The 60,948-nt window shown below is 36.9% G+C and overlaps 2 protein-coding genes and 1 pseudogene across 3 annotated transcripts; 1 reads left to right on the top strand and 2 right to left on the bottom strand.

The window, feature by feature from the left end:
- Positions 1-733: 733 nt before the first annotated feature.
- Aimp1 (aminoacyl tRNA synthetase complex interacting multifunctional protein 1) lies at positions 734-14,773 on the top strand. 2 transcript variants are annotated; one of them, XM_090356718.1, is made up of 7 exons: positions 734-790; positions 1,515-1,648; positions 3,063-3,176; positions 4,837-5,001; positions 6,065-6,276; positions 8,709-8,877; positions 14,535-14,773. In XM_090356718.1, the coding sequence occupies exons 2-7, from the start codon at positions 1,540-1,542 to the stop codon at positions 14,699-14,701; spliced, it is 936 nt and encodes a 311-aa protein (XP_090212844.1). In that variant the 5' UTR covers positions 734-790; positions 1,515-1,539; the 3' UTR covers positions 14,702-14,773. The 2 variants fall into 2 exon arrangements, with proteins under 2 accessions (XP_090212844.1, XP_090212843.1); XM_090356717.1 differs by lacking the exon at positions 734-790 and adding an exon at positions 836-920.
- A 3,118-nt stretch (positions 14,774-17,891) lies between these two features.
- Gimd1 (GIMAP family P-loop NTPase domain containing 1) lies at positions 17,892-25,607 on the bottom strand. The gene is made up of 2 exons (XM_090356568.1): positions 25,218-25,607; positions 17,892-18,178 (listed from the first exon to the last, which is right to left on the bottom strand). The coding sequence occupies exons 1-2, from the start codon at positions 25,605-25,607 to the stop codon at positions 17,918-17,920; spliced, it is 651 nt and encodes a 216-aa protein (XP_090212694.1). The 3' UTR covers positions 17,892-17,917.
- A 24,697-nt stretch (positions 25,608-50,304) lies between these two features.
- LOC150047317 (ribosome production factor 1 pseudogene) lies at positions 50,305-54,366 on the bottom strand (annotated as a pseudogene).
- Between the last annotated feature and the right edge of the window lie 6,582 nt (positions 54,367-60,948).

Below are 60,948 nucleotides of genomic sequence, written 5' to 3'. Positions count from 1 at the left end.
TTGGAAGGAAGGACAGGAGACTCGGGTGGAGGTGTGAGGAGGGCAGGGAGGGCCGTACGGAGGCCAGGGCTGAGAACAGCCCCAGCTGCAAAACCTGCGGAGCCCCTCGCTTGCAGCCGACCCCGTCTCCACCCCACCCACCCGGCCACGGAAAGCTGGGGCCTCTGAGTCTGGAGACGCCCGCGGACCCAGCGACCCCGAGGGTGGGCGAGTTTCCACCTCGGCTCCCGGCGTGCTGTGCTCCCAGTAGGGAGGCAGGCGACAGCTCAGAGCACCACACCTTGCAAGTCAATGAGGCCGTGCCTGGAACGCCCGGGAGCTCAGCCTTGGGCTTCGGTGACTACCAGACTGAGTCAGTCGAGGTCCTGGCGTCAGAACCTCCGCGGGAGCGCAAGGACTACACAGACTCCACAGCTGACGCCCGACTTCACACAACCCCACCCTCCGGCAAGCGGGACGCTCGCTTTTCACGTCACAGCCTCGCGACGCGAACTAAGAAAAGACCCCCGGATCGTCCGTCTTTCTGCCTCTTGCCCAACCGGGCGACAAAAAGATACCGATGTGACCGAGGTGGCAATGGGGGTGCTGGAGGAAAAGAAAGACCGAAAGAGGGGTGGATTTAAAGGGCAAGGGGCAGGCATAGGAAACGAACCACCTGATAAGGGGTTGTTGAAGGCATGGAGCGCTCAGGCACGTAGCGCGGACACCACGCTGGGGTCCTTTCTCACTGCCACCGTTGGTGAGACCACTTCCCTGCGTGCTCCTGGTTGAGGCCGGACCTGGCGTCTCTGTGAGTGGGTTCGCCGTGAGTGACAACCGGGAAGAATTTGGGGTGCGCAGGTGGTAATCGAAGACGCCTCGCTTCCTTATTGCTCCTCCGGAGTTTAGAGAACCTGGGCCGGGCGCTGTCGGAGGCTCGGGTACCCCCCCACCCCCCCCCCCCCACTCCACCCCACCCCCGGCCCCGGCCCGGGCCCTGGCTTAAGGAGGCACAGCTTGACGCTTTTCGGAGGAACTTTTTGAGACCTGAATACGGGGTCGGGAGGTGGGGAAATGAAACAGTTGAAAAAGAAAAAAAAAAAAAAGCTCAGTGAATTAGTTTACTTTGATGTGAATACTAGAAAATTTGAATGTGGAGGAAGTGTGAAGCAAGTAATAATTACTATGGCGCCCGCTGTCACACTGCTCCTGCAGACCCCGGGTTAGGCGTCAGGCATGGAGTTAAGAAAAATGAAACAAATCAAGCAACAAAACAGGTTTTAAAAGAAGTTCCTGGTCCTTGATCCTCTGCCCCAGGTTTTATTCAGTATTGAAGTGATTCAAATCGATATTAAAGTCAGGCAAACGGGAGTTAATACATAATGTTGCTAACGGTGGTTATTATCTAAGATCCTGATCAGTTTATAGCAGAAAAATATTTACCCCCGCCTTGCCTTTTTATTTTGCACTGTACAGTAAACTTCCTTCTTCCACTGTGTAAATTGATCATGTTGTTGTTGTTGTTTTTAATTTAGGATTTTCTCCCGTTTTGTGGCAAAAATGGCAACTAATGATGCTGTTTTGAAGAGACTGGAGCAGAAGGGTGCAGAAGCAGATAAAATCATCGAATATCTTAAGCAGCAGGTTTCTCTTCTTAAGGAGAAAGCAAGTAAGGAAAGCAATTTCTAAGGAGATTTTTTTTTTTTTTTTTGGTCATAGAAACAGTGGCCAGGCCCCGAGTATCCCTGAGCTTTTTCAGCTCAAGGTTACACCCTACCCCAAAAGTCACACAGCCTCACTTCTTGTTTTCTAGTAGTTAATTGGAGATAAGAGTCTCACTTTAGTGCTTGGGCTGGCTTTGAACCTTGTACCTCAGATTTTAGCCTCCTGAGTAGCTAGAATTACAGGCATGAGCCACCACTTCTGCTTGGACATCCAGATTTTGGGTTTGAGTGATTAATTGGAGATGAGTTTCAAGGGGACTTTTCTGCTGGTCATAATCCTTAGGTCTCAGCCTCCTTAGTAGCTAAAATTACAGGTGTGAATCATGGGCGCCCAGCTCTCCAACCTTTTATTAAGATGTATACTTTCATATTACCATCTGGTAGAATTACTTTTTTATGTAGAAATTGCTACTGCTATGTACAAACGTATCAAATTTCTATTTTCAGGACTAAATTTGCTTTGGAGTTGGTTTAGTGCCATATACATTTTTTTAAGTTTCTTAATAACTAATATTGAGTGTCATGATAAAGTTCTGAAATGTTTTACAGCTCCAAATTGAAATAAATGCTTTCTTTCCTACACAATATTAAAAAATGGATGGGGCTGAGAGCAGGGTGGGGGGAAGGAAGAGGGTAAAGGAGACGGAGAGGAGAATCTAGGCTAAACATCTACAGACAGGATTCTTACCCATATAAACACATAATTAGCCACTGGAAAATTCTGGGGGATATGAGACAAATCACTGTTTTGCAGGACTAATCCTGTTATCAGGCCTCTGACATCCACAGATTATCCATTTTCTCATTGGGGTTACATTGCTTCCCAAGGGATTTTAAAACAGATGAGTTGTGGTTGTTTGTGGTTGTCACAGATAATGTTTACTGAGCACTACCACTTGGGCCATGCCTTCAGCCATTTTTGCTTTATCGAAATGCTTTAGAGTTACATTTTGAATAAGCTTTCACTTTTTTTTTTCCCCCTCCAGGCTGGCATCGCCTGTAGTCTTCCTTTCACACAGCCTGGATAACATACATGTCTCACTGCACCCAGCTTATTGGTTTGGTTGGGGACTTGTTCCCTTTACTTTCGTTTGGGTTGTCCCATTAAGCCACCAGTCCTGGCTTATTTCCATTCTATATACAGATTAGAGCATTCACAGAATGTTAGTACTTGAAGGTAGAAGGGGTTTGTGGAACCAGTCCCTTAAGGCTATCCAGGGTTAACTATATCACGTTGTTTGAAGTATTAAGCTGGAAAAATCACTGGGTGCTATTGTATATCAACCACGTTCTTTCCAAATAGTATGCAAAAAACTTTAAAAATAAATACACATTTTAAGTGGATTTCTTTGATCCCAGTTTTGCAGGCAACTTTGAGAGAAGAGAAAAAACTTCGAGTAGAAAATGAGAAACTAAAGAAAGAAATTGAAGAACTGAAACAAGAGCTAACTCAAGCAGAAATTCAAAATGGAGGTGACTAAATATAGAAATGATATTGTTTTCATTTATAATATTATATAACCTATTTAAACACATAGTTATTTTCCCCTCACAGCATTTCCACTGTGCATGGCTCCTCCTTTATAGAAAGGAAAATGGAGACTTAGAAAATGTCAATTATCTTGCCCAAAGCCATGCAAAAAGTGGTAAATCCAGGGCTCAAAAATCCCATACTTTTAGTTTCTTACTGCAGTGTAATGATCATTGCATTCTTTATTGAATATTTAGTGAAAAGTAGCCACAGTGATATTTAACGTAACAGAGAACCTTGTGTGTCAAACTATATTGTTTCCTTTTTTAAAATGTGTATGTATAAACCGTTTTGGGTTTTTTTTTTTTGCCGGTCCTGGGCTTGAGCTCAGGGCCTGAGCACTGTCCTTGGACTTTCTCAAGGCTAGAGCTCTACCACTTGAGCCTCAGCACCACTTCCAGCTTTTTTCTATGCATGTGGTACCATGGACTCGAACCCGGGTCTTCGTGCATGCTAGGCAAGCACTCTACCACTAGGCCAAACTCCGGGCCTTAAACCCTGTTTTATACATGAAGAAAATGAAGCTTAGCGGTGGAAAGTTATTTGCCTGAAATTGTAAATTTTCTTATTCAGTCATCAGATAGTCATTTCAGTTATTCTAAACAAAATTTTAAAATTTTGTTGAATATTATGTTCCTTGATAATTTTATGAAGCAGTATTTCTGTTTATAATTTCAAGTACTCAAAGACATTTATGTTTGGTTCCTTTTTGACTAAGTAGTTTGCCTTTTACCTTTGTTTAGTTGAATTATTTTGAATGTTATACAATCATTACCCTTAGATACTAGTACTTAGTTCTCTAAATAAAATTATGGGTAAAAGATCAATGATTTAAGGCTAGAGAAAATACTTTATTCAGTGGAATAATACTTTTATCAATAGAAAATTTCAGACTGGTACGTGCTTTCAAAGTCTAGTTGGTTTGGATTACAGGTACAGAATTAAGTAAAATTAAACAGTTGAAATATTAGTGTGACACTGCAATTCTTTTCTCTCAAGGTAACTGCTCTAAAGCTACATCAAATTCCTCACATGATTATAGTTTTTTGATTTTCACTGTATATTAGTTGCTTTTAATACTTCAAAACATTGCAAAAGACTTTGCCCTTTTACATAGTATATTTTAACGGAGTTGGAGATGAATAACCCTATCTATCATTGTCTGTGATGGGCTAATTTCTTAACTTTTGAATGGCTCGGATTTATCAGCTGAAAAATGGTAACATGAAGAGAAAGTACCCTAGGCTATTTAGGAGAATTAAAATGAGTCAATTTATATAAAGCATTTTGGAATTGTTTTGGCTATAATAAGTCAATGATCAATGTTAGTTGTTGATGATAACCATAATTTTCTTTAGCAAATAGTTACTGGAAATAGTCATGCCTTTATTTTTTTGTTATCTAGATAGTTGTTACAATATACTTAATTTCTTAGCAGTTGTTCTGTAATCTCAGATAATAGATTATTGATAGTTACAGGTAGTGAATTTTTCTTTTAAAAAAACTCAAAAAGAATCAACATTTAGAATTCACAAATCTGTTTGTTTTACCTTGCTTATTGGTTCAGTTTAAGTGACATTATCTGTTTCACTTTCTTATTAGTAAAGCAAATACCACTCCCATCTAGTACTCCACTGCAAGCTAAACCTATAGCTTCTGAAAAGGTGCTGCAGTCTACACCAGTAACCATCTCTTCTGGTCCCAAAGAACAAGTCAAAGGAGAGGGAGGAGAAGAGAAGAAGATGAAGGAGAAAGCTGATAAGAAAGGTAATTTTAACTATTAGGCTTATTTGACTCTTGACTCTCATCTGATTACGTGTTAATTATTTTATCCAAAGGAAAGTTGACAGTTATGTCAGCTAGAATAAAATAATGAACAATATAGAAACTGAGTGTTTTAGGATATTTGAATGTTAACTAGATTGATAGTAGAAGTGTGGCATGTTAGAGGGTTCATCATAAGTGAAAACAAAGTTGGAATCCATGCATAATTTTATTTGACAAATTGCTAGTGTAGATTTGGGATATAGATTCAAAGATATCACTGGTAAAAGTTAGTCCAAGCAGAATATTTGTAAGTAAAATAATTTTTCATTTTGATTCTGCATTCTTTTTGACAGAAAAGTTAATTACACACTTATGGAGTCTATATTTTTGCAGGCTGCATTTTGACTGTTTAAAGTGATCATATGTTAATAGATAGTAACAATATAAATAAAGGCAGGTTTATTAAATCATTAGAATAAAATGTTCCTTTCTGCTCAAATGCTTGCTGTGAATAAACTCAAGCATCCAGTCTAAGGGGAAATTTTACAGATGGAAAAATTTACTATATTCTTATAACTGGTAAGAAACATGCATCTGTAAATAACATTTCACAGTAGTTTTTTCTACATTTGGCAAATGATTGTGAGGCTTTCTTTCCCTAACTAGATTTTTTTTTTTTTTGATTTATAGAGTCCATTCACAAATTTTTTAGATTTTTCTCTGGCCCAGCTTCAGAGAAAGGTCAATCTATCTATAAAAGGCCTGTGGTAAATATATTACTCTTTGCATCTGAAGATTTGAGTCACAACCACGTGACACTGCTATAGTGTGAATTATCTCTGAACAAAGTAAATATGAATGATATTCCACAAAAACTCAGCATCAGGCAGATTAGAGAAATAGCTAAAATAGTGTTCACATGCTCAAGATTTTATGACTTGAATTATTTTTCTTTTGTCGGAGATAAATGTTCTTTGTACTATTCCTTTTATATCTGTCAGTGTTTATACTTGGTATTTTTCATTTTTGTTTCTGGTGCTGCCCATTCTTAAATCCTTTTTAGGGGAGAAGAAGGAGAAAAAACAACAAGCAATAGCAGGAAGTGCTGACTTGAAACCAATTGATGTGTCCCGTCTGGACCTTCGAATTGGTTGCATTCTTACAGCCAGAAAACACCCTGATGCTGATTCTTTATATGTAGAAGAAGTAGATGTTGGAGAAACAGCCCCAAGAACAGTTGTCAGTGGGCTGGTGAATCATGTTCCTCTTGAACAGGTAATCTGTGTAGTTAAAATTTGTTACAACAAAGTCTTTCCTGCTTGGTTGTCTTTCTCCTGTCTCCTATCTATGTGATCAGTTCTATGTGTCTATGTGTAACGTTTATTAAAAATGGCTTCTGTATTCTGTAGTCACCAAAAACTTGAAAAGATCTGTTCATTTTTACTATGCTGCTTTTTTGGCTTTTTGAACTTGTACAAATGCATACATTCATTCGTATCCTAGATACAAGTATTTATGGAGCATTTGCTTTGTACCAGTCACTACTCCAGACAACACAAAAAAATATACAGCAGCAAATTAGAGTTGGTAGGTAGTTAGACAGCTGGATAGATTTAAAGTCTGCCTTTATGAAATTCAGATCTTTCTGAGGGAGTCAGAAACTCATCAATATATAGCTGTATCCTTTGATAAGTAGTAATAAGTGCCAAAAGAATCAGTTTAGGAATCTAGAATGTACTGAAGCCAGGATGGTGTTATTGTTTATAAAGTAGCCTAGGAAGGCTTCATACAGAAAGTGATAATTGAGTATCCATATAAGAAAATGACCAAGGCAAGTCAAGTGTCCTTTGGGCAGAATAGTTCCAGCGGCCCTGTGACAGTACATTCCTGGGATGTCTAAGGAGTATCAATAGCCCTGTGACTAGAGCAGAGTAAATGAGGAAAGTCATGGAAGATAAAAATCAGAGCTATGGGTGCCAAAACTGTTGGAGAGATCATTGTAAAGACTTGTTATGAACAAGGCAAAAGGTCTTGGTAGGGTTTTCGGCAAAGAAATAATAAGGGTTTACCTCATATTTTATTCTTACTGTTCCTTGTGTATGCAAGGGTAGAATTAAGATTAGTAAAGAAATGTATAAAGTGGAATCGATTTGGCACATGTGTGGGTGTTTTTTTTTTTCCCTAGTATTGGGGTTTGAACACAGTGCATCATGCTCGCTAGGCAGATGCCCTGCTACTTGAGCCATTCCTCCAGTCCTTTTGCTCACTTTTTCCCTGGACCTCGATCTTCCTATTCATGTTTCACATGTAGCTAAAAACGACAGGTGTGTACCACCATGTCCAATTTTTTAAAGGTTAAAATGGTGATCTAAATGTTTTGTCCAGGTTGGCTTCAGATTGCCATTCTCCACATTTCAGCCTTTCAGTAGCTAGGATCACAGGCATGAACCACGATATCTTGCCACTCTTTCTTTTCTTTCCTTTTTAACATTCAGATCTCCTTCATAACTTTTTTTTTTCCTGTTACCTCCAAAACTGGGATTTAGATTGGGGCATTGTACTTGCTCCAGCATGCTTTACCATTTAAGCCATACCTCCGGCTTCCTCCAGCCTACTTTTTAATTGGTTATTTGGAGTTTCATGAATTTTTCCTTCTTACAGTGGCTTCATACTGTTGTCCACAAGACTTCATCCTTCTGTAGCTAGCATTAGCCACTTGTACCTGGCTTTGGAGGGCCATGGAAGGAAGGTGGTATCGGGGTCCCATGCTTGCTAGGAGCTCTATACCGCTTGAAACAATCCTCCCATTTTTTTTTTTAAATCACAGAATTTGGGAATATATTTGTTCGTGAAGGCACATTTTGTATAGAATATTTTGGATTTTTTATGTCCTCCCTGAAACACTTATATATTTTTCATTTTAAAACTATTGAGAACATTTAAAGAACTACATAACTCATTTTTGCTAGTTTGGGAAATAAGTATTTCAACCTTAGCAAAATATAGAAATTTCTTTTCACTTCATTTACAAATTAAAGGAGTAGCACTAAATGTTAATTGTAATATATACACATGATGCTTGGATAAGTAAATGAAAGTTATTCCTTAAGAAAGAAAGTACTGGAATTTTTACCAAGCATTCCCTAGTCTATCCCCAGTATAACAAAAAAGAATGAAGGAAGGGAGGGAGGAGATGAGAGGACAGGGTGTAGAAGGAAAGGAGAAAGAGTAAGAGAGTAAGAAATTTTGCAGACAATATTAGAAATGATGAAATGTGTACAGAATAAAGTGAACATGTATAAATGAATGCATTTATTTTAGTGATGATGCTAGGTGAATGCTCTTTATGCATGGAATGATTTAATCCTTGGACAACTTTTAGTAAAGTTCAGAGTTACTTCTCATAGTTCAAGAAACAGGCAATACTAGTTTGTGCATTCCCATGGCTGCTAAATGACAGCAAGATCAGCTATTTAGTTATTCATCTGACAGCTATTTAATGGAAAGGTCTGTGCTTTTCAACCATAAAGCTGTGTTAGTTTTCTTTTCATGCTTATGTGATGATTCATAGTAAGAGTGAAGTTATACATGCAGAAAAAATGATGCATCCACTAATTCCATGTCTTATATTTCACATAGTAGGTGTCCTTTGCTCTTTTAGATGTGACTATTCTGCACCTCTAGTCACCAGTTTAATTTCTATACAGATGCAAAATCGGATGGTGATTTTACTTTGTAACCTGAAACCTGCAAAGATGAGGGGGGTACTATCTCAAGCGATGGTGATGTGTGCCAGTTCACCGGAGAAAGTTGAAATTTTGGCTCCTCCAGATGGATCTGTTCCTGGAGACAGAATTACTTTTGATGCTTTCCCTGGTAAGTATGGAGTGGTTTTTTAAGTAAGTTGAGAATCACTGGTGATTTCAAATAGTTTCATGAAATGACCATTATTAAATGATATTGAGATTGGCTCAGGGTGACACATTGAACATAATCATGTAACCAAATCTCAGTCCCTGAACACATACACTAAATAAGACTAGAGAGTCTTTGTGCTTGGTAATGTACTAATATTACTGTAGTATCATAGAGCAATGTGACTTCAATATAGAACAAATTATTGTGTTACAAAAGCATTTAAGATATAGACTATCTCAGGCTATAACTCAAAATGACAAATACAAAGTTCAGATATGGGTGAAATGCAAACCTATCTTACAGTATACTTGCATAGGCTTTTACTCTGCTCAAGGGTATAGAGAAAATGTCTCACTTCAAATTAAATTATTTCAGTTGGACATCAGAAGCTCATACTTTAAATCCTAGCTACATAGGAAGATGAGAGGTGAAAGCCTGTGGTTTGAAGCCAGCCCTAGCAGAAAAGTCTGAACCTTCCATCTCCAGTTAGTCAGCAAAATGTTGGACTGAAGGTTTTTAGCTCAAGAGTTAGCCATGAACAGTCAAGCCAAGCAAGCTGAAGGCCCTGAGTTCAAGGCACGTAATAGACTCTCCCCTTCCAAATTCATTTACTTGACAATGTAAAAGAAAATTGCATTGTATTATTTGATTTTTCCAGGAAAAAGCCTGAGAGATGAAACTTGGTAACATTCAAAAAAGTTTCTTGAACTGTATTTTGTGTATTTATGTTTTTTGGGATTTGAACTTGGGTCCTCTCACTTGCTAGGCATATACTTTTCCACTTCAGCCTTATCCAAATCCTTTTTTGTTGTTGCTGTTTTTTTTTTAATTACTTTTTGGAGTAGGGTCTCATGTTTCTGGCAAGATTAGCTTGCTTCTTGATCATCCTGTGTATACTTTTAAGGTAAATTAAATGGGTCCTTCCCACCATGCGCAGATAATGATTAGGAATATGTCTTACTAATTTTTTACTTAAGCTGGCCTTGAACCATGATCCTTCCATTCTCTACCTCCCAAGTAGGTAGGATTATGGGCATGAACCACCAGTACTCAGCTCAAATAGGCCTTTGAAGCAGAAAAGAAAGCACTGTTTGTAGACATAGAATAGGTATTTGTTTCATAAAGTAGTAAAAAAAAAAAGTGCCAGGCACTCGTGGATCATACCTGTAATCTTAGCTACTCTGGAGGCTGAGATCTGAAGATTGTGGTTTGAAACCAGCCTGGGTAGCAAAGCCATGAGACTTTTACCTCCAGTAAACTACCTAAAAAGCTGGAAGTAAAGCCATGAGCACCAGTCTTGAGTACAAAAGGTCAGGGACAACCAAAAAAAAAAAAAAGAGTAAAAACATTGTGAGATTAAAACAACAATGTAGTTAAAAGGCAAAGATAAAGTGAAAGTAAATTAGTTTGAATAATCAAAATCATTTTGGAGCTATTTGCATAAATAACCTTTTAATGGACTAGCAAGGCTAAGATTGGTTGTATGGGCTTAATATGAAAACATGGTATTTTATATGAGTTCCTGTGGCTTTGAGTATGTATGTATGTACTGAGCACCAACTATAGTATGTCATGGTCTGCTCTGTGAATCCTTGTCTTAGTTTTCTTACTAGATTCCCCACTTTTTTGTGAAAAGTTCCAGTCTGGATGATTTATTAGAGAAACTATGTAACTTTAGATTCTGAACTTGTAATTAGCAGTCTTCTCTCACAGTATCAGAATACTCCCCGAACTTCTCACTCGGGCGAGAACGACATGTATTTAGTCTACAGTTGTTTAGAAGTCTCATTAACTGGGAATAAATGACAAATTATTTTTCTTTAAGATTTAAATGCACTGAGTATAGCAGCAAAAATAAATGATTTTGGTGTGCCCTCACAGATTAACATTCCTTTTATTTAAAATTTTAAGCATTATTAGTTTTTTAAAGCTTTACTCTTCCTCTGCCCCCCGCCCCCCAGTCCTGGGCTTGAGCTCAGGGCCTGAGCACTATCCTTGGACTTTCTCAAGGCTAGAACTCTACCACTTGAGCCTCAGCACCACTTCTGGCTTTTTTGTACATATGTGATACAATGGAATCGAACTTTACTCCTTGATATATATTGTGAAATCAGTGATTTAAAACCGAAAACTTGTTTAACCCCTCTCCCTCCATTTTTTTTTTTTTTAATACAAATTTGGGACCTGTAGTCCAGTGAACTCTCTAGTTCTAGCTTAGTTGGTAGAAGGATTAAACCACAGATAAATACCTAAAAATTATTGTAGCATTTTGTTTGTTGACTATTGCTTATGATAACTAATATGAACTATGTCATTATTGAAGACTGTAGTTCTTATTTATTTATCAGAATGAACTGATAATTTCACCATTTGAGTCAGATTCTATTACCTAAATGTTACTGTGGAATAAATTAAAATAATTTTTTAAAGTTTATATACATATATATTATTTATCTACTCACTTACTATTTGAAATACTAATAATCCAGCATGAATTACTTGTCTTGGTTGTATTATGGCTTCTTTCATTCAGTTTGGCCATTTGCCTATATGTGCTTACTTTTAAGTTCTATAGTCTGATATATTTTTTCTCCCAAATTCTCCCTTTGTTTCAAGTACTTTATCAACAAGAGGTAATGTTTGTAAAGTGAAAGAAGACAAAATCCATATTTGATCTGTTAGTAGTCATCTCCCATATGCATATCAAATTTTTTGGTCAAATATTTAAGCACTAGAAAATAATTTAAACCATCTTCTGATTGTTTTACAGTTGGATTTTTGTCTTCTGCTATTACTATTGCTCTAGCAGTATAAGAATAAAAGTCACAGTGTATTGCTATGCAACAAACCATTTTCTCTCATGATTTATCAGTGGAGTTTTTTTTGCATCTGTTTTGCATTGTAAGACTTAAGGTATCTGCTGATAAATGTTGATATGTGCTTGATGTGATTAGTGTTTAGGGAGTGAGATCTTACATTTATTAAAAATAGTATAGAAATTACAACTCATCTTTGAATTGTAGTTTGGACTTGAACATACTTACTGATTTTTTCCAATTACAAAGCCAGAAATTCCCTAGAAGTTTGAAGATGCCAAGTAGTTTGCTTATAACAATAACTACAGTTTTTCTCACCCACGAAACACCTTTGAGAATCTTAAAGTGAAAACTATAAATTTTAGTATTTAAATGCGGTAATTGATCCCCAGATCCCCAAGCAAATAACCTGAAATCAGTGTTGCAGCTAAGAGACAAAGGCCCAGCACTTTGTGAAAATGCATTCTTCAAGGTCTAAGAATAAATGAGAATTTACATTCTCACTTCTATGGTCATGCATATTTCCATTGACACTGAATCTTACAAATAATGTAAATTAGTAGTTAATAACAAAGCACGAGTTTAGCCTTGCATTTTTTTTTAATATTGTATTTACTTGGGTTCTTGTCCCTGAAATGCATGCATGTATGTTTCTTTTTCTGCTTACTCTTTTAGAACTGCATAGGTAAAGATCTCCACGTGCTCCCATGTCTAGTTCTTGATCCTTAACTCACTCATCAAAACTTCTGGCAGCACTCTGGATGGTCTCTTGCGTCACTGACTGTATATATCATGTCTTTTTTTGCTGATGTGTTATCTCTTCCATCTCTGACCTCTAATTGGTGTACATTGATCCTTAGCCTCTTCTTTTTCTCTTCATGCCATGCATTTCGTGTTGTGTTATTTTTCCCCCAATTCTATCAAGCTGCTTAATGGACTTACACGTATCTCACAAGAGGGAGACTACATGTTGTGTTTCAGCCTTCCCTGCAGGGGTCTCCTTTTCTACAGTATTTTCCCACTGATTTCGTAGCAACTCTGTTGTCCCAGTTGATTATCTGGTTTTCATTGAACCCACATCTTTTTCAAAAAATGCTATTGATTCTGAGCAGATGTAAATAATTGTCATTGTCTCCACTGTTTGCATCTTGGTTCCAGTGTGAACACTTCTTATTTGGGTGACTGCAGATACTTCTGACCTATCTTTCAACTTTTACTATTACCTTGCTCCTATCTAAAATGATGTTGATGATATTTTATTATTTTGCTTAAAGCTAGTCACAAACTTTTCTTATCCATACTACAGACCCGAATTCTAAGCATGGTCTCCTAGTATCTCATTAATCTTATATGAATCAACTTTTCCTGCTTTATTCAACTGGAGCCACTGGCTCTTTCTCCAGAGAGCTACATCACTTGCTCCTTCATTCTACCCAAGTCTTTTAGATATTAACTGTTTGCCTTATGTTTTTAAAAATATGTATTCCCAGCTAATAATACTATGTATTATTTATTGTCTGCCCACATGAAAATCAAACATCATGAATTCAGGTTTATTCACTACTATATTTTTAGCATATTGAAGTATATTTGGCATAAAAGATTTTATTAAATTGGCCAATTAAATAAAAAAATAGTAAAAACATTTTTAAAAATATACTTAAAAGCTGGACTCATTCCTGTAATCTTAGCTAATCAGGAGGTGGAGAAATGAGGATTATGGTTCAAAGCTAACTCAGGCTACGAAAGTCCTCGAGACTTAACTCCAGTTAACCACCAAAAAGCCAGAAGTAGAGCTGTACCTCAAGTGATAGAGTGCTAGCCTTAATCTCAAAAGCTTAGGGACAGTGTGTAAGCCTTGAGTTCAAGCCCCAAGATAGACACAAAAGAAATGAAAATTTATACTCGAGAATAAAGCTATCTAAAGTTATTATTGCCCAAATAATTTCTATCAAACATTTTTTTTGTTTTGTGAATTACTCAGCTCCTTGTTTTCAGTTGTGTGTGTTTGTGTGTGTGTGTATTCATGGACACACACATATATTAGTTACACCAGTAGTTAAAGTGATTATAATTAAAACAGTCAGGTATTGATATATATAATAAGTTAGTTCTGGGCTTACCTTGGTCACACTAGTGAAGGAACTTGCAGTGTATAAGAAGGACCTAACTAAAATAAAATTTCTCATCCCAGACTTTGAATGCTAGAATTTTTTCCTTTTAATGGTTTCAAATATATTTTCCATTCTTTATATCTGTACAAACTTTTGTAGATTATTTTTTCTATAATTTTTCTGTGTGTGTTAATATTAGATTGGCCTACAGTAAATTTCTAGAAAATCTAAAGTAGAGTTGTAGCACAAAGCAGTAATGTGCTCGCCTTGAGCACAAAAGCTCAGAGACAACGCCCTGGTTTGAATTCAAGCCCCATGACAGAAAGAAACATATATAAAATTTTAAAAAATCTGGGCTAGGAGTGTGGCCTAGTGGTAAGAGTGCTTGCCTAGCATGCATGAAGCTCTGGGTTCTATTCCTCACTACCACATACACCAAAAACAAACCCCAAAAGTGGTGCTATGGCTCAAGTGGTAGAGCACTAGCTTTGAGAAAGTTCAAGGACAGTGCCCAGGCCACAATCAAGCCCCAATACTGGCAAAAATAAATAGTCTTTGTTATTAATAAGAATACAATAAATATTTTGTTAACAATATAAACTATTAATGTAAGAATAAATGCTAAATATTTTGATTAAAGATCATGCTTGTTATATAACTTTTTTTCTTTGCTTATCCCCAATAGGAGAGCCTGACAAGGAGCTGAACCCTAAAAAGAAGATATGGGAGCAGATCCAGCCTGATCTGTACACTAATAATGAGTGTGTGGCCACCTACAAGGGGGCCCCCTTTGAGGTGAAAGGGAAGGGTGTGTGTAGGGCTCAAACCATGACCAATAGCGGAATCAAATAAAACAAATGTATTATTGAAATACATTGGAGAAAACTTTAAAGACAATAAAAAGGAATATATTTGTGTCTTGCACATGAAATTTGACTGGCTCATTTTTGTGTTCTCTTTCAGTCTTAACTACTGTTTTACCTTCTGTGTATTGTTTTCAGTTGATTAGGGAAACTACATGTTACTTACGGATTTTGATTATTTATTATGGAAGGAGGAAATTCCTTTGTTTTGATTATTTTTCAGTGGAGATATTTATTGGTTAGTAGATTATGTTTTTCTTTGTACATTAAGGTAATTTGACTAATCTATAGTTCATTATCCAGTCCTTGGCAAAACCAGCATGTTGTTGCTCACCAACAGTTGAGTTTTTTCTTTGGTTTTGTTTTGTTTTTTGTGCCTGTATTGGGGCTTGATTTCAGGGCCTTCTCTCTGTCATTTTGCTCAAGACTAGCATCCTCCCAATTAAGTCATACCTGCACTTCTAGTTTTTTGCTTGTTAATTGGAGAAAAGTGTGTCAGACTTTTTTTTGCCTAGGCTTGTTTTGACCGTGACTGCTCTCATCTCAGTTTTCTGAGTAGCTAGCCACCTAGACCAGTGATTGGTTGCCTTTTTAACAAGCCATGCACTTTGATTCTTTGTGTATACAGTAAATTATTGTTGAATTCATTTTCCTATAGTGATAGTTCATCTCAAATGAGTAAGAAATAGAAAATTTAAATGAGGGGCAAATATTTGGTTATATACAATTGTGTTTAGTATTGGTTAATAACCCAAAGATTTTACAATAATAATGAAAGTTGGAATAGGTTGGTGGTAAGATTCTCCATCTAAAATTGAATTTTTTAGGTACCAACTTGTGGGACTAGGAAAGAATGATTTAAATATGCTTGTTTATTATACTTTTTTAGTTAAGAGTTTTCTTTTGGATAAGTCTTGGCTGAGATAACACCTGAGTATAACTCCAAAAAAAATATTTGGAGGAAAGACCCAGAAGAATAAAATAATTGTTGGTTTGAAAGTGAGCCATCTGGAACATTAGAGTGTAAATTAATTATTGTATACTGTATTATTTTCACCCTTATGTATTCCCTAGTTTATTTTTACTTTAGCCCTAACTTTCCACCCCCGTCTTAATTCCCAAATCCCTAGATTTCTAAGTAAAAAATATGTGTTAATGTTATTTTCTGTCTTCATCAATATTATATCCTATCTGGCAACCTCTTGTTCTTGGCAACAGGAACAGAAACAAGCCTGGGGCTCAGTAATTGCAAGGAAAAAGAATAATCCTTTTTTAATGAAGGACTAACTACTTTTCTTATCTTTCCCATTGCTACATAAATTTTCCAACAGCAGTTATTCAGATCTTTCTGTTTATGTTCTCTGTGGCAGTCACATGATGATCCTTTATGTCAGGACTTCTCTTAGCAAAATTCTACATTTATTTTTATAAATTGCCTCATTTGAGTATCATACATCCCATAGAGAAAGGCTGTCAATGTATACATACCATGTTAAGGCTAAGGTTACACATTTGGCTGCTTGTTGTTCATTTAAACCCATTTAAGTTTGCACACCCGGGAACTTTGGAAAGAATGATGCAGTCATTTGAAATCAGTACTATGAATAAATTTCTCTTTGAAAAAGATTAGTGAAAAATGCAAAGGAAAATACAGTAAGTTAGGCAGAAGAATGATTTTTGCTTAAGTAACATCTTACTATAACACATTTTCATAAGGAAAGATAACATTTTTCTCTTAAAACTACATTTCTTAAAAGACATACTTGTGAAAAGAGATTTAAGATAAATTTTACATGAGGATCAGGAGTAACAATGCTACCTGAAAATTTGCCTTATTGAAATGTCTACAGGCAAATTCTTAAGTTAAAACATTAATCCTTATTTAAAAAAAAGAAAACAAAAAACATTTGGCCGGGAGTTTGGCCTAGTGGTAGAGTGCTTGCCTAGCGTGCACGAAGACCCGGGTTCGATTCCTTGATACCACATACATAGAAAAAAGCCGGAAATAGTGCTGAGGCTCAAGTGATAGAGCTCTAGCCTTGAGAAAGTCCAAGAACAGTCCTCAGGCCCTGAGCTCAAGCCCAGGACTGGCAAAAAAAAAAAAAAAAAAACCCAAAACGTTTTAGAGTATAGATAAACAGCTAAAGACAAAGGTTTTTTTGTTTTTTTGCGGGTTTTTTTTTGTTGTTGTTGTTTAATTTGAAAACACTAATTGTCAGAATTGGGGGGGAGAGGGTTTTAGCAGCAGTTCCTGATTTCCCCAGGATGGTATGCACTGATAAGAATCTGGCCACAGCTACCAAAAAAGTCAAGTATACTAGTTTACATTTTTATCTTCATATCTCACTATCTGCCTGCCATCTAAGTAGGAAAAGATGAATGATTTAATACATATCATCTGAGCATGAGTTCAAGTAACAGCATTATAATAGTCTTTTTGGGCACTCTGGGAAAATGCCAGTTGCTCTTGTTTCCAGTGATAATTATTATATTGCACACCAAAATTAGTAATTTACAAATTTAGTATTTGTAAGTTGATGACTATCTGTGAAAACGTATACAGAAATGTTAAACACAAAGTTAATAATTGGTGGTAGATTTACCTCGCATTACTTACCTCACAGTTATTTTTCCTTGATATTTTCCCACTGCTCTATTAAAAATATCCCAAAGATTGCTACACTAATACAGTGTCCAACCTGTAATTCAGGGTCTATTTAGAGCCTCTTCCCCTTCAAGGTTCTACTTAGAATCTATTATTGCAATTGTTACATTGTACTTGCTCTGAGGTTCCCTTCTAATGTTTCCAAACTTCAATGAAAACCCCAGATTTTAAGAAAGTAGAAAAAAAAAAAAGTTGGCACTGTGACTGTTACCATGAGCCAGGTTATTTAATCATTGTGTTTTCTCTGAAGTAGTATTGCAAATGGGGGAACACTGACAAAGTTAAGCAAATTTCCTTCCCTCTCCACCCCTCCAACCCTGCTTTTTTCCTTTCTTCCCCTTTCCCCCTTTTTTTTTTATCCAGCCCAAAGCATCAGTACTTTTTAACTTACAATGTCCAAAATGTATATACAAATATACATAATCACTGGTTGTAATACAGAATTCCCATGGTCTATATCCACATTGACAAAAGGCTGGTTTGAAAAGCCAATCTCTTGACTCCAACAACCAATACTCTTTCTTTCCTTTTACTTATGTTTTATTTAAAAGTAAGAACTTGATAATGATTGTCTTTTATAAACTCCACGATCTTTTCTAAGATTTTCATTCTTTGTTCATTAATTGAGTTGCCTTTTTTATACTGGAAAATGTATCTGTGCTGAATGGAGGTCAGGAGACTTAGCAGTGTATCAGAGGCCTCACATAAATACTCATTTTCCTTGAAGCCAGCCTCTTCCAGTTTTTCTGCATGGGTGAAAAGAACAGCAGTGTGATTCTTCCAAGCATCTCCCAGAAGTTCCTGAAAGAGAGATGATTGTTTGCCTTGGACTGTATTCCTCAAAAAGGAGTGAAGGAGTTGAGGTTCAATGTAATTAACTCTTAGATCTGTGTCATAAGATTTCAGAAAGCTGATATGTGTCACAGGGAGTAGATATGGCTTCAAGTGTTATAAGCAAGTAGAGGGAGAAAAGTGGGCTCTGAAGACATTTGTTTTCTATTTTATTTTCCTGCTACAATTGAACTACAACCTAAAACTCTAATGTATATTATCTGCTTATACAGAATGGATACAACAGTCAGTGTTCATTAAACTCACTTGACAACCTTACCCTGTCAGAACTACTAAATTCCTTTAAGTCAAAGGACCTCGACCAAGGGGACCCTTGTGTCATTTTGTAGGTATGTTGTGTAATCATCTCTAGAAACTTCTACTAAGGCCTTAAAATGATATAACATGGTTGCAATCTATCAATAATCAGATGACATGTAATGGAAAAGTTAAAATGCATTTGGTGATTTGGAACTGCTACAAAAAATTACTTTAATCCTTATCCTCACTGAACATGCTTATAATAAAAAAATCAAACATTTTATTGAATGACTTCTAATGTGGTTGCAAAACTTAAAAGCTGGTGTTCCTTTAGTAATATGTGGAAGTTGGTTATGTAATAAGTTTTTGTTTCATTACTGAAAATAGGATGATATGAAGCAAAAGTAATAGCATGTGGCAAATTATTCACATAATGTGAAAGGCATCTAGGAATAGCTACTTAACTTTTTTCAATATTTAGACAATTTATATGAAATCACGACACTATGACAGAAAAATAACATTATCTTATCTGTACAGTGCTGCTACCAAAATATTTCCAAAAGTGTTACCAGCTTCTCATTGGAGAAAAAATGCCAAATGCCTAGAAATAAACATAACAAGAAATCCAGAACTTATACTAATCAGTAGAAAGGGAAGAAACATTCAGTGCCAGGCTTTATGCTGAAGTGTGTACACGAACTGTCTCTTTTGAAGCTCAACATGGTTCTTTGTGGGAGGCTTTTTAAAATTATTTTCATTATTATCTGGAGATGCTGACACATAGACCTAGTTACAGGTATTAGTAAAAATTCTACCTTAAATTCTTTGAAAATAATAGCAGTCCAGGAAATGATTTTCAATGTGTACTGCACATACAGAGTTAGCATTTATGACATTGAAAACAAAATAAGAAGGAAAGAAAAGGAAGGAGGTGATAGGGAGAGTAAGAGAAATAAATGGAGGGTGGGAAAGAGGGAGGAAGAAGACAAAGGACCTAGGATTCATTAATATGAAAATACCCATGAAAACTGTGTGATAAAGTACTTAAAATTGAAACACCTCATAGCAGTAGTTGCCAGTGAGAACTGATCTAGCTTGGTTTTGTCAGCCATTTACACATCCATCTCTAAGATTTGACAGTAAGCACTTTGCAGACAGGATCCTTGATTTCCATATCAATCAACAATTTTAATGTGATATAAATGCAATAATAGGGGGCCAGGAGTTTGGCCTAGTGGTAAAGTGCTTGCCTAGCATGCCCGAAGACCCGGGTTCGATTCCTCGGTACCACATAAATAGAAAAAAGCCAGAAATGGTGCTGAGGCTCAAGTAGTAAAGCTCTAACCTTGAGAAAGTCCAAGGACAGTGCTCAGGCCCTGAGCTCAAGCCCACGACTGGCAAAAAAAAAAAATGCAATAATAGGGAATGGGAGTGTGCCCTAATGGTACAGTGCCTGCCTAGCATGCACGAAAACCTAGCTTCATTTCCTTGGCACCACATACATAGAAAAAGCCAAAAGTAGTGCTGTGGCTCAAGTGGCAGAGCATGAACCTTGAAAAAGCTCAAGGACAATGTCCAGGCCCTAAGTTCAAGCTCCAGGACTGACAAAAACATGCAATAATAATCTGTTGAATAAAACTGAAATTTACAATCTCAGAAAACTGAGGTTTTTGTTTACTTGTTTTAAGGATTTCATTTTGAAAATTCATTTCTGGGATGCAATATATTTATGGTAAAGCTTCCCTTTCATTCTACAGTTCATAGTGCTAGATTTACCCTATAGTAAGTTCTTTCTATTTTGCATTTAGAACAACTCCTTTGAGTAATAAGTCCAGCATATTTCCCCTTATTAGTTCAAAATGTGTCTACCAAAACTCTAAAACAAATTTCTGTTTCAAGAAAAATCTGAATTAAAATGAGGCCAGCACATTATGAATATTATTTTAAACTTCACATAAGTTTCTCAAAAAGTACTTTGTCATACTCTATGTGTTTATAAAACATGAATCCATTTGAAAATTTTAATTAACCCAACTTTTAATGCTCAACGCTTATAAATGCACATACTCATGTCAACAGCTAATAGGGCCAGGAAAAAAATCACAGGAACAGGCAAGAATTTGTTATTATTTTGGTGTATATTAACATCTGTCTGGTAGAGATTGCTACAGAGATGAAAAAAGAATGGACAGTGGTGGTATAAATTGAATTGTGTTCTCCTTCATTTTTCTGTGTTGGAGTCCTAGATCCTGTTCTTCAGAATGTGACCCTGTTTGGTAACAGTGTTGTTGCAGATATAACTGGTTACTGGAAGAATTAGAGTTAGCTCCAAATGCAATATTGTGTGTCCTTAAAAAAATAGGGACTGGGAGCATGGCCTAGTAGGGTGCTTGCCTAGCATGCGTAAAGCCCTGGGTTTGATTCCTCGCTACCACATACACAGAAAAGGCTGGAAGTGGTACTGTGGCTAAAGTGGTAGAGTCCTAGCCTTGAGAAAGCCCAAGGACAGTGCTCAGTCCCTGAGTTCAAGCCCCAAGACTGGCCAAAAAAAAGATAGGACAATTAGAACACATAGAGAAAGAATATTATATGGTAATAGAAAGTCATAAAATATGAAATCATATGAAATAGCTTTCAACAAGCCTAGGAGAAGAGTTGGAACAAATCCTTCCTTCATACCATCAAAAAGAACCAGCCTTGCAAAATCCTTGATATAGGTCAATTCCTAATTTCTGGAACCAAGAAACAATAAATACCGGTTATTTATTAGTGCTATTTTGTAATAGCCCCAGAAAAGTAACATAATGTTTTAGCCAAAACATTAATAAAGTGCTACATATATTATATGTATGTAAAAAAAAAACAAACAAGATTTCTGAGCTGGGTGCTGCTGGCTCACACTTGTAATTCTAGCTGCTCAGGAGGCTCAGATCTGAGGATCATGGTTTGAAGCCAGCCAGTACAGGAAGTCTATGAGATTCTTATCTCCAGTTAATCACAGAAAGAGCCAGAAGTGTCTCAAAGTGATAGAGTGCTAGCTTGAGCAAATGGAGCTCAGGACAACACACAGACTCAGTGTTCAAACCCCAGGACTGGCCAAAAGAAAAAAGAAAAAAGGAAGAAAAAGAAAAAAAACTTCTGGACTGAACTATATCTCAAGATCATGTGGAAGACATGGCAAAAATGCATCAGAACTTTTAGTGCTACAGCCGAGGAAGATGAAGTTTATAAACCACTTCAGGTGCTTTATTTCTTCTGTGTGTATTTATTGAGGGTCTACTGTATTCTAAGGAGAGTCTTAATGGAAATTCCTCTAACAAAACTTAGAGTGATCCCTTAAGGGTAAACAGGTAAGTACTTCCAACTGAGTGTAATTGCAGGATCGTGCTAGAAATTAGGTTGATCCTTAGCCCAGCTGAGCTAAGGATGGAAAGTGGAGGTAAAGAGAAAGGATTAAGAAAACTTACTTTTCTTTGATAGGATCGTGGTGTGATGGTTGAAAATGAACAAGAATAACAGGGAATTAACATTGTGAGCATGACTGGAATTTTATAATAGTAGGATATTATTTCTATACAAATACAGATTATTGATCCTGATCATTCTTAGCTCTACTAACTCCTCAAATTTACACCCAGACTTGATACTTAGTATAGCACTCCTGTGGTCATACAGTTTGCTCTGTTATTGAAATGTTTACATGCAAGTCAATGAATAGCTTGATTCCTTAACTCTTGAGTATCACTTACGCAACCCTGTTTATATTTATTGATTAGTGCCTGGACCACCTTTTTCATTAAACATTTCTGAAATATCACCTTAAAGGAAATTCATCTTAAATAAATGATTTTGTACAATAGTCCTCTTTCAAATACATATCAAATTCCCTTGTGGTATAACTTCACAGTCTTCCTTTAGTTCATGGTTCTCTGTACTATAACAACATGATCCCTCTTTGTTTCCATCAGACATTTCCTAGGCTTTAAATGATTATCTCATTGAGGGCAAAGAGTCAACCCATCTCAGGATAATAGACTCCTAAGCCCATGTGTTCAGTCACTAGAAAGTATTTACATATTGGTAATTATTTATGAAATGATGCTCGTGTTCTCATCTGTGAGAGAAATTGCACTTTTGAATATCTGCCAAAATCAGAAGAGAATGGTTGATTTAGCTTAGAATCTTTAACTTGATTTGGGGCCAGAAAATAGTTGAGTATTTGGAAGTAGTATCACTTGGTGTATAGTCAGACATCGTGTCAGTAAGCCAAACATGTTCACTGTGGCCACAGAGAAAGAATGATCACAGCTAATTTATACCTCACAAAAAAATTCAGGAGCAAAGTAGGTCAGTGCAAGTTACCTTGTGTTAATAATTAAAATATAGTACTAAGCTTGGTGGAAATTTTATAATCATAAATTGTCTGATTTCAGAGTGCTAGTGGGTATGAATGCACGTAGTCCTTTTGGGACAACTAGTTATGACATAAACTGTGTTTTCCAGGAATGATGTTCATTTTCCCAGGACCTCACAACCCTGCCCCCCCATTTGTTTGTGGTTGATGAAATCATAGCATCTGGAGTTTTTAGGGGGAAGAACTTAAAAAAAGCCAAGTATTACATCAACTACAAAAATATTATCATAGAACAGGAGGACATAGGGGCCTTTGCAGATATACTTAATGTTATTTTCTTCCTCTTTTCCTACAAAAGTGCTACATCTTCCTTTCCTGGAAGCCTGATTCCAATGAGATTCGGAGAACAGTCAACCTTAGAGAGTGTCTATCAAAATGACTTCTTTTGCTAGGTGAGAGTATAGAGGCCTGTGATGTTAAATAGCTTGGTTATAGCCATATGGTTGATTACATATAACAAAGATCAATTCCAGTACAAATGGTAGCAATAAAATAAGAATGGTCAAAGCTAACATTTACTGTTCATTTACCATATGCCAGTCTCTCCACTAATAACAATTGATTACTGTTATACCAAGATGATAGTAACCCAAAAGGTGTTCAATTAAGTAAATATTATTATTAACAACTTACCAATGATGTTTAGTGAAGTTATCTAGCCATAAATCACAGATCAAGTCTGTAGCTAAACAGAAACATGGACAGAGCTCAGAACCATGTGCTTCAACTCTATATTCCCCCATATCTATGATACATTTGAATGAGTGCTCATCTCAGTATGGAGGAAATTATAGTCATGGTAATGGGTTACTATTTTATGTGGCTCTACTATAATTTTGGCACATTGATAAGTTTATCACATTTATTAAATCCAATGCTCAGAACTCTCTTGGTACTTGAACTCAGGGCCTAAACACTGCCTGTGAGCTTCTTTTGATAATGAGTAGTGTTTACCACTTGAGTTATAGCTCCACTTCCAACTTCATGGTGGTTAATTGAAGGTAAGAATTTCATAGACTGTCTTGCCTGGGCTGGCTTCAAATTGCGATCCTCAGGTCTCAGGCTCCTGTGTAACTAGAATTACAGCTATTAACATCCAGAAGACCTCCTTAGCATTAGTAAAAGGATCCCCTCTTCTAAGGGAAACCCAGAACCAGAGGTCTTAGTAACAGTAGGCTTAAAAAAACCCTTTATCTAGCAACTAAGTCCATAATCTTTGTTTCATATATCCATGTCCTGAGCTTTTCACACACATATTCCCCTTTAACATCAACAGATGAGTTTTTTCAAATTGTGAATAAAAAACACACAAAACTATACACCAACAGCTTGCTTATAAAAATAATAATACTGCTGCTAAGGGTGAAGAGAGTACATTAGTCCATTGCTGGGTTAGAATCCTGGAGCAGCTAGCTCTTCCCTTGAGGTGGTTGTATTATATCTTTTCTGAAATGTTATTTTTATAATAGAGCACTAGCCTTGGGCAAAAAGTGTCCAAAGGCAGTGTACAGGCCCTGAGTTCAAGCCCCAGGAGTGGCAAAAAAATGCATCAATAATCAAAGGTGATGTATGTCATTTACATTCTATCTGAAGTTCTTGTGATCTTCTCATAGTTGTAGTGGAGCTATTTATGAGGCAGGCAATGGATTGGAAATTCCTAGTTTCTTTTCTACCAATAGTGCAGAGATCTCCCAAAATGTTTGCCAATATGTAAAGTCTTATGAAACAATCTCTTGTATGTTCCACTACTTTGAGACTTAATGCTTTCTCATATCTGACTCTCCTTTATTTGTTCTAGACTATCGATTTGGAAAGGAAGGCCTTCATTCTCCATCAAGCACTAAATTCCACGCAAGTGTTCAATGCCTGAGTCAATGAATGAATATCTGTTTGCTGGTGGTATAATTGATTGTCTCCTGATGAATCAGTATTTTAGTTCTGTTGCAGCTCAACTGTTTTAAGAAATATATAGAAAGTTGTGAAAATGCAAACATGCAGACAATATCCTGGAGATGCTGTACTAGTAAGTCTTGGATAAATCCATATTTTTTAACAAGCATCCCAGTTCATTCTGATGCAGATAGTTCAGGGATCATAGTATAAAGAATTATTCTACAATCTTTAAACTTTTAAGAATTATTTAACCTAAGAAGATTAGTATGGCCATGTTCCCGCTCTGTGACCCAGCTGGAAAATGACTTACTGAATTTTCTAAAGGAAAATGACAAAAACAACTGAGCAGAAAATCGATCCTGGTCCATTCACACAAGGAAGATACCATGAAAATGGGAATCAGAGTACCAGAATAGGATAGCTTTATCTTTATATTACCTGGATCAGCTGAATGGGGTGAGATGCTTCCTGCCCACAGAAAGGTACATCTGCTCTCTGGACCAGCAGTGCAAGATGGAGCCCATCTTCCCCAAAATGATGTTCCAGAGCCTTCTTGGCCTGCTGTTTCACATGCTGCATGCTCAGCTTGCTGTGTGGATAACCTGGAGTGTCCAGTACCTGCACTTGCAGGATTATTTCTTGCCCTGCTCGACGCATGAAGCCATGGAGGTGACAGCTGCGGCCCAGTTTGCATTCTTGGGTTACAGAACACGGGGCGAAGCAACTGTGGAAGTCAGTACTTCCCAACAGAATGTTCCCAACAGAACTTTTCCCACTCTGAGTTCTACCAAAGAGAGCCAAGTTGATCACTATCTTGTTGTTTGTCATGGCTGTGGACAACACGAAGACATGGAATATATGAGCCTACATTCACCCAATGAAAGGCTTCTGTTCTAGTCTGGAGCACTCCATATAGGATTTTTCTTTGGTATTTATAAGAGGAGTAGTTCCAAGATCCCCTTCCAAAACGAATGGATGCTCAAGACCTTTCTTTGAAATAGTATAGTATTTGTATAGTCTTTACAAAAATCTTTGCATAATCTCTAGAGAATGTATAATACCATGTAATACCATTTGAATGGTTATTCTATTGTGTTTTGTAGGGAATAAGGATAAGAAATGCAGCCTACCGACAATCAATACACTTTTTTTTCAAACTGAATATTTTCAATCTACCATTGGTTGAATTCACAGATGCAGAATCCACGGATGTGAAGGGCTGAATGTACTACCTTTGATTTTCTTCTTCCTCATTCATGGTAGTAACTAAAGCATGGAGGAAGATTCTACGAAGGTGAAAGTACAAAATGTGGAGCAAGGATTATTTAAGTCACAATGATAGTTTAGAATAAGAGGACAGAAAGAAGTCAAATCTGATAGGGAAGCATGAAGGAGTCATAACTGTCAGTATATGAGATAGAAATCCCAAATTACATAAAGATAATGCAAAACATAATTGGTAATGTATGATGTGGTAGACAATTTGGTATAGAAATGGTTATTGAGGATCCTGAGCTCGGAAGCAAAAGAAGAAGGAGCATTAAAAAATATCTCACTTTTGAAAAGTTAGAAACCAGTCATGAAGATACAATCCTTTTTTCAGTTTTTTTTTTAAAGTGTCCTTCACTTTCAGGCCTCTCCATTCCCTGAATATACAGTGTCATCTCCAAACAATCATATTTCCCTGTTTCCTGAATGCTTCTCTCATGTGAAACATGGATAATTTCAAAGAGGACTCCAGCGTCTCCTTAGCAGATGTATTTCATATAACCAAGCAACATTCTGATTAGGAACTACTTGAAATTTCTATTTTCAAATAATTGATAACTCCCTGGGCACCAGTGGCTCATGCCTGTAATCCTAGATACTCAGGAGGCTAAAATCAAAAGGATTGAAGTTTGAAGCCTGCCTGGCAGAAAGGTCCATAAGATGCTTATCTCCCATTAAATACACACACACACACACACACACACACGCTGAAAAAAAAAAAAAGCTCAGAGGCAGTGCTCAGGTCTTGAGTTGAAGCTCCCAAACTGGCACATAATGAATTAATAGATCATTTCACATTGTGAAGTAGAGACTTTTTAAGAAAGAAAGGAAAGCCCTGTGCAGTATACTGAGATGAGAGGAGACTATTGGGAGAATCTACTTGATTTATAGGATCTGACAAGGCCACTCAACTTGTCCTAGAGCACATAAACCCTTCTAGAATTTAAGGTCGTTAATCATTTTCACTAGCTCATCGACAAAGGTGCTGAAACTGCCTATTCAAAAACACACATTTACGTATAGCATATTTACTACTTTTGCTAATGAGTTGTAACTAATAGTTTAAAAATCCTAAGCTTTCTCTGTCTTCTCATCCCAATATTCCAAAACCCTGGCATAAATACCTTGAAAGAAATCAACCCACCTCTCCATTCCACATTGAAATCAGTTATTGAGGAGGTTCTCCAAGTCAATACCAGCTTGTTTATCTGCACAGTGTGGCAGGTGATTTTGTTTCTTACTCCAGAATCAAGTGTGTGCTGGCATTTTTAAAAAGCTGACCCTGTCATCCAATCTATTTGTGGTGGCTTGCTTACCTTTTCTAGCTTGGAAGTGTTTCCTTCACAAAGACTCTCAAGAGCTGGTAGAGTTGCGCTTTTGTGAACTTTAACCTCCTAACAATACTATTGTACCAGTCAGGGGCTGATACGGTGTTATTTTACTTAGTTAATCTATTACCCGGCATCCTCTTTATAAGAGATTAATTGTCTTCTAGTCAGCACTGGCCTATGTCACCTGACAAACTTATACTTTTGAGAGATACTTCCTGAAATGTCTCCTTCAAGCATTAAATTTCTTGATTTAGTGTGTTTCTGATAAATAATAATTTTCTTACAATATAAAGGAATGCAAGATCTTCCAGTAGTAAACATTCTGTTTATAATTTTCCCATCTTAAGTTGTACAAGACCATTATCAACACTTCATGAAATGATTCAATAGAAGATTGCATAATATATGTACAATAAACATACAGTGGCTACGTAACAGTTCATAAATCATAAATTCAAACTTCTCCATGATTATTCTTTAGGCTATTTTCTCTATTTATTTTTTCATATATTTTTATTGTAATTAATAGAAGGGTTACATTATATTCACCAGATAGAAGGTGCATTACTTCACAAACATTGATACCTTTTCTCATGTCTTGGTCCCCATTTCCCCCCCCCCAAACCCCAGCCCCTCATCTTGTTTTACCCCCTTCCCTATCCTGTTTCAAATAACCATGTAAGCATATATACAATATATCAGATAATAAGGTGAAATACTGTAACAATATGAGATAACCAAGGGACAGCAAAGGAGATGAGAGATAGCATAGTACATTAAGGACAACAATCACTCATTATATGGCTTTAGTTTTTATATCCTGGAGGTCCTTTCATTTAGCGTCATACTGTATGGCCTTATATATCTATGTTTTGCTCTATTGTAAGTCTCTGCTAGGAGAGCCCAAGGTTTCTACTGATTATGACGAATGAGGGAAACCATTGAGCCTAAGTTCCTTTGAGTCTGGCTTACTTCACTTAGTATAATTTTTTCTAAGTCTTTCCATTTCCTTACAAATGGGGTGATGTCGTTCTTTCTGATAGCAGCATAGAATTCCATTGTGTATAAATACCACATCTTGTTGATCCACTCATCAACTGAGGGGCATCTGGCTTGGTTCCATATCTTTGCTATGGTAAATAGTGCTGCAATGAACATCATTGTGCTAGTGGATTTAGTATGTCCTTGTTTCTGGCCAAATGGGTAAATGCCAAGTAGTGGAATTTCTGGGTCACAGGGGAGCTCTATGTTTAGTCTTTTGAGGAACTGCCATACTGCTTTCCATAGTGGTTGAACAAGTTTGCACTCCCATCAACAGTGTGGTAGTGATCCCTCCTGGCCACATCCCCTCCAGCATCTGTTGTTATTAGATTTCTTGATCCTGGCCATTCTAACTGGAGTGAGGTGGAATCTTAGAGTTGTTCTGTTTTGCATTTCTTATATGACCAGAGATGTTGAGCATTTCTTCATGTGTCTATAGGCCATTCTTATTTCTTCTTCAGAGAAGACTCTCTATAAGTCTTTGGCCCATCAGCCTATTTTTATGTAATTAACATTTATAATCTTATACTAATGATGAAATCGCAAGCATATTTATCTAAGTACAGACAATTTTCACATCAATTGATATTACTATGTTATAGAAAAGGATTATTTGAGCACAGACAGATTTCATATCAGTTGATAACATATTATAGGAAAAGAATATAATTTACTATCGATTACTAACTAGTTTTGTTTTGTTTGTGTTTTAACCTGTTATTAAAGTTCAAATTCAATTTTTTATAGGCCATCTTTTCCATATTATTTTCTTGTGTGTATTAAGACATAGAAAGCTTGTCATTTCTGTTACATCTCTCAAGGAGTCTACGAACTATAGATTGCTGTGAAGGGAACTTGGAAACATTTGGGTCATGAGCAGAAAGTTAAAAGTCCTCTTCCTGTGTGGATATGGACATGAAAATATGAACAGGATTCATTCATCTGACAAGCACACTGTCTGTCCTGAAGGAAGTGGAGAAAGAATTTCCCCCAGGTGGCAGTAGCAGCCTGTTTCCTAAGAAGTGATTTTTGTATTAGAATTCATTGAAATTGTCTTCCTCAAATGGTAAGCCTACTTTCTTTAAGAATCTATTTTAGCACATGTTACTTGTATCAAGCTTTTTTTTCTTTTTGGAAGAAGGGCCAAACTAAGACTTCCTTTGTATGTTTCTAACAAATATAACAAGCACAAAAAAATTGTTAAATGTTTCAACTCTCTCCTTCGAAGTCACTGTTTAAGTCATTTGGTGAATGCAGTAAACTACTTAAAGAATTAAATTCAGAATTCATAAACATAGCCAGCTATGAGTTCCAAAATTTTAAACAATTCCTTATAGAGCTAATGGAACTTTAAGATTTGAATCAACCTCAGGTCAATAGAAGAGAAATTAATTAACATTAAATGACAGTGAAAGTTTGATTGCTATTTTTTTGAATCAGAGAGATGAAAAAATAATTTGTGTAATTGCCTTTTCACTAATTAGTTAATTTTTAACCTGTCTTTTAGTAGTTGTCTCAATTCAAGGTATCAGTACAACTCCCACATCTGTTTATTTTGCTGGTTAATTAGAGATAAGAGTATCATCCACTTTCCTACCTGGACTGGCTTTGAACTGTGATCAGATCTCAGCCTCCTGAGTAGCCTGTTACTAGTGCTTGGCTGCGAATAGCAGTCTAAATGTAATATATGTCTTTCAAAGCATTTACAAACATAGAAGAAGTGGATGAAACAAAATTGCTTTAAGATCTTTATTTGCGAGAGTCCACCTAGGATAGTAAGTTCTTTGGAGAGTGACAAAGTAGGGATATTTTAATTTCAAACGATCCATTTCTCCCTCACATTCCTTCCTCTATTTACTTTTATTTAGGAGATATAACCCTATTTCAACTGTAATTATAGAGATTACCAATGGGAATGTTTAGCATGTAAGCTGGGTGGAAGGAAAATTAATTGTTTGCAATTACTTATTTAGGACATACTATTCTTTTAATATTACTTACAAGAATACTATGTATATTACTTAAATATTTCTTATAGTATTCAACTTTGAAAGATTTATTTATAGTTTTAGCAACTTTACTAATGGTGAACTTTCTCTATGCATTCTCTTTTTGTCTTATATTTGTCAAAACAGCAATATGTTGCTCTCTTATGCTGAATTAAGAAAAATTCTTTTTGGTGTGAAGCTTTACAATAACTCATATATATTGATGTTGATATTGATATTGTTATATCCTTGGTAGATGTGAAAACTTTCATGATGACAATGGAATGAACAATTTTCTGGTAGTGATTCTTGGACAACTTTTAAAATGTCTGCCATGGAACTATGACTCTTTTTGTGTTAATCTTGGTAACTAATATTATATTACACACATATCTATTTTAGCCATGAAGTTTCTCGATTTTATTTTTTATTATCTAGGTAATGTAAAGAGGGGTTACAGTTACATTCACCAGATAGTGGGTGCATTACTTCTCACACATTGATATGCCTTTTTATGTTTTTGTCCCCATTTCACTCTCCCCACTCTCAATTTTTTTTAATGTAAAATCTTGTTATGATATCAAATTCTTAATTCAGAAACAGCTAATGTTGGAGTTGGCTTTATTTATTTATTTTTTATACTTAGAAGGAACTTGCCAAGGAAAAGTTTACTTCTGTGCAGAAGGGCACGTGAACACACTAAAAAGATGTGAAGCTAAGCACACCTGGTAGGTATGGTAAGCCCAGCTCTATCTTTTATCCTGATACAATTAGCCCTGCCACTTACCAATCCGGAATTGTTCAGGCTCAGGGTTCATGGTCTCTCTCTCTCTCTCTCTCTCTCTCTCTCTCTCTCTCTCTCTCTCTCTCTCTCTCTCTCTCTCTCTCTCTCTCTCTCTCTCTCTCTCTCGTTCTCTTGCTCTCGCTCTCTCTGCCTCTGCCTCTGTCTGTTTCTCTCTGTCTCTGTCTCTGTCTCTGTCTCTCTTTGTCTTTGTCTGTCTCTCCCCATTGGTTAACACTCAACATTTAAACAGAAAAAGGTGGAGAGTTTTGTGAAGGGCTTTTAAACAAAGGATGTGGTAGAGAGTCTAGACAAGTCTCCTAAGCTTTACATCTTGGTGGGCAAGTTTCACAGACAAAGAGAGGAGGGGCTTAGTCGAGCAAGAATCTGGAAAGAGAACTGGGAACTGGGCAAGTAAAAATGGAGCCTTCCAAAAGAATGTAATGCTCTTGATTGAACCGACTATCTCCTCTAACCCTTCTCTCACTTCTCTTTTCACTCTTTGTGTCAAACTCATCTAGCATTATTTGAATGTGATTGTCAACCTTGGTGTCATTTCATAGCAACTGACAGCATGTAGAGACCTGCTTTGTTGAAGTGGTTTCCATATACCTGAGAATTAGCCCTGGGACACAGGGGATGACTCAACATCTGTTAAGGTGGTTCTCCAGTTCCAGCAGTAAGAGGCAACAGTATTGAGGCTATTACTCCATTTCATTCTTTATACCATGGTTCTAACCATCCAGTGAACGAGTCATTAATTCCAGAATTTTGGCAAATTCATTGGCTACCACTAACGAGCTCTGTAAAGTCTTTGTTATGGTCCCATCTGGAGCTGCATTGTTGGGAAAGAAAGTACAGCTTTCACTTCTAGTCATAACCCATACGCTTCCCTCTCCTGCCAGGATCATACTTAAGGCACGCCAACTTTTCTTGGATCCTGCAATCCCTTTAACTGTATTCCTGGAGTCTGCAGTCCATCCCAGAGGCAAGGAGACAATTTGAGATCTTGGTCTACCTGCTACACATGGGTAACAATCACTGTTATTTTGTTTGTTTGTTTGTTTGTTTGTTTGTTTGTTTTTGGAGGGGAGGGGACAGAGCAGACTTGGAGCTTGAGCTCAGTGCTAACAGCTATGAATCATGTTATAGAAAGAACCTGGATCCAAAGAAGTTAATTTGATCAGACTCATCTCAAAGAGCATCACTTAAGCATTTGGTATTATTCCAAGTATAAAATTCTTTCCATACCAGGTACCACCTCTTTTCTAGAGGTAAAGTATTGGATAGCAAAACTGCAAGAACTTATAGCCTAAAAGACAAAACAAGAAGGGTTAGAGGCATGGCTCAGGTGGTAGAGCACCAGCCAGTGAGCGAAAGTGACAGGTACTAAGGAGTGACTAAGATCCTAAGAGAAGGAAAATCAAATGACTATCATCCTTTACAGACTCCTCTGCAGTACATATTAGCTAAGGACACGCTACTGAAACAACGGTGGTTAATGTGGTACAATAGAAGAAATGCCTTTGTATTTTGCCTGTATATTTTCCTTTTGTGTGTAGGAGCACGCATTGCTATGTCTCCGTTCAGTGAACCATAACCTCAGTCTATGCCTTGTAGAGGACTACCACAGGGCAGAACTATTCTCACATTTTACCATGTGAAGTCACAGCCCTCCGTGTCTATGAAAATGCACGTGGACATACACAGGTTAAATAATGTGCCCTTGGTCATAGAGTGGCTAACTGGCAGAGCCAGGATTACACTTTCTTCCAGAGTATCATTGTCGGTACACTTATGTTCAGTCAGTAACTGCTCTCATTCCAGCTGTAAGAGTTGGCCAGAGCCATGCGTCTTGACCAGCGTGTAGACCAGAGAGAAGGCATACTGGAAGGAGTCACAGGACCTGGAGAGGACAATTAGTCAATATATACATCTTGGTTCTTGAGTTTTGTGCCTCTACTGCCAAAAATATTTTGAGAAAGCATTTAAAAGTCAAAGGATGAAAATAAAGCAATGATGGATCTTTGTAAAGAAAGACTTTTAGTTGTTTAAAGCTTCTGTTTTGTGCTTAATATTGTTGATGTGGATTATAATAAACATGCAGTCTCCCCTAACCTAAAACAAAACCCAGCAATAATAAGAATAATAAAAATAACAACAACGACAATAGCAGTTATACTAAACACCATTTACTGTGAGCTAGGCACACTCTGATGTTTTTCATTGAAGAATTTATTTTAGGCATAATTATTGTTATTTTACAAATGAAGATAATGAGGATCAAGAAGTAGGAGAATAAGACTAACCCAGATCTCCTTCAGTCCAAAGCCTGTCTGCTTGTTCATTCCATTATTGCATGGAGATATGCAAGAGTAAAAGGTTACATCCTTCGTAGAAGACTTGCACTGAGTCTCTATTTGATTCGGATCAAACCCAGACACTATTATAAATAACCATGCAATTGAAAGCCCACAGTGAACTGGTATTGTACCTCTGTGATTGCATCCCACACTGTTCCTCCATAACCTGCTTGTCAGCCAAGCCTCCGCAGAAATTAGCAAGTGTGATTTAAAAGTCAGAAGCAGAGCAGGCAACAGAGTGGGTGGTAAGTTTTAAGATGGTTTTCAGGTGTTTACCACATGAGCTAAGCACTAAAAAGACAAATGCTAAGGTTGATAACGTTGTGTGGTCTCTGAAAGAGATGAGGTCAGTCATGTAACACTTCGGTGGTAAATTTCTGAAGGAGACATATGATATTTACATAATTTCTAAAAGGTGAAATTAAATAGTTCTGGATAAGAGCCACTATCTGTGCCAAGCGTGATTATATGAAATTGAAGTCATTGCTGTACAATATTGCTATAAAATTGCTAGGCTAAAAAACAAACTGCAGGCTCACAGTATTTGGAGACAATCATTCGAAACACATTGTTGTAAGCTCAGATGTGGTATCAGAGTTGCATTTAGTCTACTAGCCAATTTCTGAAGGCATACAGGATATTACAAAATGGAATAAAGATCATGTTTACATAGCCCAATACTAAGCTTCACTTGGCCAAAGAAATGGCGAGAAACAGATTGTATTTATAAGAGTAAAACAGCTTTATAGTCCAAGGTGGTCCCTTCGTATGATACTAATTTTATTTTTACTCCTCAGCTACACACTTTATTTTTAAGGGCTAAGCACTTTATTGTTTGAAGCTATTTCTAAATTCTGTGGCATGCATACATTTATATTAAACCACAGAATAAAAGATAACATTTAGTGTCTTATACTTAATTCATGCATAGGTGGCTTTGCAACTTGTGGTGATTAATGATCATGAATATGATTTACAATATATTGTATTAAAGTATTAAAGGAAAAGATAAAAGCAACTTTTCCTTTGCTTCTATGTATTAATGATGAATGAATAAATATCACTAATATTTAAGATGGGTGTAACTACCTTAAAGAAATTTACCAGAAAAAGTAAAACATGGAGATGTGGTTTAGTTTTTTATATATGGAGTGCAGAAATTTATATTCACTGATGACTTAGATTTCACCAGTTATAGATCCAGAGTGATATAATTGGATCACATGGAACTTTTTACTCTTAGTTTTTTGAGAAACTTCCATATTTCTAGAGACAGTTTGGGAGAAATGTTTGTGGAAATTTATATTAACATTTTATATATAAAAATATTTGAAGTTTATTAAAGACAACTAGATAGCTAATTAGTTAGCAAATATAAAATTACCAAGTGACTTTGTGAATTGAGTATACTAGTTACTTTCCAGAAATCAGAGGTTTGATAAAACTCTTAAAAGACAATGAAATTATATAGCATTTATTAATGCATTTCTTTAAACCTTATGTGTTTCATACTGTAGGACATTTCCAAAAATTAAAAATAAATGAAGTCTTTTCAGAATGTGGATATATGTAGAATCAAATGTTTGCTATAAACCCCAAATCTCAACAACCTTATTTTTTTCCTTACCACTTTCAAGTAGAGTCACAACTATGCATGCACACATTGGTTGAATGAATACTTCTATATTAATAATATTTAGAAGCCAAGTAATATTTAGAAACCAATCACATGGAAAGAAATTGGTTAAAAAATAAAGTCTCTGGGCATATGTTCACTAAACAAAGATTAATGTACTTTATGGAATTCTTGTAGATTAGGTTAGATAATATATACAATGAGGTCTACAAAATATCTCACTGTAGTACATGCATTTATTTTTGCCAGTCCTGGGCCTTGAACTCAGGGCCTGAGCACTGTCCTTGGTTTTTTGTCAAGGCTAGAGCTCTACCACTTGAGCAACAGCACCACTTCTGGCTTTTCTCTATGTATGTGGTACGGAGGAATCGAACCTGGGTCTTCATGCATGCTAAGCAAGCACTCTACCACAAGGCTAAACTCCCGGCCTCTGTACATGCATTTTTAAACTATAGTATCATCACCAAAACTCACATTGAAGGTGCATTTCTAATGTGGTAGTGATGGGAGGTAGGACCTAGTTGTAAGAATTTGGACCATAGGGGAAGATATTTCAAAAAAGTTAACATCTTATGTGTGTGAGTTCTCCACGCTAGATCAATGGCTGATAGAGATATAAATCCAGCTCTTTGTAGTATAAGGCAGGAAGAATGTAAGTTCAAGGCCAGCCTGGACTACACAAGGAAGCCTAGGTTCAAAAGACAGCCAGGGGGCTGACAGTGTGTCCTAGAAGCCCTGGGTTGGATTTCTCAGTACCACATATACAGAAAAGGCCAGAAATGGTGCTGTGGGTCTAGTGGGCAGAGTGCAAAGTGTCCAAGAACAGTGCCCAGGTCCTGAGTTCAAGCCCCAGGACTGGAAAGAAAAACAGCCAGCTAGCAAACAAATAGGCATTATTACTGAATTAATGCAAACACAATCCAAAAATCACGTATCAATTCACATCCATCAAGTTAGCTCCACAATATCTGTAAAGACAGACAATAGCAACTGCTGTTAGGGATGTGGAGAGGTTGAAAATGCAACTTTGCTAGAAGCCAATGCAGCAAACAATTCAACATTTCCTCAAAATGTGAAACTTAGGGTTAGCATACCACACAGAAATTCCACTCTTATGTATATATGCAGCAAGAATGAAAACCTATGTATGCACAAAAACGTGTCCATGAGTATTTTTAGCAAATTATTCAGAAGAGCCCCCAAATGGAAACAAACTAAATGTCCATCAATTAAGTAAAGGATAAAGTGTGATGCGTTTATACAATGCAATAGTTGGTCAATAACAACATAGGAAGTAATGATACTTTCCACAACACACAAGAGGCTCGAAAACATTGTGTCATGTGTGACCCTGATTACATGTGATCATATGTTTTATGATATAATTTATGTGAAGCATCCAGAATGTGACAGTCTACAGAGAGTTGTTGGTGATTTCCAGGAGCTGTGGGAGGGGACTGGGAATGGCAGGTGACTGTGAATGAGAACAGAGTTTCTTTTACATTGGTGAAAACTTTCTAAAATTAGACAATGATGCTGGTTACAAAACACTAAAATCCATGGGATTGCACACTGCCAAAGTGTGATTGTAATGACATATGGATTATATCTCTGTTATTAATAAAGCAATAAGCTTTAGAGAAAATCATTTCTTGTTTCTATTTATTTCAGTATTAACCTACAGTAACCTCCTCAAGGGAGCTTTTCTCATCTACTTCATCCTCTTAGTGACAACTGCTCTTTGTAGTTGCTCCCTCCCTCCCTCCCTCCCTCCCTCCCTCCCTCCCCCTTCCTTCTTCCCTCCCTTCCTCCCTCCCCCTTCCTTCCTTCCTTCCTTCCTTCCTTCCTTCCTTCCTTCCTTCCTTCCTTCCTTCCTTCTTTCCTTCCTTCCTTCCTTCCTCAGTATTAGGGTTTGAAATCAGGGCTTGGTGTTTGCTAGACAGACACTACTACAGCCTTACCTCCAGCACTACTTTGCCCTGGTCATTTTTTGAGATAGGGTCTCACATTTTCCCAGAAAAAGCTAGGACTGTGATCCATTTGCTCTAGTATGCTTCCTGCCTTAGCTCTGGTGATAGGCACATGTGTCTATACACTATCATGCCTAGTTTCAGTGAGACTTTTTGTTTTGGTCATGGGACTAGAACTCTGGGCCTGGGTGTTGTCCTTGAGCTCTTCAGCTCAATGCTACTGCCCTACCCTTGGAGCAGGTTTTCTGGTGGTTAATTGGATATAAGAGTCTCAATGACTTTAGTGCCTGCATTGGTTTTGAATGGTGATTCTCAGATCTCAGCCTCCTGAGTAGCTAGGATTACAGGCATGAGCCACTGTGCCTGTACCCGGCTTTAGTGAAACTTTTAAGCATTTCCAATAGATAGTGATTGGGACTTCCTATGGAGTGTTCAGTTGTGTGTGTGTGTGGTGGTGTGTGTGTAGGGGGGATGGGGAATCTCAGAGTTCTTGTTTGGTTCTCCATTCTCTATTTATTTTCAAATTTCACCAAAGATGGTAGAATGCTATGTACAAAATTCACTGTTAAGCCACTCAGAAAGTATTCACTATAAAAATTTGGAGATGATTGTGTGTGTGTGTGTGTGTGTGTGTGTGTGTGTGTGTGTGTGTGTGTGTGTGTGTGTGTGTTATGGGGCTTTGTACTCAGAGCTATGTACTTGCAAAGCAAGCACTTTAGTGCTTGAAGTAAGTCTCTAGCCATCCTTGCTCTGATTATTTTTGAAATCAGTTCATTTTTTTTTTCCTTGGGTTAGCTTGGCTCAATCTTGGTTGATTGGTTTAGTCCATTAGCCACTTGGCTGTCTAAAATAATTCTAAAATCAGGGTCTCTTTATGTTATTTTAAATAGCTCAAAATTCAGTTTGGAGGTTTAATGTTCCTGGAACTTTGGGTTCTTCCATGCAGGTATGTTGTTGTCTCCAGGATAATGTGTCAAGGATAGCTCATAACATGTGACTTACATTTGTACTCTCAGACTATAGTTCCTGAGTCCTTTTTTTGAGTGGTGGTAAGTTTTGTCCTTTGATGCTTTGGTATATTCCTTTGATGCTTTGATATATTCCTATAGCTAATTCTTTACCTTTCCCTGGAACAGCTTTTCAAGAGGTAAATTTGCAGGTTCCTTGTCTCCTCCCCTCTGATCAAATATCCATCCATCCATTTTATATGTTCTTACAAGTCTACATTTTCTCTACAACCAGTGAAGTTGCTAATATTTAGAACAGTTTGTTCTTTTACTTTAACAAGAATATTTCTTTCTCTTATGAAAAAAAGTTTCATTCTATCTGTTTCTAGAATCATATGTGTCTGTCTTTCTGGAAACCATCCTTTGTGTGCCTTCGTTTTAAGAACTCATTCAAAAACAAAGAAGAAAAGAAGTCGGAAGAGTAACTGATTATAGGCAACATTCTCATAATTCGTAAGGTCGTAATTTTTAATTCTACTATAGAAGAAAACTGTACTTTCTGTTTCAAATTTGGATAATTGAATAGTGACTTACGTGCAAATTGACAGTGATTGTCAAAAAGAATTTCCTCTATATTGATGATTAAAGCATCAAGGACAGATTTTCTTTTAATTTAATCTCTACTTTGCACTGTTTGCCAATCACACCAGCCTTTTCTGATTTCCAAAGAAATAGGTGGGAAAGCTTTTGTTCTTTCTCTTTTATTTTTTGAATAAGTAAGCTTTCATTATTGTGGTAACTTTTAAAGACTGACTAGTCATGTCAGTTGTGATTGAAGTTTCCACATATTAATCATTCCTACTATTTAAATTGCATCACTACTTGAGAGAGTTTTGTTTGGTTACTTTTGTTTGTGTTTTTAATTGTATTTTATTATTGGGATAATGTATAGAGGGGTTACAGTTACATTAATCAAGTAATGGGTACAATAAAACCCTGTTGAGACAAAGGAAAAAAGGAAGAAAGGGAGAGAGAGAAGGATAAAGGAAGGCAGGGAGGAAAGAGGGAAGGAAGCAAGGGAGGAAAGAAGGAAGAAAAAAGCAAGAAGCTAGTCTGAGACATGGGTCAAATGATAAAGCACTTGCCTAGCGAGCAATAAGACCCTGGGTTCAAACCTTAGTCTCACAAATAACAGTAATGAAGTACTTTTCGAATATTCATTAAGTAACATTCTAAGTCTTGTTCTGCAGTTAGTTATTCAGAGACAAAGTGTTCAATTTTATACTGTAAATGATGCCAGAATTCCTAGATTCTAGTCTCGGAGTTGCTACTAAAATAGTCTATAATCTGAAGCAATTCACCTGCCTTTTCTGGATTTCGCTTTCCCCAGTAGAGACATTAAGAGTCAAGGGCTAGATATTTCAAAGGTTATTTCAAGGTTCAGAATTAAAATTGCAATTTTATAGAAAGAGTGATCATCCAAGTACAGGCTCAGAAATGACCAGAGTTTGGCTCCTTCTAACGGTAATAAATTGCAGTGTATAAGATTAATGAGCATATATCCAGAAGAGGCACATGAAGGAAACCCTGATTCCCACAAGGAGGTACTAGCATGTCACGGATCCTAAACCCACACCCACACCTACAACAGAAAGGGAACTGGAGATGTCTTTCTCCACATTGGCCAGCTAAGGCAAGGCAAGGGCCTATAAGGCATTTCATGGGTCTTACTCCCCCCACCCATCTGTTCTGCCTCCGCTCTGGGCCAGCCTCGCATCAGCACCACATCCTTGGAGGAGATCAGTCAGCTGTGGGGAGTTAGTGGCAGGGCTGGGGTTTCGTACATGACCTCACCTTGTTTTGAATTTCTGTTTTCCATCTGCTTTTGGCAAACATGGCTGCATTTTAATAAGTCAATCTACTTTTAATATAATTGATGAGCATTCCTTTCTCTTTCCAGTTCAATACTGAGATTGTTTTCTATTGAGGAACAAGTAAGTCTGGCTTCCTTCCCTGTGAGTTCCCACTGGTCCCTGCTGCCATTCATAACAAGAACGTTGTAATTTACTTTCCCCTTTATCCTCACTTAGGAGCTTTCCTTGCCAGTTCTTTATCTGGTTTGTGAGCTCTCTCTCTCTCTCTCTCTCTCTCTCTCTCTCTCTCTCTCTCTCTCTCTCTCTCTCTCTCTCTTCCTGCTATATCTCTTTCTATCTGTCTCTCTGTTCCTCTCTCTCTCTGTCTCTCTGTTCGTGTGTGTGTGTGTGTGTGTGTGTGTATGTGTATATGTGTGTATCTGTTTCCCAACATTTCTGTAAGGTCAAAGATGTGGACCAAGGTATTCATTCCTCTACTACAGGAAACTTTTCCTCTCCCTTCACCTTTTTCCTGAAGTTAGCTTTAGCATATCTCAGGAATTCTTCCCATTTTTTTCCTGACTTACATCTCCATAACACTCCCTCCTTTCATCTTTAAATGCCAAGCTTCTCAAACCTGATGGTACCTAAACTTATGCACCACTCTGATTGGCTTTGGGGTCTGGAATATGGAGAGGTAGATCTGGGTATAGCAGGAAAGAATGCTGGAATCTCTCAAAGTCTGGAGAAAGGCAGGAGCTGGTAGCATAATCGAATGCATTTATTCTTCCTTCCTACACAGATAGAATCAGTTCTTTTCCCTGTTTACTCTGAGTTTGGTCATAATACATTTCACTGCACCCGTTTTTTATAGTCTTTCATCTCTCTCCTCAATGCTCTGACTCCATCTTGAAGGTTTGAAGAAAAGTGATGTGTTTATCTAGCTGTTATCTAAATCTTTCTCATCCCCAACATCCATGTCTGATCTGTCAATGCTTTTTATCGTCTAACAGCTCTTAAGTCTGTTTATACTTCTTGTAGCCTGAAATTCTTCCTTTCTCTTCTGTGCGTTAAATCACCCCTGATCCTTCAGCTAACCTTGGCTGGCTGGTAGTAATTTTCTTGAATCTTTTATTTTTCTGATGGCATTGGAGTTGAACTCAGGGGTCTCACAGTTGTTATAAGCAAGGATTCTAAAATTTTAACCATGCTCTACCCCATCTTTGCTTTTGATATTATGATTATGATTTTTATTAATTTATTTATTTTATCAGGTAGGATTTCACTTTTTTCCAGGTCAGCCTTGAATGATGCTTTTGGTGATGCTTCCTGTTTGGTTGGGGTTACACAAACCATCTTCAGCTTATTTGATTAGAAGGGTCTTATTAAAGTTTTTGTTCAGGATAGCCTGATTTTTGCCTCTCGACTAGCTAAAATTATGGCGTGAGCCATGGTGTCTGGTTTCTAGTGCTTTTTTAACTTTACCCCAGTCATGTTAAATGTCCTCCTATGTTGTCCCAATTAAGCTGGACATAGATGTTTCAAAGCAGTGGCTATTTTGTGCTACTGATGGTTGTTTTCGTGTTAGCTTTTTTTTTTTTGTCAATCTCAAACTTGACGGCAGAAATATAGTACTAGAACAAGGAGCAGGGGCAGCGGTTCATGTCTGTAATCCTAGCTACTCAGGAGGCTGAGATCTGAGGATCCCGGTTCAATGCCAACCCCGGGCCCTAAAGTCCATGAGACTTATTTACAATTAACCACTGAAAACCAGAAGTGGTGCTGTGGCACCAGGGGTAGGGAGGTAGCCTTGAGCTGAAGAGCTCAGGGACAACACCCAGGCCCAGAGTTCAAGTCCCAAGACCAACCAAAAAAATAAAAGAAAGAAAAAAAGAAAAAGAAAAAAAAGAAATATAGTACTGGCAATAATTGACATTCAACTAGTGGATTTTTGAATAAATGAAGGAATGAATAAAAAAATACAATTATGAGATTGATGTTAAAAGCTGGAAATGGGTGGAAAATTCATTCATTTTATTTCTCAAAGTACATCTAAGGTCAAATTTTGTGTTGGGCTAAATGTACGGCCTTGATTGTGCATTAGATAATATTTTAGCTTAATAAAATATTTCCTTGGAAATGCATTACCATGGATTTAATTACTTCACACTCAGTGTTCATTCTCTCTCTTCTTTGGGAGGGGAGTTTCCTTCAGCTCTCCAGAGAGCATGACTGAGTAGCTAAATTTTCTGATATTTACACAGTTTACAGGGAGAGTTCTTAGTTCGAAATTCAAGCATTTCCAAATCCCTAGAGTTCAGTATACTCATGAATTTCCTCATCACTAAGTAAACTACTGCAAGGGAAATATATATGAGAAAAGATAAGAATGCTCGAAAACACTCGTTTCTATGTATTTTAATCACTAAACTCACAAAAGTTTTATTTTCAGATGACCTTATTTTCATTTGATGTTAGAAATGATTTAGTTTAAATAATGTGAATATACAAAGTCAAAACATAAGCTGAACAATTATGAAAAACATTTTTTGTATGTGTTCTCACTTTTGGTGAGCATATGAAATCAGTTGGGAAAACTGAAAGAAAAAAATAGATGTGGATTTTGAGTTTCTGCTATGGTTCATAGGGTGTTCTTTTTTCTCCTTGATTGGGCTCAGATTTAAAACAAACTACACTTCCCCAAACAACATTATACACACAGAAAAATCAGTTACATGTGCTTGCATTTTTCTCTTTTCTTCCCCTGCTTCTCTCTTGCCTAAAGGGAATAAAATAATGACACTGCTAATTTATATTTTGCATAATATAAATGTGATTTTTGACCTCAACTATAATCTAATGTGAAATTATTTAAAGTCATTTTTTAGATTCTATTTTACCATGTCCTCAAATGAAAACTAACATTATACATGCATTATTGTGGTGGGAGTCTTGTTGTTTAAATTCAAAGGCTAATTAATCATAGAAAGCTCTACAGAACAATTGCTGTTTAAAATCCTTTAAAGAATCTTTTTCCATTTCATTTTACAGATGGCTCCTATAATCCTAGCTATTCAGAAAGTTGAGATCTGAGGATCACAGTTTGAAGCCCGCCTATCTAGACTAGTCCTTTGACTTTTTATCTACAATTAACCAAAAAAATATTAAAATTAAAAATCAGATGTGGAGGTGTAACTCAGATGGAAGAATGAAGTATATAGCTCAAGTGGTAAGAGTGACAGCCTTGAACAAAAAAGCAAGTGAGAGCTTTAGGCTCTGAGTTACATGCAACGAGCACATGCACGCACGCACACACACACACACACACACACACACACACACACTCATGCACAAACACACACATGCACACACACACAGCATGTGGTGAATCAAGCATTTTGTTCTCATCATTAGAAAAAGTCTTCCTTATTGCTATCTTATATTTCACTGTAATTTAAGAACACTTTAAACCCATTTCCTCTTATTTGGTTCTCAGCAGAGAAGAATAGCTAATTAACAGTTTTTGTGCAGCAGTTCGTTAGATTTCCTTTTTCATGTGACATAATAGAGCATGAATTTGTTTTCTTTGTATGTCTTGACTAACTCAAATTTCCTGCCTCTTTCTTAAAAGATTAGAAAGGATTCACTAATTGATGCACATGAGATTTTTAAGCTCCCTAGAAAAAAATTATTTCACCCCCAAATTAAATTTCACTCAGAGTAGAAATTAAGAATTGGATGGTTCTATTTGTAAAATTATTATTTTTAACCATATTTATGCTCTGATTTCAGATATTACAATTGTGGGGTTTATTTTTATTTTTCAGAATGCAGCTGCCCAAGAAGCAGAAATGTATTAGGCAGAGGTGAGACAAAGTCTTTAGTAGTATTCTGTGCTTTCAAAGGGTAATATTTTATTTATTATAGTGATATTTTAAGACATCCTGGATTTACTTTTTTCTTTTTTTAATAATTTTTTATTTCAATGTATAGAGGGGTTACAGTTATATTCACCAGATAGAAGATACATTAATTCTCACACATTGATATCCCTTACCCCTTCCCTTCCCTCCTCCCTTCATTTTCCCCCTCCTATTTCAAATATTCAAGTAAACATCTATATAATATACCAGGTAACAAAGTAGTATACTGTAACAATATGAGATTTTTCTAAGACACAATTCAGGCTTACTTTTTGAATATTATAAGAAATGTTATCTCAGATACACAAAATTAGAAACATGTGTTCCAGGGCTAATAGTATTGCAGTTTTGAAAGGTCAAGCTATGAATTCTATATAAAACTCAGCTAATTTAAAATAAAATGAAATTGCTGTTGTAAAGAATGCAGTGTATAACTCCTCATTTGAGGTTATATTTTATCTCTCTTATTAATTTTAATTGTCTTGGAGAGTTTATTAAAGACATAACATAAAATTTGATTTTGCAAGTGGCCTAAAACCAGACTAAATAGTACACAAAATCATAAAACTCATCTATAAGCCTTTCTTTTTTTCTTACACAAAGGCACACAGATTGACTTTTTCACAGTAAGCGTAGAGGGAAAACCAAAAGAATTTTTCTGTTTTTGACTATGCACTCATGCAGTCATTCACAATGCCAGACCAGATACATGGGGTACTTGCCCTGTATCAACTGAGTGGCTTTCTTTTTTTTTTTTTGGTCAGTCCTTGGGCTTGAACTCAGAGTGGGTGTTGTCCCTGACCTGCTTTTGCTCAAGGGTAAGATTCTACCACTGGAGCCACAGAACCACTTCTGGCTTTTTTTTGTGTATCTGGTGCTGAGGAATTAAACCCCGGGCTTCATGCATACTAGGCAAGTACTCTACCACTAGGCCACATTCCCAGGTCCTTGAGTGTCCTTTAAGATAACTCAGCTTTCACTACCCCTACTTGGAGAAAGTGTCAGATCCCAGAAGTTAAGGACTCGGGGTATAAAATTGACCTTATGGTCTACTTGCCAAGCAGAGGTTGTAATGCTGGCTTTGGTCATCCAGATAGGAAAGGAGATTATCACACTACTCTCTTCTTTGGATTTTATTAATTTGTTTAAAATGGCTGAAGTCACTCAGAGAAATACCATACTTGTTGCACTCGCTGGTTTGTTTATGGAAGATATAATGAAGGATTTGGCTGTACAGGTAGCCAAAGACATACATAGAGTAAGATTTAGAAGGTTTCTGGTTATAGGGATTCTCTGTTCTTGTAGAGTTAGGGTGGCTGCACTCCAAGCATGTGGTTGTCACCAACCTAGAAGTTTAACAATTCCCATAGTCTAGGGATGATTGATTAGTAACTGTGTTTCTAGCTCCTTTCCTCTTTCTGGGGAATGAGTATGGGAGTTGAAAGCTCTTATAGTCATAGCTTGGTCTTTCTGGTGAATAGTTCCATTTAGGAACCCATTAAGCTTTGCAATAATAAAACAAAAGGTGCTTCTATTACCCAGAACATTGAGGGGCTGGGGTCAGGAACCAGCATAAAAACACAAATATTAGAGTAAAAGATTATTCCAGTTCTTTAGTATGAAGGATCCAGAATCTCTGTCTCAGAGCACATTAGATACAGAGATTCCTTTTACCACCTTCTATCTCAGGAAATTCTGAGCGGTTGAGGAGTTGTACACCAGGGACTGGAGACAGGCCAATGCATATGTACTTCATTATTTCACAGAAAGTTTACTGTAAATTTACTATTTCTCTGTAATACATTATGAAAACAATTACATTCTGAGAATTCCAGAATACTTTAACAAACTAATGGAAGCAAGATTCTTTTCTTTATGTTTAGCACAATCTTTGGGGATAGGGATATAGCTCCATAGTAGAGTGCTTGCCTAATATGGGAAAAATGATTTTTTTAACCTTCAACACACACAAAGCACAAAAGCAAAACTCACTCCTTTTTGCTATATGTGGCTATGAGTTTAATTATAAACACAATAAACAATAAACAATATGGACCTGATATGTTATTTTGAGAAGTTACTGAGCTTTTACTTCAAGGTAAGATCTGTCTCGTTTGAGGACAGCCTGACTGAAAAAAATGACAAGAAGAAAGGAAAACAAGAAAGGAAAAAGTAAAGAGAGGGGAAGGAAAAAAGAAAGAAAAAAAGAGAAAACCCTGGCACAGATTAACTTTCAGTATTTAGTGGATTGGCTAAAAATTGCACAATGGCAAGTGTACCCAGAAAGCAATATGAAGGAAATCTCACCTGCAATTGTTCCTTCTATCAAGAATTAGAAATTATATAATGTGGTGAGTGCTTTGTTTTTTTCTCTTCTGTTTATCAAAAAATTCAGAGCTAAATTTAAATCGTAATGAAACCATTGTTAAATGTCCAATGGCAATTGTCTTCAGTCTTGAAGATTTCCATGAGGACAATTTTCTCTTTTATATTTTCCCAGAAGATAGAATCTGGATAAGTGATTTTTGAAACCATTATTACTAATGAACATTAGGTGACAAATTAAATTTTAAGAATACCACATATCACTTTAAGAATTGTTAGGCTAACATCAACCAAAAACTTTTAGAGTTAAAATTGTTCTTTCTTAGGAGTAACTTATTGATTAGATTATAAATTGAATTTGCTGTTGAATCATATTTGTATGGTAGATGTAACTAGGCAGTCTTAAAAATATGTAATTCATTATTTTAATGGAAAAATATTAGCTTTCTACAACCTTGTCTAGATAAAGAACTTCTTGCTTATATACCTTAACAAATTATATCATAAAACTAAACTACAGAGAGAGTTAAAATGTTTGAAGTGTTCTATTTTTACCTCACTACATACCTTCTGTTTAGCTGACTTAGAAACTGTAATGATAGACTATAACTATTTCTTTAATCTAAGATATGGTAAAATAATCAGCAAATAAGGCAATTCAACCAAGTATTATTAGGTTAAGAATGAAAATAAACAGAGTCATATTCATTTTGGAGCCTTTAAAATAAATCTGGAAATCATTGTGGAAAATCCAGCTCTTGGAATTTAAAAGACTAAATGGTATCAGGAAGCAGTCATTCAGTGAGACTGATAACTCAAAAAATTAAAATGTTACCAGACAGTGATTATCCAGGGAGAAGGAAAAATATACTGAATTTTCTCCATTTGACAATTTGATAATTCTAACAAAAATTTAATGACAAACCAATAAAATTGGCTGAATGTTGCCAATCTAATTGTCTATTTACCTATGCATCTGATGTGAAGTCATTTTCTCTTGGCTTATCTGAGCTCATGTGGGAATATATTACGTTACCATATTTACTTGACAGTTAGAAATTTTAGGATACATAAAAGTAACCTTAAAAGTTTGGATACATTGTGGTAAAGGAAAGCAACTGGAATGTAGAAAACTTTTACCTTTAAAATACTTAAAGTGCCAGGAGCTGTTGGCTATTAGCTACTCAAGAAACTGAGATTTGAGGATCAGGATTCAAAGCTAGCCTGAGCAGTCACTCTCATGAGACACTTATCTCCAATTAATTACCCCCAAAACGAAAGTGGAGCTGTGGCTCCAGTGATAGAGCTCTAATCTTGAGCACAGTGACATCATCTGGGCCCTGAGTTCAAGCTCAAGGAATGACACCAAAATACATACATACATACATACATACATACATACATACATACATACATACATACAACTTATTCTCGCTTCCAGAAGAATTGAAATAAGAGGAGTAAAATAATTTCTCAGCACATTGTTATGAAATAAAACTAAAAAACGAAGACATCTAACTGTATTTCTTTCATGCTAGAATGCCCCTTTTCATTTTTAAACGTGAATACAATTGAGACATCGTATTCAATGTATTTAGAAAGCAAGCATTACACTGTAATTTGATACCAATTTTTCTTTTGTATGTGCATTTAAAATAATAGTTTTTACAAATAATTGGGGGTGTTTTTCTTTTGTATTACTTGTACTTAAGACAATGGGTTGTCTAACAATTGATAAGGCCTTTGAAGTGGTGACATATGATCATCAATGAATATTTTGTAGACCAACAATCTGTTACTTAAATTTGCCATTTTGTTTTCTGCTGCTTTGTAGGTCAGAGTCCCATTTTTGAACATCACATGTTGCTTCAATACATACAGCCTTTCCTACAGTAGTTCAACTACTGTGCCACCATTAGTATTGAGGGTGACATTTTGGGTTTCAAATCTGTCCTATTTATTCAAAAATGTCTCAGTCAAGTCCTCATCCAGAACATTTAATTCCTTTCTCCAAAAAGAAACACATTTCCCATTGTCATTTCCTGGAAAAGTTACTTTGGCATTAGCCAATGTGATGATGTGCTGAAAGAGAAAAGCTCTTCCTGAAGCACTTAGACATTTGAAGTCAATCAGGCAGCCTTAATAGCTGTATGTCAGACTTCATGGTAAGGTGTGGGAGGCGATTCCACTTTCCTGTGTCCAATTGTTTTCATGTCTTCTAAATCCATGTACATCTTGACCCATGAGGGGTGAGATATTTTACCCCCACCAACCCTGTCATTTTCTGCATCTCATCTGAGATGACAAACTTTTATCAACCTGTACAAAAGTCACCTCATGAGCCTGGTGTAACACATGGTATGTCAAACACCAGGGACGTGGTATTGGTAGTGACCTCTGTAAACTTGATAAATCATTCCACTGAGAAAAAAGAAATCAAAATCTCCAAGGACAGGTCAATAGAAGTAACCTGGCATTTCCCTTTTCTCCCAGTTCATCAATTACACTTGCAACCCGAGGCCTCCTTCCATCTACTCTAAAACTCATAGGATCACCCTGCCCCCAGGTCTGTTTTTTTTCTTTCTTCTTCCAAGAAAATCAATGCACAACTGCTACGAAGAGACAAAAGAAGAAATTCACGTCTTCTAAGACATCTCTGGTGCACAGGGGATCTGACTTTGAAGACAAGAAGATAGAGAGCAAGGTGAAGAAGTTTCCATGGTGATTACAAAGAGGAGATACCAACCTACACATTTGCAGGTTTGATACATACCCCAAATATATGAGTTTAAAGTAGACATGATTACACTTCATACACACGTATGGAGTTAGAAGAAAAAAAAATCTCCGTCATGTTTTCTGTTAGCTATGGTTTCCTTAAAAATGTCTTAGAATTTTTGGCAGTTTAGTCTTTTTAAAAGCCTACACGTTTACAAAATTTAGTAGAGCTAGTAATTGGGAAGAGTAACAAATAGAGACAGGAAAAAAAGGAGACAGGATATAAAAATCAAAACACATGCTAAGTTTAATAGAATCAAACAGATATCACACAGGGAAAGGCGGCACCAAAGAAACTAACTACCTTGTGCCAAAAGTTTACAAATTTAGTTCCAGATTAAAGAGTTGAAATGTGTATTGATGTGAAAATAGGACTTATGCATAAAATGGTCAATGTACCACTGTCTAATAGGAAAAATATAATTTGAGTTTTGCTGAAATAATTAGAGTGGTCCTTAAAGAGTATTATCACATGGGAAAAAAAACCAGAAGAGTTCTCTTCCTACTGCTTAATGAATTATTTCTTTTTTTTGAATTTTCATGAATTTCTATTTCACAAAGTTAACTGTTTTATATACACTGACACTGGCATACAAAAAATACTTAATGTAAAGGTTTTCTGTTTTGTCATTAGTATGAAATACAATGAACATTCTGTTTTCAACAAGGAAGGGGTTTTTCATATTCCAGTTAACATTGTTTGGAAGCAGTACTGGGATCTGAACTCGGGGCCCTCGATTGTTAAGCAAGTGCTGTATCACTGGGGCCACATTCTACTCCTGTACTTCTCATTCCTCTTCTTTTTGTAGAGGTATCACCAGTTACTTCATTAACAGATGATATCATTTAACAAAGTTAGTAATGAAGGAACCAGAGGATAGCTTCAGTAGCTTTGTAATTTCAAGTCACAGAAAATCAATCGTGCTTTAACATTTTATCTTCCATGAAAGGTGTTTAGGAAAAGAATTACCTTAGAAGTTTGACCTCCATTTTATTTAAGACTTGGTGCCTCACACTTGGGACCCAAAATTTGCCTAGTATTTAGTCAGGAATTACATAGTATCTATAAATTCGTACTTGCAAGTTCTTTTGAGTAAGCAAATGGAAAAACTAAACTGAATCTTAATCCCAATTTAAACTATTCAGTTACCCAAAGTAAAAGAGTTACATATTAGTGAATGTAATTACAACCTCTAAAACCATACCAAAAATCCTTTTATTTGTTCTTGCTAAGTAAACATACAATAGAACTTAGGGCATTGCTATTTGTTTTGATTTGAATGGTGTATGAAATCAAGAAAAATCATTTGGAAAGGATGGTGGATCAAAAAATTGATCCAACTTCAAGATAGGCTTTTACAGCAAAATCTAGTACTATCCCTCCAGTACATTAGAAATGGAACTTTCTTCGACTGGTATCCATTTCCCGTGGCTTGTGGACCCATTCACACTCTCCATAATTAGAATCAAAGGTTCCTTTCTATAGCGATCTTAGTTTTAAGGTAAAACGTGGCCCAAGTTCCTGGATTCCCACTTTCTTTTCTTGAATATGTATCTGTGAAATCTGAAGAAAATATAATCTGGCTGACCATGGAATGTGGCAACCTGCCTCCCAATAAATTGAGGATTATGGGGGGAGAGAGAAGCAAACACACGTCCATTTGAATGACCCAGCCTTGTAGTAAAATTATTCAGAATTATTTCAGGTACGTGTTCAGTTGGGTCTTTCTCTCTTCTCTTTTCCTTTTTTTTTGTGCCAGTGGTCTTGGGCTCAGGGCCTGAGCACTGTCCTTGGACTTTCTCAAGGCTAGCACTCTACCACTTGAGCCTCAGCATCACTTCCGATTTTTTGCTATATATGTGGTACCGAGGAATCGAACCTGGGTCTTCATGCATGCGAGGCAAGCACTAGGCCAAACTCCTGGCTTTCTCTGTTCTCTTAATTTCTTTTCTAAGCCGAACACTGCTCATTTTAAAATGAGTAGTTGGACCGTTTGGCAAATGACTCAAAATGAATCCATTTGTTATTTTACGATCTTCATTGATTACAATCAGATCTGTGAAGTCTCTTGAGATACACTGTGGAATAATACAAGCCAGTCCTCTTCTATAATAAACATGTGAATTTGGTATAACTGTAGACAGTTGTTCACAAAGTTGCACTGTTCTCCCATGAGGTCTATCTGAGATGGTAATGAGAATTTTGGGAGAAGTTTGTCTGTTGAAATAAGATCAAAATTTATCTGTAGCTTCATCATAAGCAACCTCTTCATCATTAGGGTCCACAGTGGTTTCACCATAAACTCGTTGGTTGTCAGTGTCTTGGGTATAGGTTTTGGTGGAGCTTTATCACCAAGAGCATCTCTCTCTCTTTTAAGCTTCTTCTTAGCGGCCAACTTTTCCAGGTCCCCAGAGGGACGACCACAGGGGCGCGTGCTGCTGGGAGACCGCCTTCATGAATTGTTTCTTATTAATGCTCACTCTCTCAATAGGGAAGATGGAAATGAACATTATTAGGGCATATACTTAAGAAAAGAAAGTCGTTTCCAAATCTCTGCTCTGTGGATATTTTGAGTTGCACAATTCTTTCTGGTAGAAGGCTTGGCTATTGGGTGTTTCTACCTACTAGATCCCAGGAGCAGACTTCCAAACAAACAAACAAACAAACAGTCACCTTGTATGGACAAATGTCTTTGGGGGTAGCAGTGTTGTCTCTGGATAAGAAGCCCTAAGCTGAGGAAGTGGGGTGGAAGTTGGCAAGTGGAACATAACAGGACGAAGAGGCTTAAAGGAATGGATGGGGCTTGAAAAAAGAACAAATGGTTCATATTCCATTCCTAGGGCTTTTACAGGCTCTGCAAAACTGGGACTTAGAATGATAGAAAATTATTCTGTCACAGTTTTGAAGGATCAAAGGATAAATTAAGATACCAGCAGAGCCATGCTCTTTCCTTGAGGCTTCAGGGAAGAATCTGTTCCGTGCCAGGCTTTAGTGGTTGGTATTGCAATAAATCCTTGGCAATCTTTGATCCATAGACAAGTCACTCTATTACTTGCAGCTGTCATCACATGGCATTCTTTTCTAGTCCTATCAGTTTGCTTCTTCAAAAGAAATCAATCATGTTGGATTAGGTGCCATCTCTAACTGAATATGATCTCGTATCAATTTGATTACATTTACTTAGACTTTATTTCTAAATAAGGTCAAAGTCATGGATATTAGAGTTTTGCACCTCAACCTGTCTGTCCTGAGATATATAATTCAACTTACAACCAGGTTCAAAGAGGAGAAGTTGGCTCCCAAGTGTTTTCAAGAGATATAGTCCCTAGAGAAACTTCAGAAGCACCAAAACTTCAGGCCCACGGTAGACCTATTGAATAAAGAAGAAGGGTTCAATCGTGATGCTTTGTGGAATTGGTAGACATTGAAAGACACAACCTTGTGACTTTCATGTATGTGTGTTCTCTGTGGGAGACTAGAACACGCTGCCCCAAAGTGCAAAGGATGGCTGAGCTAAAGGTAACCATAGCTAATCAGCATTGTCTTCTATTTTCCTAAATGAAGGCCATAACTTTACAATGACAAAAAAGTATCACACATTCCTTAACTTCATCAGAAGAGCAAAGGTTAACCACAGGTCATTCACTGAACATGGGACTCTCCATTAGCTTCCCCCCCCCCAACATAGTCACCCCTAGAGAATCAATGCTTTTCCTTTGACCTGGAAATTCTCTAAACAATTTTCTCTTCTCTGTTGAAGATTCTATATAATCTTGAATTCAACGTTATTAATCTCTTAGATAACTACTCATTCTTCATGTGTTTCCATATACATATATATGCAAAATATACAGGTTAATAAACTATGTTTCTCTTGTTATTTCATCATTTATCAAAGGATCTTTTCCAACCAAGAACCCATGAGAGTTATTATTCTCCTATACCAACTAATAAGAAGATTATTTAATGATGGACAGCATCTCATTTCTGTTCACTATTGGGAATGCATACTGGATTACATAAGTAACAGGTGGCAAGTTTAAGAAAGTGAAGATTTTTTTAAAAGAAGATTATTATAAAAAGTGTGGCTAGAATATAAAGAAACCAAAATGATGGTTTGTGGCTGTTTGAAATTACTGGGTAAAAAGGCCTTTCTTTACTTTTGGGTCTAGTGAGGAAGAGTGGTTATTGGAGCCTCAAGGGAAGGAGGGAAGGAGAGAAGGAGGGAGGGAGGGAGAGAGAAAAAGAGTGTGTGTGTGTGCGTGCGCGTGCGAGAGAGAGAGAGAGAGAGAGAGAGAGAGCGCTTTATTTGCTCTGAGATCACAAATAGCCTGGAGAAGAGAAAGGAAGGGATACATGAAATCATGAGAAAGAGAAATGCATATAGTTACTGAGCAAGAGAAAGAGAAAGGATCAAAAGAGACAGAAAACCAGACACACACACACACACACACACACACACACACACACGGAGCCATAAAAAGAAGAAAGTAGACAAACACACACACACATACAGAGAAGACATAGACACACTATGAGTCAGAGGGGAAATGAGAGATGTGGTGGAGGGGAGGTGTTAGGGAGATGGAGGCTGAGAGACAAGAGAAAGGCCCTCGGAGGCTGAGCCTGAAAGGGAGTAGTGAGAGATAGAGGAGACTGACTGATGAACTCCATTCTTTAGGGACTTGACCTGGTAGCAGACCTTATTTCAGTAAGGCTGCAGGCCCTAGAGCTCAGCACTTTGAGGCTCACAGCTCTGACACTGGAAAATGCAATGAGCCTGCTCAATATACTGAATGGACTCTCCACTTTGTTCAGATGACAACCCCTGGAGAGCACAGGAAACGAAAACCCCCATTTCCCTCTCTCTCACCTTCTGTCCCCTTCTCCATTTCCCCCAGGTCCTACAAATCCAAGAACAGCTGACTTAAATATACGTCAGGGAAGGTTCAGAGCAGGCTAGGCAGGCTACAAGCAGCTGTGTGGATCTGAGATGGGGACAGGACAGCCCCCATCTCAGCTCAAAAGTTTGCTCCCTGTGGACTGTTCTGGCCATTCTAAACTTCTGCCTTGAGGTACACGGCACTGAGGCAGCTACTATTCGGTTTATAGCATCACAATTTCAGTGGAAACCTGATTATGCTGGGAAGGACTTTAGTGCTTGATCCACATAACATTTGATATTTCCCTCTGGATCAGAAAGCCCTGAAGTCAATGTGTACGATCCAACTATTCACTAACTAGCTCCTCAGCCATCAGAGGCTCAAGCAGACTTCAAGCAGCTGACAGACTACAGAGTCATTGACATTCAGGGCTAGAAACTGAGCTCACAGTGAACATGGAGGAAGTCCTTGTTCAAGCAATCAGTACCTCCTCTCCATCATGAAGCTGACATAAAATGACAGAACATAGCTGCTGTTGAAGACAGAAATTTGAATCTAAGTTGTGATAGCCAGCTCAGTGCCCTGTTTTGGTGAAGAGCTCATGTTCAAGATTCAAAAGAACCTTTCTGATTTTCTAGTCCAGCCACTTGCTTTGCTGAGGAGAAAACCAGAGTCACATGGGTTGAGGAACTTATACAAGATCACTCAATGCCTTGGTGGCTGAGACTCTGTTTAAAACACACTTAGTCCTGTGTTATTCCTATCTAGGACACACAAATGAGCAATAGTGTTTAAAATATAAATTGTTGGGCCTAGAGCGTGGCCTAGTGGTAGAGTGCTTGTTTAGCATGCACAAAGCCATTCCTTGGTACCACCTACACAGAAAAGGCCTGAAGGGGTGCTGTGGTTCAAGTGGTAGAGCACTAGCCTTGAGAAAGCCCAAGGACAAGTTCAAGGCCCAGGAATTGACAAAATAATAAAAATAATACAAATTAGAAGTTGTCCTTGAAAATTTTAGTTTACAAAGGATTGTCAATTCATAAGGTGAATATTTAATTAACAGTGAAAACTATTAGTTAAAACTAAAACTAATATCAATCTAATTTAGCCCTAAAATTATTATTTTAGGAGGTTAATGGTACATGAAGCAACCCCTCAAATCATTTATGTACCTTAATGAAAGATGTGAGACTCACAACTCAAAAGATGCCATTTTTGAAGTGGTGTTTTCCTTATGTAATTAAAACTAATGGAAAGTCACGAGGCAGTGAAATTCTAAAGATATAGAGTGCTCAAGAGATTAACAGATGCAAAACATATGTATCTACTTAAGAAAGTACACTCTCAGCAAATGTGCAGCTCCTCTCCTGTCCCCACAGAGTGAAGCAAGTACTGCTTCCCAAGTCTCTTTATTTTGGATGTGCTCCCAAAGTAAAAATTCCTCTTCTCTGTCAAATTCAACAGCATAGGATACATAGCCAGGATTTCAGGGAATTGTTAGGTTATTTGAGGGGAATTTCTAAGCATAGTATTTGTAAAGGATGAGTGGTTTCTTTTTTTAAATCAAATATTGACACTGAAAAAATGGGAATTAAGGTGATTGACATTCTTAGGAAGAATTGTTCAGATTACCAGGTTACATTTCTCAGATACCTAAATTCCCAGAGGACTAGCATATGGTAAAGGTTGAGTAGGAGCTCAAGGAATCTTTCAAATCCCAGTGTAGTTCATTGTATTCTGACTAGAGGTGGCACAAAAGTTCCCAGGATCAGCTCATTTCTCAGCTGTATTTGCATTTAAGGTCTTTGCTCTTGTTTGGCAAATCTGTGTATAGTGATCTATCTGGGGTTCCAGGTTATCTGAGCATTTAGGCTGCTATTCTGTTTACAGTTCCCCACCCCCCATGCTACATTATCCTGCCCTTTTCACATGTTGGCGGGACAGAGATTTTTGGACAAACGTTTTTCTAGCATCTCTGCTTTGGTCTATTATCTGCTAAGAGAGCACAGAAGGCCAAGGATTTCCCTTGATAATCACACCTTGAATAAGCACAACTCAAAATAATGCTTGCAAGGCTTGCTTTTGACTGCTCTAAATGAATGACAACTTCAATTACATTAAGTTTTCATATATGTTTATTGAGACAGTTAAGAAAAAAACTAAGTCACCCACAATGTCTAACAGATATTAAAAGTTTAATTTTTCAATTAAAAATAATAAAAATGCTTAGCATGCAAAAGACCCTAGGTTGAATCCTTAGTAGATTCCTTAGGGAATATGGTTATATTTTGGCAATCAGAAGTTTAAATGCCAGTGTGTTACATGGCTCTAAAAGAGTACTTCATGAAGCTCATAAATATTCTGGATTAAAAAATCTACACACTTGGATTGTGTAATGCACACTAATGTTTTACCAAGGTATCTCTATCAATTATAGCTTTTCAAGCTTACAATCTTTTCAGAATAGTGTGAGTCTTTCCCTGTAAGGAATGTGTATTAGAAAGATTAATAGACTTGTTTCAAGACAAAAAAAAACTGAGAAGAAACAGGGAAGGACTTAATTTCATTTAAGCATTCACAATGAAACTATTTAAAATATATTTTCTAGCATACTGTCTCTTAAATATTTGATTCCTTAGGAACGGTGTCATTCTTTTTGAGTATACTTCTAAAGGAAAAGACCTATCTACCAAGTTACACAGGAATGAGAAATAAAATAGTTTTTCAAAGATAGTGTTTACAGGGCCGTGAGTTTGGCCTACTGGTAGAATGTTTGCCTACCAGGCACAAAGACCTGGGTTCAATTCCTCAGTAACACATACTGGAAGTAGTATGGTAGCTCAAGTGATAGAGCACTAGCCTTAAGGAAAGCCCGTGAATTCAAGACCCATGACTGGTAAAAACATAAATAAATAAAATAAAAACAGAAAAAAAACCCCAAAACTATGTTTATGAGGTCCAGAGTTTGGCCTAGTTCTAAGAGTGCTTGCTTGGGAGGCACAAAGACATAAGTTCGATGGTGCTGTGGCTCAAATGGTAGAGCTCCTTGAGAAAGGTTAAGGACAGTGCTCAGGCCCTGAATTCAAGCCCCAGCACTGGCAAAAAAATTTTTATTTATTAATAAATAAAATAAAAACTAAACAAACAAAAACAACAACAGCAAAAAACTGTGCTTATGAACTCATAGGCTGAGATCAGAAGATAAATATGAAAGCAGTTTGCCATTTGATTGGACTCCTTTTAAACCATCCCAGAAAATAAAAATTGATTTTAAATTCTCCAAAAGATATGCATCTTTTTTGTGTCTACTATTTGAATTATTTAACAACATTATTACTTTAAGTTATTTAATAATTTAACTTAAATTCTGTTAACAATTTAAAACTATTGATACATGGAGAGGAAATTTTGCTTATTTAGCTTCAGAATTTGTTAATCAATAAATCTTTATTGAATCTTTCTAAAAATTTAACTACTTGGTCACTAAATTGCTTCCAATGCTTAGAATGTATATAGATAGTTTTCAAAATAAGTAAAATGTCGTGTTTCCTTTTAATTCTAAATCTTTATAATTTAAGTAGAAGTTTAAAAATGTTTGAGGGCAGTGACATTCTGGTTTTCTAGATCAAGTTGAATACACACTTAAGAATCACAATTATAAATATCATTTATTTTCCCACCATTCATAACTATACTATTTGTAACTAGTTCATATTCTTTTTTATTTTCATTATCTTAAATCTTCTCCAATTGGCATGTATTTTTCTTCTCCAAGAGACAATTTTCTTTTTCTTTTTAAAATTTTTATTGTTGGGGTGATGTATAGAGGGGCTACTGTTACATTCATCAGGTAGTGGCTACATTACTTCTTGAATTTGGGTTCCAAATTTATATTTTTATCCATTTATGTATCTATCCATTTATCTATGTATCTATCTATGCATGTATGTGTATATATATGTATTATGTATCTATCTATGTGTCAGTCATCCATCATCTATGTATCTTTCTATGTACCTTTGTATCTGTTTATATATCTATGTATCTATGTATCTATCTGTCTATCTATCTATCTATCTATCTATCTATCTATCTATCTATCTATCTATCTATCTATCATCTATCTACCTACCTATCTATATTTGCTGATATTTGGGTTCAACTCAAAACATTGTACTTGGGAGGCAGATACTACCACTGGAGCCACATCCTTATCTCCTGTTGCTTTAGTTATTTCTCAGATACAGTCTTACTTTTTGCCTGGGTTAGCCTCAGATCGTGATCTTTTACATATGCACGTCATGGGTTTCCGTTGGATACCACTATGCCCACTTGTTTGTTGAGATGGGGACATGCTAATGGTTTCAGTAACTGGTTTTAAAATGTAATCTTTGCAATATCCACCTACAGATACATACTAGAACCAACATTTACAACCTACATTCTGTCTTTTGAAATTCAGAAAAGCCAAGTATTTTCTTTGACACCACTCACAGAGCATCTGTCATGTGCTGGGTAATAGAGTCAATTCTTGAAAGATGTGGCTCCTGACCTCTAGGAATTTACTAAAATCTAGATTAGGCAAGGTAAGTAAGTACATTTCTGTATTATTGGACCTTATAGGGAAATGTTAACAAAGTTAACAAAGTCTCTAGAAGATTCTCTGGCTAAGGATTTTTCATAGGGGACTTTCTCATGTACTCTAATTTTATGGTGTTTTATTTGAAAATATTCTCTGATTATTCAAGTCTTTAAATACTGATATAAATCCATTCAAATAGAGAATCTTTTAGGGTCCCAGGTATTAACTTTTTTTTTCTATGAAACACCTTGCTACAGGAGGTTAATATCCATATTTTTGTGAATCGATAGAGTACAGTCAAAGATGCAGTGGAAGAGGCCAAAGGGCCCATTACACAGGGCAGGCTGTAGTCCTGGTAGAAATGAATAAATAAAAACACAAGACAAAGTAGTCCCTTCTTTTGGTCCTTACATTGCTAAATTGTCAACTGTTTTCTCCATATACTGGTCTTGAGCTCATTAATCTTTAAACACATTAATTATCACGGCATTGACTGACTTGGGATACTGACAGACTGTAAACAGCTCTGGTTCTCTTTACAAACACATACTGTGAAGGGCCCCATGGGTTCTCTTGCCTGGATTTTCCTTACCAAACATTTGTTATTTTGCAAAATAGGAACATCGCCATTTTCCTTATAGCATTCTCCTGTGAATGACAAAACCAAAGGATACAGCTCTTTGTGACATTAAGAGACTTCCCTTCATCCAGTAGTGTTACAGTCTACTGGGCAACGCATGCCCTCCCCTCCTCACACTCTTTCTTTTTTGCACGCCATTGAAGAGTCTCATTATCTGTCAGGAATGGAAACTCTTTGGACTTAATTATTCCTCTAATTATTATTGAGTCTGCAAGGCATATGTCCATTTTTGCAACAGTTGTAATGACTTGCTGTTCTTAACATGTTAAAAACCCAGTTCTACCTCCTGTGACCTTACTGAGAGGATTCTTCCATAGCAAGACATTTGAAGCTAACAATGTACACTAATGGGCAAGCAGCCTGAAAGTGGAAAGTGCAGGAGATGCTAGCATGGTCCCTATTTGTTAACATGACCCTCCTTCTGGTGAATGAGGGGAGTCTAATCCCATGGAAGTATGGTTTCAATTTTTCATTGAAATTACAATCAAACAAATTGCCAGCACACATTTTTCTCTGTCAGATGTTTCCCTTATGGTAGATTTGGAGAACTCATGGGCTGGCTTATAAACCTTGTCCTTTGCCAGTGTTGTTACATACTCTTCCTTTTGTTTTCAAATTAATTTCACCATTTTCTCCATGAGGCAGATACGTTTGATATACAGTAGTACCTGACAGGAAAATGGCTCTTGTAGGGTGCCTTTTGTTTTGCAGCACTCTGATGGAAAGGACGACACGTTACTGGCTCTTCTACAGCTCTCTGTAGGGAATTCAATATGATAAAAAAAAATCACAAAAGCCAAGAGCCTGCAATTTCCTGATTTTCTAGCACTTATTAAAATCGTATTTATCAAGGTTGACTCTTGGCTGCTGGTTGAACTTGCTCTCCTGGAAGGGTTGTTGGAGCACTGCTTTGGGAGCAGGGGGAGCTGTTGTTGGACAAAGTAGTATTGGGAGAGACTGTAGTGTTTTCAGACTCATGAAACCACAAGCTTCTCAGGAGAGCTGAACCCAAGCTGGAAATCATTGGGCTCCTTTCCTTTCAGCGAGCAATGTCAGGGAACAAGGAACCATAATAAAGACCAGTTGTTTTGATCTCTGATTCCACTGCTTGTCCCTAGTGGGTGAGCATCTACATCAAAGAAACTACAAAGGTCCTGGGAATTGTCGGTGTTTTTGTTTTCAGTCCATCTCTAAGAAAAGGTGTGATGGAATTTGGCCTAAAGCTCTGGCTATGAGAATCAGCTGGCAACTGCCAAATGTCACCATCTGAACCAAATCATTTCTTTCTATATCTTTGTAGGTGCTATTTTCCAAGGTGACTATCTCGGCTTCAGTTGGAGGTGTGTCCGGAAAAATAGGAATAGTTTAGCTAATGTTAATTCAATCTTACTGGAGGAAATGTTGTTCTCTTAAATGTTTCGTAGGTTATGAAAATGACACGAGACAGAAGTGAGCTAGAATATTTTAGTCTGCTGTTATGGAAGGGCACAGCAATGCTTGGGATCTGTTGGCGTTCTGTTGCAAAAATAAATATCACTGAGATAAATCATCCTTGGTTATCAGTGTTTCTTTTCTCCTAAAATCTCTACCTTGCCTGTAGTATAACCTCACTGAATGTCAGGAATGGAAAGGACTCAGGGTATCAGAATTCTTGTTTCAGTGTTGCTTTGTGAATCTAGTGAATTTCTTTTGCTTTAACTATTGCTAAGTTCCCATCATGTAGACAACACTGGGAAACAGCACAGTAACAAAACTGGAAAAGGTCTGGGCGCTTAGTGGCTCATGCCTGTAATCCTAGCTACTCAGGGGTTGAGTTGAAGAATGTGATTTGAATCCGGCCCTGGCAGGAAAGTTCTGA

The sequence above is a fragment of the Megascapheus bottae genome, chromosome 23, assembly GCF_031878675.1.
Source record: "Megascapheus bottae isolate mThoBot1 chromosome 23, mThoBot2.hap1, whole genome shotgun sequence".
NCBI lineage: Eukaryota > Metazoa > Chordata > Mammalia > Rodentia > Geomyidae > Megascapheus > Megascapheus bottae.
This window is presented reverse-complemented; position numbering and strand designations above follow the sequence as displayed.

Excerpts from the sequence above, each read along its gene's own strand:
- Aimp1 (XM_090356718.1), top strand. The coding sequence starts at position 1,540 with ATGGCAACTAATGATGCTGTTTTGAAGAGACTGGAGCAGAAGGGTGCA. Across the intron at positions 5,002-6,064 it reads GGAGAAAGCTGATAAGAAAG|GGGAGAAGAAGGAGAAAAAA; the intron begins GTAATTTTAACT and ends AATCCTTTTTAG. Across the intron at positions 8,878-14,534 it reads TACTTTTGATGCTTTCCCTG|GAGAGCCTGACAAGGAGCTG; the intron begins GTAAGTATGGAG and ends TATCCCCAATAG.
- Gimd1 (XM_090356568.1), bottom strand. The coding sequence starts at position 25,607 with ATGACAAACAACAAGATAGTGATCAACTTGGCTCTCTTTGGTAGAACT. Across the intron at positions 18,179-25,217 it reads ACCCCATTCAGCTGATCCAG|GAACTTCTGGGAGATGCTTG; the intron begins GTAATATAAAGA and ends TCTCTCTTTCAG.